Genomic DNA, 72,089 nt, shown 5'->3' with positions numbered 1-72,089 from the left:
ATGTGATGCTGGTGGTTGGAAACTGGAATGCCAACGCTGGAAATGATTAGGAGAAAAACACAGTTGGACTATTTGGCCTAGGAAACAGAAATGAAGCAGGAGAACGACTTCTTAGTTTCTGCCAAGCAATGATCTCTAAGCTTAGTTGTACATGCACAGCCATAAGAACATAAGAACAGCCCTGCTGGATCAGGCTCATGGCCCATCTAATCTAGCATCCTGTTTCACACAGTAGCCCACCAGATGGCACTGGGAGCCTACAGGCAGGAGTTGAGGGCAAGCCCTCTCTCCCGCTGTTATTCTCCTGCAACTGGCCATAACATCTGTGGTGGACTGGGGGTGACTTTACCAATGTGCTCCTTAAATACTTGATGTCACACAAAAGGGGGCATGGCCAGAGCCCTGGAAGGGCTGCATGAGTCTCTTGAAGCTTATTTCCCAGCTGTGTTCCTTGTTGGGTATATGTTTTGTTCACTGGCTCCATCACGCCAGTTGGGAAATGAGCTTCAGGAGGAGTGGCAAATCAGGCAGCTCCTAGGAGACCCTCCACCTTATTGTAGCTCTGCCCCGGGTGTGCCCAGATGAGGGTCTTGCCTGCCATAACTGACACTCCCAACAAAGTCAACCCCAGACAGGTAGGCACACCTCCAGCTCACACTTGATTTCCATATGGCTGCCCCAAACTCAATTTTTATCATACTGCCTTTTCCAAGACTCTAAGTACACATGAGCATAAAAATTGGGTTAAGGGAGCTTAAGACTGCCAACTTAGTAGCCAAATGAAAAAGAGACTACAGTTAGAGCGAAAAAAAGGGATAGGGGAAAGTAGCTGGCAGACTCGGGGAGGGGGATCCTCATAATGCACTGTGCACTCATGCGATGCTTTACATGAGCTCGGGGGTGGGGTGGCACAGGATGGCACGTCCTGGCCCCCTGGCCCTTGGAGCTGCTGGCAGCAGCTGGTGCTCATCTGGGCAGGCGATCTGCCCGCCCAGGGATGGTGGAACAATTGTCAGGGTGGAGGTAAGCATTTTTGGGCTTCCTCCCCGCAAACCAGGTAGCCCTTTCTCACTGGTTGTGAGAAAGGGCTCTGAGAGTGAGGCAATGGGTATGCAGTGTGCTCTGCATGCTGAGGCGAACATTGCGGTGGGGTGAGATAATCCGGAGATGGTTGTGGGCAAGATTGCGGGGTAGAGCTCAATACAGCAAGCAGTTAGGGTTGAGACTCACTACACTTTCTCATGTGCCAGGAAGAAGTTTGGGCTGGGCCTAATCTGCCATCCCTACTTTTTTGCACACCACTTGCCCCTGTCCCTCTTTTAGCTCTAACTACAGTCTCTTTTTCATTTGGCTACAAAGTCTACAGTCTTCCTTCCTGAGCAACACTGTCACTGCCCTCTTTCCATTCCTTTCTCTTTTCTCTGTGAGCTTTTCTGTCACTAGGACTGCCCTTTCACTCCTTCCACTGAAACTGTTTGGTTTGTTCTGTTGACACCTCCACTCTGAGAAGTTAGAATATTTGCAAAGACTCGGTGACTGCAGAGCATCATAGCCCATGGTTAGGAGGTGCTATCAGTTGACATGCAGTCAACAAGGTTTCAGCCTTTTATGCAAAAACATCCAGTCTGCAAAAGATTTCAGGAAGTGTAATAATCATGTTTCTTAAATGAATGTCCCCCCGCCACTGTTTACAAATGACAAAGCTGTTTGAATGGACAATAATGGGAACTAGCTGACCCCACACAGAACATCTGTGCAGTTGTGTACTGAGCCTGTGACATCCCCCCGCAGCTCGCTCGCTCGCCCTCCCCCCGCAGCTCGCTCGCTCGCCCTCCCCCCGCAGCTCGCTCGCTCGCCCTCCCCCCGCAGCTCGCTTGCCCTCCCTCCCCCCGCAGCTCGCTCGCTCGCCCTCCCCCCGCAGCTCGCCCGCTCGCCCTCCCCCCGCAGCTCGCCCGCTTGCCCTCCCCCCGCACAGCTCGCCTGCTCGCCCTCCCTCCGCACAGCTCGCTCGCTTGCCCTTCCTCCCCGCACAGCTTGCTCGCTCTCCCTCTCCCCGCAGCTTGCTCACTCGCTCTCCCTCCCCCCGCAGCCTGCTCGCGCGCTCTCCCTCCCCCCACAGCTTGCTCGCTCTCTCTCCCTCCCCCCACAACTTGCTCACTCTCTCTCCCTCCCCCCGCAGCTCACTCGCTCGCTCGACCTCCCCCCAGGCCCATCCCTTGCCTGCCTGTCTCCCTCTGACAATGGCCTCGGTAGCCCCAAACAGCAGCAGTGGTTGCCTGGACCCTTCCTTGCTGCCAGTGCCGCCATGACCACTCATTCCCCTCAAGCTGCTGACAGGCTCAGGCCCGTCCCTTGCCCTCCCTTCTGTCTCTCTTCCCCCTCCCTTCTTTTTCTCTTTCTCTCTCCCCCACTTGCTCTTCTCCACTCTTTCTTCCCCCTCCCTTCATGTTTTTTCTCCCTCCCTCCCTGAGTTAACAGATTTTGTTCATTTACACAGCAGCATCCTCCTTCTCTTGAAGGGGCTCTTTCCTCCCTCAGGACCAGTCTTTTTGCAGACCCCTGCTTGCTATACTTTTATATCCAGAACATCCTCCATCCAGAACATCTTCCAACATCTTCCAACATTTCCAACAGCTGCATTCCAACTGACCTTAACCATCACAGGCCCCTCCTCCTTATCTGCACAGGGGATCCCCACTGCCCAATCACCATGGTGCTTCTGCTCTCACAGGCTCCTTCTCCCTATCTGCATATGGAATCCCCACTGCCCAATCAGGTGCTTCTGCTTGCAAACTCAGCCAATCGTCTCCATCCCACCATGTCGCCACTCATGGCCCATGTTGCTCCTTCTCCCTATCTGCATATGGAATCCCCACTGCCCAATCAGGTGCTTCTGCTTGCAAACTTTGCATATGGAATCCCCACTGCCCAATTGCCTCCTTCCTACCACGTTGTCACGCATGGCCCGTCTTGGAGAAATAATAATATAGATGGGGTGGAGGTGGTCAGGGCCGGACTGGGGGCACTGAGAAAGCGGTGGAATATATGTGGAGAGGGCACTGAGTTTTGAGTAGAATAGGTAATTAAGGGTGTGAGTTGGAGCGCAGGGGGCAGTGAGGGGTGCCATGCGGCTGGGGTGCACCGAGAAAGAGAATATGCCCTGTTGCTCTGTGGGCCAGTCCGAGCCTGGTGGTGGTACATGGGACTATTTTTATTGAGTAAACTGCCCCTTCATGTCCAAGGAAGGATGGAATGGAATCCCCATTAGCAGGACTGTTTAGCCAATTTGTTATTATAAAGACATTAAACCAATGTTTAATGTGTTAGAGATAGAGTTCCAGTGCATTGACCTTTTGCACCAACTATCCTAATGACCACTAAGGGCATTGGGAGCCGAGGTAATTAGTGAGGGTCTCCTTACCTGTCCCTGCTTTGCCTCTACTCTATGACCCCTGTCTTGACTCCTCAGGTACTTCCTGTAGTGAGTCAATCCTTTTCCTTTCCTCCTAGAGATAAGATGGAAACATCTCTCTCTCTCTCCCTACCTATTCATTGAGGCACTTCACATGAGCAGTGTGAATCACCATGTGGGTGTTTGCGGGGAGAGCAGGCTTGACCCACTCTCCCCACACACGAGCAGGTATCTTGTCCTGGGCAGCCAGACTGGCTGCCCACATGATTGGGGCAGTGGAGATTGGGGGCCTCCTGGCTCCCGGAAGTCCCAGCACGCCCTGCATGAGTGCACGGGATATTCTGGGGAGCCTTCCCGGTCAGGGGTCTACTTGTGAGTCCCCGTGGCACAGAGCTGTGCCTCAGCGGCACACGATCAGGGAAACGGGGTTATTGGAGCACACACTCTGCTAACCCTGTTTAGGGGGGGCAATTTAGCGGGCTTGCTGCTGGGACCATGTGGCTCCTGTTGAAGCAAATGACCTGCTGAAACCATGCTGGGCTCCCTTTGCCCGGTTTCGGCTGGTTGTGGCAATAGCCTTATTATGTAACTGATAGAAAGAATAGGTCTTCCTTTCCTTCTAGAGAGAAGATGGAAACATCTCTCTCTCTCCCTACCTATTCTATATATAGCTGATAAATAGGATAGGTCTTTCCTATCTCAATGTACTTCACCAATAAATCAATTTAGTTTAGACTCTACAGTGATCTCCATGCGTGTTACTTAAATAGCTGCAACAACTAAACTCTGCACTCTGTAACTGGGGTGGTAGCCTCCTTGGTGCTTTGCCAAATAATCACAAACCCCAGCATTATGTTGAACCATCAGTGGAATCCTCAGTGAGCTCCTAGAAGGAAAGGGTCCTAGAAGGAAAGCTGTCCGATTCGGTGCCTGAGTAGCCCAGATGCTTCTAGGATTACCTGTATTGCTCAGGCACCTAGGACAGCTAAAGCGGGTGTGTGTGTGTGTTTTTTTGTTTAGTTTTTTTAAAAACCAAACCTCAGCTGGCAGCACAGCTTCCTGGTTGAATGCTTCCTCCTGAAGAAGAGGCAGTCTGATCCCCTACCTCCACCCAGGTACAGGTAAAGGGCTGTGAAGGGGTTCTGACAGACATCAAGAGAGCTTTGGAATGATCACAGCTGGGAGCTTCTGACAGTTTCAGATGTCAGAGGCTCTCTGCTGTCGCTCCAGAACACTTTCCAATGAAGCCCAACAGAAGGCATGTTAGGCTTGACATGCCTGTCAGACCTGACACAATGAATAGCCCTAGTACTTTCACTTTGCCCCATTCTGAGCTTGATGGAGAAACAGAAATTCTGGAATTGGCTGTTGTCTACAGTAAGGTCATTCACATGACCTCTGTGGCTGGGGAGAATGCAGGAGGCTCCCCCCACATGACCCATGTTACTCCCAGGCTCTGCCATGCTTTGCTCCCACATAATCAGCACTTGGGAGCAAGGGGGAGGAATCTAGGCCACCAGGTATCCCACAATGCACAACTTGAGAACCAGGGTGCTTCCATGCTTCCAGGCTGCTCCTTTGCCCTGGCTCCCGCCCCCGCTCCTTCCCTATGAACTCTATGGGTTCAGGGAACCGCTTTGGGCAGTTCGGTTCCAATTCGAACTGAATTCAAACCGAACTGCTGGTCGCAAGCCACTTGATTAGAACCGAACAGCAGTTAGGTTCATGCATTAGAGCCAGCTTGGACCAGTTTGACCCAGTCCGACCCAGCTGAGCATGCTTGCAAAGGGGAATCCTTGCAAGCAAAGTGGGAACCCTATGGAGTTGAAAACGGCGGGTGGGAGGTTACCTTAAATGCCATGGCAGGCACTCCTCGGTGTGGCAGTGATAGTGGCAGGCCACAGGCACGCACACCCCCATCAGTGCAGGCTGGCAGGGGCCTAGTTTGGGCCTCTGTGCAAATGCAGAAGCCATTAGAGTATCCTCTGCACATGAATGGAGGCCATTTGCATCAAGGTTCTGCACACCCCATCTATGGGTAAGATGGCTGCTGGAAGCCTGCTCACCCACATTACTGGCCAGTGAGGTAGGAGGTGTGTGAACATCCTACGGATTGACTTTTAGCATGGGTTTCAAATCTGGCTACCCAATGGAGGAGCACAAGGATCGTTAGTGATCCCAGAGGTTTTTATTACAAACCCTACCCAGGCTAAGCACTGCCCTATCCGGGTGGGGCTGGTAGTGAGAACGACCTCAGAGGTAGTTAAATCTTTTGCAGGTCTTTTGCAAGAAGACATATCTGGTTGTGCTACATCTGAAAGATGTTTTCTGTCATGGCACAAAGAAATTACTTCATAATTTTGTGTCTCATCTGACAGCAACTGTGATACATTTTTAAGAGGGCCTCAATGACTACTTTGCCTTGTTCACACAGGAAGAACAACATCACTTCTGGGTTAGGCAGGGCTCTATTTTTGTTGCAAATGTTTCCATTGCAATAAGCAGGCCCAAGGGCTAAAATCAGAAAAGATTCCAGGAATAAGGCTCTCAGAATACAGCAACCTCTTTGTGGTCTCTTCTCAGTTAGCAAGAAGTAACTTCCTCTGTGTTTGGGTGCATTGCAATGCATTTACAGTCATAACTGCCCAGGGACCTTTTTGTATAGGGCGATATAGGGCAATAATAATAATAACTACTACTATGACTACAAACAGACAAACATCTGCCACACAATACACCAGATATAACTGTAGTTGAGAAGAAAGAAAAACAAGTTAAAATAATCGACATAGCAATACCAGGGGATAGCAAAATAGAAGAAAAAGAAATAGAAAAAAAAATCACAAAATACAAAGATCTACAAGCTGAAATTGAAAGGCTGTGGCAGAAGAAGACCAAATTAATCCCAGTAGTAACTGGTGCCTTAGGTGCAGTTCCAAAAGACCTTGAAGAGCACCTCAACACCGTAGGGGCCACAGAAATCACCATCAACCAATTACAAAAAGCAACTTTACTGGGAACAGCCTATATTCTGCTACGATATCTATAATAACAGCAACAACATTGATAATAAAATTCAGCCATCCCATGTCCTTGGATGTCTGGATAAAACAAACCAGTCAATAACACCTGTCTGACTGTGTAAATAAATAAATAAATAAATAAATAAAATAAAGGCTGCTGTTGGTGTCTGCCTTAGGTTTCTTTTTAGATTGTGAGCCCTTTGGGGACAAGGGACATCTTAATTATGTGTTATTTATTTATCTGTGTAAACTGCTTTGAAAATTTTGGTTGATGTGCGGTATATAAATATTTATTGTAGTAGTAGTAGTAATGAGGGACTTGAAACCAGTGCACATTTTACATTTACTACATTGCAGCTAATTCTGCAATAAACAGTCCTGTGATTTCTTGACTGCATGGACCAGTTTGTAGCACACACTATCATATTTAACTGGATTTTAAATAGTAGTAGATGTAAGTGGAAAACTGCAACAAAATGTTGCAGTGGGATGATTCAGGCATAACACAGAGCCAAATGGAATGGTTTATTTAATCAAAGTTTATCTAACACAACTATGTCAGTGCTCAGACAGTTGCAAAATCTTGATTTTCTTTTACTGTATCATGGTTCGTTTGGGTTATGCCCATCCAGTAGTGGCCAGTGCAGCAGAGATGGGGGGCAGTAAATAAGTCACAGGTCTGTCTCTTTCCCATTCTCCTCTTCCCGCACCACCTTGCCCTGCCTCACCTACCACTGCCTTAACGTCAAGCACACAGGGTGGTTATTAGTCCAGTTGGGGAACTGGCCGAAGAACCAGTGTGCACACCAACAGTTGACACCATGGTTTTTATTTTACAAATACATGAGTAGAGCATAACTACATGTAAACAGCAAGCACTCATATCAGGCAGCAGATTTTCTATGTTACCCCACATCAGATTTCCTCGTGGTGGCCTAAGAGCTCAGGGCACTTGAGGCAGGGCCCCTCACCTCTCCCTCCCTCTTGCACCCTCTTCCTCCTCCAATACCTAATTAAAAGCCTGGGTGAACAAATGTGTCTTGACTGCCTTTTTAAAAGTTGTAAGAGATGGGGAGGCTCTTATTTCAGCAGGAAGTGTGTTCTAAAGCCTCGGGGCAGCAATGGAGAAGGTCTGTCCCCGAGTAGCCACCAGAAGAGTTGATGGCAACTGCAGATGAACCTCTCCAGATGATCTCAATGAGCAGTGTGGTTCATAGCAAAGAAGGCATTGTCTTAAATACCCAGCGCCCAAGCTGTTTAGGGCTGTATAGGTTATAACCAAAACCTTGTACTTTGCCCGGAAACTTATTGGCAACCAGTGTAGATCTTTTAAGATAGGAGTGATATGGTCTCTCTGAGATGACTCAGAGACCAACCTGGCTGCTGGATTCTGCACTAACTGCAGTTTCCGGACTACATACAAAGGCAGCCCCACATAGAGCTCATTGCAGTAATCAGATCTGGAGGTTACCAGCAGATGTACTACTGTTCTGAGGTCATTTATCTCAAGAAACAGATGCAGCTGGCGTATCAGTGGAAGCTGATAAAAGGCACATCTGGCCACTGCTTCAACCTGGGACACCAGGGAGAGTTTTGTGTCCAAAAGCATCCCCAGATTGCATTCCCGTTCCCTCTGGGGAAGTGTGACTCCATCCAGAACTGGCAGATCAAAATCATCTCCTGAGTTCCGACCCCACACAAGAAGTACCTCCGTCTTATCTGGATTCAGCCTCAGCTTATTACCTCTCATCCACTCCATCACTGCCTCCAGGCAGGCATTTAGGGAGGTTATGCCTTCTCCTGGTGATGTTGACATGGAGAAAAAGGTTTGGGTGTCATCAGCATACTGATAAACACCCTGCACCAAATCTCCTGATGATCTCTCCCAGAGGTTTCATGTAGATGTTAAACAACATTGGAGACAATATGGAGTCTTGAGGGACACCATACCGAAGTCCTGTTTTTGAAGAACAACAGTCCCTGAGGGACACCATCTGGAATCTGCCAGAGAGGTAAGAGTGGAACCACTGCAAAGCACTGCCTCCCACCCCTAATCCCCTCAGACACTCCAGAAGGATACTATAATCAATAGTATCAATAGCCGCCAAGAGGTCCAAAAGAACCAACAGGGTCACATTTCCTCTGTCAATTCCCAATTGGAGATCATCCATCAGGCTGACCAAGGCAGTCTCCACCCCATAAAAAGGTAAAGTGTGCTGTCAAGTCAATTTCGACTCCTGACGCCCACAGAGCCCTGTGATTTTCCTCCTACGCAGTGTGAAATGATGCCTTTCAGCACCTTCCTATATTGCTGCTCCCCGATATAGGTGTTTCCCATAGTCTGGGAGACATACCAGCGGGGATTCGAACCGGCAATCTTCTGCTTGTTAGTCAAACATTTCCCCACTGCGTCACTTAAGGTGACACAAAAGCCTGTCTGAAACAGAACTATATAATCAGTTTCATCCAAGACTTCCTGAAGTTGGGAGGCCACCACCCTCTCAGTGACATTGCCCAACCATGGATGGTTGTAGACAGGCCTATAGTTGTTCAACTCTGAGGAATCCAAGGCAGGCTTCTTCAGAAGTGGTCTAATAATTGCATCCTTAAGGCAAGGTGGCATCCTGCCCTCCCTCAGAGAAGCATTTATGATCTCTACTAGGCCTTCTACAACAATCTCCCTGCCAGATAGTATTAGCCATGTCAGGTGAGGGTCAAGAGAACAGGTAGAAGGCCGCATCGCTCCAAGCAGCTTGTCCACATCCTCATGAGTCACAACCTGAAACTGATCCAGCCTAACCACATAAGAGTCGTCAATGGATACCTCTGATTCAGACACTACAGTAATTGTGGGGTCCAAATCCAAGTCAGCCTGAATATGAGATATTTTATCCACATAAAAATAATTAAACACGCCATAGTGGGTAATAGATGGTTCCAAATTCTAATTCAAGGGAGTAGGGGCACTCACTAGCCCTCTCACAGCCCTGAACTCCACTGGACGTGAACTTGCAGATGCAATACAGGCTGAAAAGAATTGCTTCTTTCCTGCCCGTATTGCCAGAGCATAGATCTTCACATGTGCTCTATGCTGTAATCTGTCCAATTTGAGTTGTCTTCCTCCACTTGTGCTCCAGTCGTCTACCTAGCCACTTCAGCCCCCAGAGTTCTTCCATATACCAAGGGGCCAATTTTGAAGCGGGTTGGGGAGGACGCTTAGGAGCTATCATGTCTACTGCCCTGGTGAGCTTGCTGTTCCGGTTCTCCACTAGGGCATCAACAGGATCACCAGCAGAGCCAACTCTAAATTCCTCCAAGGCTTCTTGAAACCCTATTGTATCCAATAACCTTCTCAGGTGGATCATTCTAATGGGCCATTCCCCCCTGAGAAGGTGGGGTGTGACTGTGAGTCCAACCTTAGCCAGATGGTGGTCTGTCCATGACAATAGGGAAATCACATGAGTCCCCACCCACGGAACACCACCCTGATCAGAGTGAAAGACCAGATCAAGCGTGTGACCTACAATGTGCGTTGGTCCCAAGATTGTTTGGGATAGGCCCATAGTTCTCATGGGCAAATATGAACTCCTGAGCCGCCCCAGACAAATTGGTCCCAAAGTGAACCTTGATGTCTGCCAGCAGCACAAGCCTGGGGGACTCCAATGCCAAACTCGAGACCAGGTCTGTCAACACAGTTAGGGACTCCATTAGGCAGCGGGCGATCAGTACACCAAGAGAAGTCCCAGTCTATACCTGGTCCCCAAACTTAGGTACACACATTCAATATGGTCAGACACTTCCATAGGGATTCTGGTCAGGGAAAGGTTATTCTTATAGACCACAGCCACTCCACATCCTCGTACCTGCTGCTGATAAACTTCTGATAGCCATACATTGGGATTTTGATGCTTGTTGGCTTTCCTGAAGATTTACAGAAGCAACTTAGATACATGGGAAGCTGCTTTATACTGAGTCAGACACTCCATCTAGCTTGGCATTGCCTACTCTGATGGGCAGCGGCTCTCACTGACTTATATTCTATTAATTTTTTTTAAAAAAATTACCTGTAGCCCCTTCAGGGGGCTTCCAAAAGGCCGCAGGGGGGTCTGCAAAGGTTCCCCCTTCCCCCGCCAGCCTCTTAGTTTACTGCTGCAGCCTGTCCCCGGCTGATTTTCAGGCCTGTTTGGGCCTGCAAAGATCAGCACAGTGGCCATTTTGGAGGCAGCCATGCATACTCAAATGGCCTCTGCAAGACCTGGAAAGGCCTAGGGCCTCGGAGGGACCATTTGAACATGTGTGGCAGCCATTTAAATTTTTTTTAAAAATGTCCACCAAAAACAAAATAGCCATCACACATGCTCAAATGGTCCCTGCAAGGCCCTAGGCCTTGCCAGGCCTCAAAGAGGCCATTTGAGCATGCATGGTGGCCTCAAAAATGGTTGCCGTGCCAATGTTTTCAGGCCTGAATGGGCCCAAAAATCAGCCCAGGATGGCTGCAGTGGTAAATTAAGAGGCCGGTGGGGGATTGGGGACCTTTGCAGACCCCCATGCAGCCTTTAGGAACCCCCTCAAAGGGGCTACAGGTAAAAAAAAAGTTTTTTGCAGCATGGCACTGGCTCCCCCCCTTCAAGTGGCACCCGGGGCACATGCCCTGCCTGCCCCACTCTAGATACGCCCCTGCTCTCTCTTTCTCTTCTCCCACAAGTGTTGTAAACCTGTCAGGTGAATCAAGAGCTATATATCAGCAGACAGAGCATGCAGCAGGCAAAGGGTCAAAAGGAAAATGTCAGAGCCAAACAGTAAGCAATGTCCAAACCACAGCCAGTCTGAGTCATTATAATATCCAGTCAGTCAAACCACGTCCAAGTGGAATCCCACAAACAGAGCCCAAACGGTCCGGAGTTAGCAAGTGTAAAGTGATGCACATTGGGACGAAAAACCCCAACTTCAAGTATATGCTGATGGGATCTGAGCTGACCAGGAAAGGGATCTTGGGGTTGTGGTTGACAGCTCGTTGAAAGTGTCTATTCAATGTGCAGCAGCTGTGAAAAAGGCAAATTCCATGCTAGGGATCATTAGGAAGGGGATTGAAAATAAAACGGCTAACATTATAATGCCCTTATACAAAACTATGGTGCGACCACACTTGGAGTACTGCGTACAATTCTGGTCACCACATCTTAAAAAGGACATTGTTGAACTGGAGAAGGTACAGAAGAGGGCAACCAAGATGATCAGGGGCCTAGAGCACCTTTCTTACGAGGCAAGACTACAACACCTGGGGCTTTTTAGTTTAGAAAAAAGATGACTGCGGGGAGACATGATGGAGGTCTATAAAATCATGCATGGCATGGAGAAAGTGGAGAGAGAGAGATTCTTTTCCCTCTCACACAACACTAGAACCAGGGGTCACTCCATGAAATTGATTGCCAGGAGGTCTAGGACCAACAAATGGAAGTACTTTTTCACACAACGCGTGATCCACTTGTGGAACTCTCTGCCACAGGATGTGGTGATGGCCAACAACCTGGATGGCTTTAAGAGGGGTTTGGATGACTTCATGGATGAGAGGTCTATCAATGGCTACTAGTCAGAGGGCTGTGGGCCACCTCCAGCCTCAAGGGTGTGCCTCTGAGTACCAGTTGCAGGGGAGTAATGGCAGGAGAGAGGGCATGCCCTCAACTCCTGCCTGTGGCTTCCAGCGGCATCTGGTGGGCCACTGTGCGAAACAGGATGCTGGACTAGATGGGCCTTGAGCCTGATCCAGCAGGGCTGTTCTTATGTTCTTATGGAGTCAAAGCACAGTCAAACAAGCAGGAACACAGCTGGGTCGCTCACCAAAGCATGACGTTGCTACTAGCAACATGACTGTGGTGAAGCCATCTTAAATAGGCTGAAGCCATGTGCTATCAATCATGGGTCCCTGACTTAGCAGCTTTCCTTATCTCCTCCTGTCTCTGACTGATGCCTCCCAGCAGCTGAGATCGGCTGCGCCTCTTCCACAGGAGCTGTCGTACTAGGCTCTGTTTCTTTCGTGAGTTGGTCCTGCTTGCCTTTGCAACTTCTTGCCTTTGAGGCACTCCCTCCTCCACTGTCACACTGCCTGCCTCCTCCTCATCCTCAGAGTCCAACAGCATGCCCATGACACTGAGGCAGAAAGGCAGAATGATGGCTGCTGCCTCTTTAAATCTAATTGAAAATCCCTCCTTGAACTCCCCCCCCACCCTTGCCCCTTCTTCAACCCTTCCCCTAGCCAATGTGGGGTCAGTCAGAAGTGGCAAGAGCCAAAAGAGCCAATCTGGAACCAGGAGGGAATCATCAGCAGATCAGCCAATGCTTGCGTTCACTGATCTGAATCTTGGAAGGGCAGGAAATTAAAATAGACATCAAACACAAAATGGAGACTACATGGATTTCACCATAAACTAGAGGTCCGAAACAACAAAACCTTTGGCTCTGAAATTCGGGCAATTTGTTTTGGAACTGACTCTTTCGGGACTTGCAGATGGGTGATTTGTTTTGTACACAAATCGCCTGAAACAGGAAGATTTGAATACAGATGATTCTGTACCTGAAACATTTCGCACATCCCTAAATCTTCAGGTATTTCAGCAGTTCTGTCTATCTGTGAAGAGGGATGCCAGAACGAGGGCCCAACAATCAACATTGGTCTTTATTAGCTCAACAGGTATGTTGTCACATTCCAGGGTCTTGCCCAATTTCAGTTTGGTTATTAGTCCAGTGACCTCCTGAATGAAGATAGCTGGCCAGTCAGGCAGGATCAATTTACTAAAGTCTAAAGACTCTGCAATCCTAGTCTGGCTCCCATAAAAGTTTTTTAAATCCTCTTCCCTGTTTGAGCATTCAGCAGTCAGTTGCCAGAAGGTGAAAATGACATCACTGAGGTGTTGCCATGTGTCACTCACTACAACTGTACCAAACTTGGTTCAAATCATTAGGTGGTACATAAGGTGGTACTCTGACATCTCAAATGTTCACATGTCCATCATCTTGAATTGGGATGGATGAGATCATTAGAAACTACACCATCGAGGTGTACCTATGTGTCATTCACTACAACTGTACCAAATTTGTTCAAATCAGTTAGACATTCCATAAGTTAGCCCCCTTAAGTTTCAAACATTCATGCATCTGCCATCTTGAATTGGGGTGGATGGCATCACCACAAACTATGCCATTGAGGCATCCCTATGTGTCCCTACAGCTGTAGCAAATTCGGTTCATCATGGTGAAGGCATTGCAAAATTGATGGGGAAGGGTCACATGGACACACACACAGAGAGAGAGAGAATTCCAGATGATCTCATAAGCTTTCTTTCTTAAGGAAAGTAGGCTAACAAGTTTTTCTGATGAGAACTAAACTACCTACTTTCCTTTCACGATAATCCTAATAGATAATTACCATCATCAAAAGTTAGCCCACTTCAGCCTTAAACATTTACAAATCTGCCATCTTGAATAGGGTTGGATGATATAATCACAAACTACACTGTTGAGGTTTGTCACTCACTACAAGTGTATCAAATTTATTTCAAATCAATTAGATGGTCCACAAGTTATCCCACTTGTGCCTCAAATGTTCATGCATCTTGTATAGTGCTGGATGACATAATCACAAACTATGCCATTGAGGCACCCCTATGTGTCCCTATAGCTGTAACAAACTTGGTTGAAATCGTTAGGTAATTCAAGTTAGCCTACTTGTGCCTCAAATGCGTATTTTATTTATTTATTTATTTATCAAATTTGTAAACCGCCCCCAAACTTTCATCTCTGGGAGGTTAACAATAGCATAAAACCAGTTAAAAACATATACAAAAAAACTTAAAAACAATTTAGCAATTTAAAAATAAACCAGAGATTAAAACCCGTTTTTTTTAGGAAGCTGAGAAAGCTTGGGCAAAAAGCTGAGTTTTAAGGTGTTTTTTGAAAATTGTCAGAGATGGGGAGGATTGTATCTCAGCATGGAGCACACTCCACAATCTCAGGGCAGCAACCGAGAAGGCCTGTCTCTATGTAGCTACCAAATGAGTTTGCGGTAAATGGAGATGGACCTCCTCAGTTGACCTCAATGGGCGGTCGGGCTCGTAGTGAAGAAGACAATCTCTTAAATACCCATGGCCTAAGCCATTTAGGGCTTTATAAGTTATAACTAGCACTTTGTATTTTGTCCGGAAACCTATTGGCAGCCTATACATCAGCCATCTTGAATTGTGGTGGATGGCATCATTATAAACTATGCCACTGAGGTGTCCCTACAACTCTACCCAATTTGGTTCATGTTGGCCCAGGCATTGTGAAGTTAATCTGGGTGGGGGGGAGGGAGGGAGGACAAACACATGGACACAGAGACACCGACACACACAGAATGCCAGGTGATGTCATAAGTTTACTTTCCTTAAGGAAAGTAGGCTAAAAATACATAGAATCCAGTCATCTTGGGCTACATTGTGAGAACTCTAAGCCCACTTCAGAATTCTAAGCCCACCCAGTCTGGAAATGTAAAAGGTTGGGGGAAAGGAGGGGCGTGCTGCATATATTTAGTCTACTGTCCTTAAGAAAAGTGTGCTTATGAACTCACCCCACATTCTGTGTGTGTGTCTGTGTGCCACCCCATAAACTCTGTCACATCAATGCTCTGCCTGATAGGAGGGGCTGGTGAGAGAGTTTGAAATGATTTATCATCAGCCTCTTCCCCCACCGCCCCTCCCCCCACCCATTCAGAGATATCTGAGTGCAGACGGGGGAAACTCAGTTTCATTTTCAGGCAAAGTGAGAGAGAGCGAGAAACCCACAGAGCCAGGGGCGTATCTAGGAAAAATAGGGCCTAGGGCAAGCATTGAAATTGCGCCCCCTGTCCAAACATCTGACACCCATCTTTCAGATAACTTTACCATAGTATCAGCGGAAAAATACAAGTCTGAAGGTCACATACAAGTCACATATCTGAATATGTGTACAGTGACTTATATTATATATTTGTTTAAAAAATAATTACCTGTAGCCCCTTTGGGGGGCTTCCAAAAGGCTGTGGGGGGTCTGCAAAGGTTCCCCCTCCCCCCCCCCCCGCTGGCCTCTAGGGCCTCACAGGGACCATTTAAGCATGTGCAGTGGCTATTTTTTAAAATAATTTTTCCCCAAAAAATTGCAGCTGAAAACAAAATGGCCACCATGAATGCTCAAATGGCCTCTGTGAGGCCTGGTATGGCCTAGGGCATCACAGAGGCCATTTGAGCATGCGCGGTGGCCATTTTGTTTTCGGCAGCCTTTTTTTTAAAAAATTAATTTTAAGAAATGGCGTCCCCCCCCCTTCAAGTGGTGTCCGGGGCACATGCCCTGCCTGCCCCACCCTATATAGGCCCCCGCACAGAGCTTTGGTTGGTCTTGTGGCAAGCATGAATTGTCCATGTCTTGCTAACCATGTCTGCCTTGGTATGTATTTGAATGGGAGGCTACATGTGAGCACTATAAGATATTCCACTGAGGTGGATGAGGCCGCTATGGAAAGAGCATCTTAAAGGGAGAAGATAATCGCCTAAAGCATCTGGTACTTCCAGCCACTTCCGGTCCAAGGAGGCACTGGGGTGGCAAGGAGATAAGCTGCTGCCCTGCCAGACTGTTTTAGAAGGCAGGGCCAGTGGGGAAAATGTAGCGGGAGGAGTAAGAGCACCATCCCCCATCCTTAAGGATATCCCCACCACCACCTTTGAACCAGCTGAACCTCTGGACATTCGAACTGGTTTGGAGGCCAGGAAAAGGGCCTCTGAACCAGTTTGTGCACATCCCTATCCAGGGGTGGGAGTGGAGTACACATAGCCTCGCAACATCTTCTATCACCTCACACTCCACCTAACACCATCTTCTGTCACCTCGCACCGGCCTCACACCATGTTCTGTCACCTCGTGCCACCTTCTGTTGCTTCGCGGAACCTTCTGTCGTCCTCTTTTCTCTAACTGGCTAGGAGGCATGCTGAGACGGGAGTTGGCATTACATTTCCTCCTGCATTTTCTTGAGTGGAGGGAGTAGATACTACTGCATACCTCCATGTCTGCAAATACTTTTAAAAAGATAACAATTATTGGCATCAGATACTGTAGTTATGTCCCTGTGTTGCAAGGCAACCAGGCATGCTCAGACAGTAGTTTGGGTTCCTGAGTTGGCATTACTTTTTTGTATTTTGTAGGGAGTATTTGCACACATACAGCAGTGCATACTCCTGCATGTCTGCAAATACTCAAATAAATAAATAAAAATAAAAATAAATGATTGTTGACATCAAATTTTTATGACACCTGGGTACCACACATGCACAAATTAGATGGGGTAACAATGAGGGAGTGATGTGTAGGTAATGGGATGTAAAACTGGGTGGGGGATTCTGGAAAGGATGGATAGCTGTGGCTGGGAGGAGGAGGAGGTGGGGAGAAGATGGGAAGATGAAACCCATTTTTTTCTTATAAAAGCCCCCTGTTCAGACAAGACAAAGGGTGGGGGAAATCAGCCAATGTGCATAGCCCATAACTGAATTTGCCACAGTTCATCACAGAATAAACCTTTCCATCTTGGAAAACTTCTAAATTACTCAGTATTAATACCCAGAAGTTACTTTAAAAGACTACTTAATTTCAATAGGATGAATCAGGAGTAAGTTAGTCTGTATGCCAGCCATTAAATTTAATACATGTCTCAAATCTTTAATGCATGTCTCCCTCCTCTCCCTCTCCCCTCCCCCTTCCACCTCTCTCTCTCACACACACATGTGCACATGCACACATACACAGTTCAAATGCTCTGTGACCAAATAGGCTGCACTTAGCCATGCCACTCATTTCAGCACCCAACTATCCAAAAATTGAGCTTGATCATTTCATGCTCCATCTACTGTATTAATATCCCACCGACGCCTGGAAAATATCTCAGGGAGGTTCCAAGACCATTTTGTAGCTTTTCAGGGCTGGTTGGGGTTAGGGTGCTACATGCTAGAAAAAGCACTAAGACTTGAACCTGTCTAGACATGCTTGACCAATTAACCCTTAGTGGCCAGAGGCTGGTTGTGGCTACTCAGCAGTCAGAGAAAGGCTCTTATGCTTGCTCAGAGCCAGAGGTACTTGTTTTTGCTTGTTTTTCCGGTCTCAGCCCTTGTAAACACAACAGGTTCCCAATGCTCAAAAGTGACTCAATCTATGTCTGGCTAAAATTTTAAACAAGTATGAGGAGTCCAATCAGGATACATGTGCCATTCTCTCCTAGCCCACAACATGCTACCAACCTATGTCCTCCGGAGTCCGCTGCTTTGCTTTACTGCTTGGTCGCTCAGGAAAGAGTGTACAGAACCCGTGTCCGTTTAACTTGTAAAAACCTCCCACTGAAGTTTCCTGTCAAGATACTACTTTTCTGGTTGTTTCTTCTAAACAATAGTTTCTGTTCTGCTCTCAGAGAACTAGTTTCTCTTTTAAACAGCAAAAAGGTTTTTGAATAGCTGCTTAGAAATCCCTCTGATTCAAAGTAATATGGAGGAGTTCTGAGCCACACTGCAAACTTCACCATGAGGATTTCCCGGTTCTTGTCACGCTAATGGCCAGTGTGCGGTCACACAAATGGCTGGTGTGCATGCATGGTGGCCCAAAAGATGGCTGCTGCACATGCAAAGGGCCAAAACAGCCCTGAAATGGTCCAAACCAGCCCAGGGAGACTCGGAAGGAGGCTGGTGGGGGGAGGGGGAGCCACTGGAGGACCCACCCTGTGGCTGCTGCAGCACTCCCTGAGGCCACCGCAGCCTTCAGCAGCAGCAAGGCCTTACTTTTAAACATTTATTCTAAATCACCCTCGAACCGGACCTGAACCCCATCACCCTCGAACCGAATTTGGACTGAACCGGGCCCGGCTCGAGTGTGCACAAAACCAAACTGGACCCAGTTCAGCTCAAGTCCAGTTTGATTTGAGCCAAACTGGGTTTTCTGGTTTTGTGCACATCCCTACACTAGATACCTTTAGATCAGATGCAGAAGGGCTTTTCTCAATCATTAGTGTGCAAGTGTATTGCTGGGCTGTTTGCATACAACAGCATGCCCAGCTGAGAGCTGGTGCAGTAAAACATCAGCTTCCTAACCTGATGGATTTTCTTACAGCCAAGCAGAGAAAATCCTTTCCCAATCAGGAATGCCAACTATAGCTGACTCCCTCACTGTATGTTTTGAAATGTGGGGCATGGCAGCATTTTGCATCTCACCTCAGGTGCTGCAAAACCTTGCGGTGCCCTGAGTAGAAGTGAAGGATGCACCACAAACCACAATACCACCACACCCACAGGCTGTTTTGAAGCATACACTCATGCGACTGCTTTTAAAACAAGGCATACAAGAGAGAGGAAACCACCAAAGCGTGCTTTAAGAACAAAGAAACAAGATTACCCCATCTGCTGCAGCTGGTTTTTTAAAAAGAAACAAACAAACTGAGGAAAGCCAGAACAAGCCTGAACTAGCCATGGCAATAATAAGAGAACAACTTATTTTAAAGCAGGGCCTAGGTTTTTTGGCACCCTAGGTGAAGTATTACTTTGGTGACCCCCTCCCATTCAGTACAGAGAAGAATAGGGAATCTAAAATGTACATTAAAAATCAATTAAAATGAAAATAATAATAATAATAAATAATTAGCAATTGCACATATGCCAAATACGATGCCACAATACCCATGCTTAGCATTTAATGTTTAACTAACATACACACAGCATGTGCAGTATGTGCACATTACAAAAGAAATAAATGATTGTTAATTATTACATCGATACTGGCATTTATGTAGCACATGTCAGGTGATCAGAAGTGCTTCACATAGAAGCCCTCTTCATACATTAGGAGGGCAAGTAGTGTTTGCGATTACTGCAGTCAGAGTAGTAATAGGCCTAGGCCTTGGGGTACATGAGACAATCCTCAAGTATCTTAAAACACGTATCAAGTATCTTAAAACAAATAATTATATATCACTTTTCAACAAAAGTTCTCAAAGCAGCAGACACAGAAAAATAAAAATACATAAAATGACGGCTCCCTGTCCCAAAAGGGCTCACAATCTGAAAAGAAGCATAAGGTAGACACCAGCAACAACCATGTTGTACCGTCTGTTTGCACCTTCTAGCCTAGTGATCACTAAGGAGTAGTGAGGAAAGGTCTTCCCCTCCCCCCCCGTTGTCTCTCCCTCTGCTCTGGCTTTCTCTGATTGGAAGGCTGGTACTCTCAGGGACCTCATACTTCCTCCTCCTTGCTCCATGCTCTGCCTGCATTCTCCATTAGCCATGTGACTTCCTTCTCTCCCTCTCTGCTCTGCACTATGAAGATAGAAAGCTCAGAGACACAGGCTTTTCCATCCAAGTATGTAACTTCCCCAATAAACCTTAAGCATCTGTAGCAAGATACTCTTTAATGGGCGTTGCTCCTCTCACACATGCTTGCTCTGCTAGAACTGTGGTGAACGAAACATCTTCCTTCCAATAGCTCCTGCTGCTGCTCCTGCTGCCTGCCACCACTTGTGGTGCCTTGCTGCTCCAGTCACCTGCTGCAGGTGGCCAGCCAGCTTGAGGGCTGGTAAGAAGCTGGGAGGCCCTGTTTCTCTCTTCAGGGAGAAGTGGATCCTTCCAGGTTCTTAGTGGCCTGAGAACCAGCTGGGAATGGAGGGCTGACATGTGCTCTCTATTCCTAGCTAGCTTGTGGGCTGGTAAGGAGCTATACGTGGCAGGCGGCAGAAACAGTTGCAGTGGCAAGGTGCTGCAAGCAGCAGCAGGTGGCAGGAGTGGCAGAGGCAGGAAGGCCCTGAAACTGGTGGCAGGGAGTGGCAGGGGGAGGGGTCAGGACAATGAGTGGGCTCCCCAGACCCCAGGCAGTTTGCGTACTTAGAACGTGTTCAAACATTTATCGCTCTGCCCATGGAGTTGCTTCATAATTCAGTCAGCAAGGCTTGAGTGCTGAAGAGAATTAGAGTAAATTTCAATACTTCCTTGAAGAAAGCCCTGACGGCTGCCCTGTCATGTGATGTGCTGAAGAAAAGGAGGATTACAAATGTCTCTTCCCTTCAATGGCAGCTGGTGCTGGTGCCAGAGGTGCTCTTACCCTTGGACCTCGTCCGGGCTAAAGTCCAAGGCCTCCACACCCCCTGGGGTGTGGAAATCCTCTTTCGTCTGTCCTGAGTGGTGTGGCCATAGTGCCACTGCCCCATGCTGCACCAGGCGGCCGGCTGTGACCTCTGCTGTAGAGACAGAGAGGGTGGGGGTGGGGAAATAAATATATGGGATGGGAATATGCCAAGTTGTGTGTTGAAATGTTTCGGCTAATGCATATTTGCATAAATATACCTGTTTTATATTCTTACATTCTTGTGAATTCAGTTGCTGTTTGTGCCCTCTCAAGAACCCACATGTTAAAAATACTGTGTGTCATGGGCTCTGTGTGTGTGTGTAGGGGGATGATGCTTAACTTGTAGCGAGGAGGGGTGGGGTGGGGTCCAAAGACCTTTAAGTCCAGGCTCCAAAACTACGTAGGTGCACCTCTGTATCCATTAATTTCTATTGTGTGGTAAAATTGGATCAGTTTCAGTTTGTGACTCCTGAGGACGTGAACAAGCTGCTTGGAATTGTGTGTCCGACCATCTGTTCTCTTGATCCTTGTCCGACATGGCTTATATTATCAGGCAGGGAGATGGTTGGAGAGGGCCTGGTTGAGATAATAAATGCTTCTCTGAGGGAAGGCTTAAAGGAGGTAATTATTAGACTTTTAAAGACTCCTACACTTGTTCTTTAGAGTTAGGCAATTAAAGGCCTGTCTCCAATATCCTGTGGTTGGCCAAGGTGATTGAGAAGGTGGTGGTCTCTCAATTCCAGGCAGTCTTGGATGAAACAGATTATCTAGACCAGGCCTGCTCAACTTCGGCCATCCTGCAGATGTTGGCCTACAATTCCCATAATTCCTGGCTATTGGCTGCTGTGGCTGAGAATTATGGGAGTTGTAGTCCAAAAACAGCTGGGGGGCCTAAGTTGAGCAGGCCTGATCTAGACACATTTCAAACTGGCTTTCAGGCAGGTTATGGGGTGGAGACTGTCTTGGTCAGCCCGATGGATGATCTCCAAAAGGGAATTGACAGAAGGAGTATTCATCCTTTTATATCTCTCATTGGCCTTTGATACCATCAACCATGGTATCCTTCTGGATTGCCTGGGGGGACTGGACGTAGAGGGCACTGATTTGCAGTGTTTCCGCTCATACCTCTCGGGCAGATTTCAGAAGGTGTTACTTGGAGACAGCTGCTCTATGAAGTGAGAGTTTTTGTGTGGTGTCCCTCAGGGCTCCATTCTGTCTCCTATGCTTTTTAACTAGGGATGTGCACGGACCGCAGAGGCATGGTCTGACGCCAGGGGTGGTGGTGGCTTTTTAAGGGTGGGGGGTTTGTACTTACTGTACCTGCCACTTTCCCCCTTCCGGCGCTCCAGTTTTTAGTCCAAATTTCGGGGTGGCAGCATTCCTTCCTGCCGCCCCCACCCCCTTGTTGACAGTAAAAGCGGAAGTAACTTCCACGCATGTGCCCACCGCTGACACGCGCACGGCTGCTGCTGACGTGCGCGTGTGCACCGTGTGATGTGTGCGGTGCACGTGCATCAGCGGCGGGTGCATGCACGGAAGTTACTTCCGCTTTTACAACAAGGGGGCAGAGGCGGCAGGGAGGAACACTGCCGCCCTGAAATTTGGACTAAAAACTGGAGAGCCGGAGGGGGAAAAGTGGTGGGAGGAGCAAGTACAACCCACCCGCCCTTAACAAGCCACCCCCCCCGGCGTTGGACTGCCAGACCGGGCCACTTGCAAACCGGTTCACAAGCCTCCAACATGGCCTGCGGACTGGTTCATGCACATCCCTATTTTTAACATCTACCTGAAACTGCTGGGAATGATCATCAGGGGATTTGGTACAGAACGTTATCAGTATGCTGATGACACCCAAATCTATTTCTCTGTGTCCACCCTAACCCTTCGTAACAACTTCATCAATAGAAGGCAGAACTTGCCTAAATGCCTGCCTGGAGGCAGTAATGGGCTGGATGAGGGATAACAAACGGAGACTGAATCCAAACAAGATGGAGGTGCTCACTATAGGAAGCCACAGTTTGGGATTGATCTGCCTGTTCTGGATGGAATTTTACTCCCGCAGAAGGAACACAGATTGGGAGTACTTCTGGACCCATCTCTCTCTCTGATACCTCAGGTGGAGGCAGTGTCCAGGAATGCTTTCTATCAGCTTTGACTGGTTCTCCAACTGCACCCTTTCCTGGAAGTAAGTAGCCTTAAGGCAGTGGTGCACATGCTGGTAACTTCCAGGCTTGACTATTGCAATGTACTCTATGTGGGGCTGCCTTTGTACATAGTCCAGAAGCTACAATTGGTATAGAATGCTGCTGCCAGATTGGTCTCCGGGACGTCCTGAAGAGACCATATTACTCTGGTTCTGAAAAATCTACACTGCCTACCAATAGACTTCTGGGAAAAATACAAAGTGCTGGTTATTACCTATAAAGCCCCCCAACGGCTTGGGCCCACAGTATTTAAGAGAACACCTTCTTTATTATGAACCCCGCTGCCTATTATTGATCATCAGAGGAGGTTCATCTGAGGGTGCTGCCAGCTCGTCTGATGACTCAAAGGCGAGCCTTCTCTATAGTAGTTCCAGTACTGTGGAATGCACTTCCTACTGAGATTAGAGCTGCTCCATCCCTGTAGCCTTTTAGGAGCCACACTAAGGACACATCTCTTCAGCCAAGCTTTTTGGTTAGTCGGTAGTTTTCTTTGGTAGTGGGTGGTATACAGATGTGTTAAATAAATATGTCTTCTGTGGCCTGGGGGCTTTTGCCTAGCTTTGGCTGGTGGGCTGGTTGCAGCCATTGCTGTGGTCAGTCCTGGGTGCAGTTATGTATGTCCTCATTACATCTGATTGGATTACTACAACACACTCTACATGGAGCTGCCCTTGAAGACCCTTCAGAAACTTCAGTTGGTTCAGAATGTGGTAACGAGGATCTTGACTAATACCCTTGGAGCATATTCTCTTTTGCTCCAGCTAGACTGGTTACATCCAGGCACAGTTATCTGCAGTGGCCAATCCTTAACTTGTCTTTTTAATTTCCATAAGACTACTTAGAGTAATTTTCCTCATTCTATCAGTCATTTAGATTAAGTAGTCCTTTAGAGAAATTCCTGAGTAGTTTTTCTGGATGTCAGCCAGTGACTTTTGTGACAGGACATACCACAAGCCTCATCTATTTTTCATAGTTATTAGCAGTGTGAGATTTATTTATTTTTATTTAAGAAAATGAAATTAGTTCATGTCAGAACTTTACAAAAACTTCTGAAACTGAAGACCCTCCTGGGACCATCTTTCCACCCCCACTTAGAGGGAAAAGGATATTCCTTTGGTTTTATATTTTTTTGTTCTTCTCCATAGCAGGAACAGGTGCTATGAGCATGGGGGTGACCAGAATCTGGGGTTCCTAATAACTGGCACACCTCACTTCTGGGTAGCGTCAATTTCTCCTTTTTTCTGGGTAGCTGTAATTTCTCAAGCATCACTAGATGGCAGCAACATGCTATTTGGCCATGATTTCAGTTAAAAACTCGTAAAGTAAAGTAAAGTAAAGTAAAGTAAAGTAAAGTAAAGTTGTGCTGACCTTCCGCTGAGTTTGTGGGGCAAGATAAATGTTATGAAGATGAATGTTATGACCAGACTTCCTTAAGAGGGCTTCCACTGCTTATCCCTCAAAGATACTTCAGAGAAATCAACAGAGCTGTGAGGAGGCTTCTCTGGGGAAATAGCAGGCCTGGGATTGCTTATCATAAACTCCAGCTAGCTGCAGACAAAGGGGGCTTCAACCCAGTGTATCGTAGATGGTATCATAACACGTTTTTAATTGCAGAAGCTAAACATTGGCAAACTAGCATGGAAGGGGAAAGGCCAGAATGGGCTCAAGTGGAGCTAGTGGAACTGAAACCCTTAGAGGGCTGGGAAACACTGGGCTCCAGATGTCTCAAACACCCCCACTACCAATCTCCTACAATACTAGCAGCCCAACGTGCCTGGAAGGAACTGGCAAGACAACTAAACTTTGATCCCTATGCCGACATGGATATGGCATTGTGGGGAAACCCACACATATTGATAGGCAAACAGCCAATTTTATGGAAACACTGGGTGGAAAAAGGAATCAGCCAGTTATCACAGCTGATGAATGAAGATGATAACTACAAACCCTTCACACTCTTACAAGAGGAGTCCCATTTGCCACCGGCAAGTGCCGGGCAGTATATGCAACTGAAACATAGCATCTCTGCTCAATTCGGTCCAGATGCCCTGGCGGCCCCAGTGATTCCAGCTATACTAGTACATGCCATTAAGACGTCCTCTCTCCCAAAACTAAATAAATACCTATATGCCTGTGAGCATGGAGACATGGACCCTGGATTAGATGTAATTAAGGACAAATGGAACCTGGAACTTACAGACAAAGCGTCACCAGCACAATGGCAAGATATTTTAGGTAGTGTTATATGCAGCTCAATGGATCTTATATTGCCCCTAATCCAACAGAAGATTATTTTCAGGGCCTAATGGACCCCTCTACATCTTAAGCAATTAAAAATGTCCTCAAATAGCAACTGTTGGAGATGCAGTAATCCGCATGCCAATTTAACACATGTGTTCTGGGACTGTCCCATAGTGCAAGGCTTCTGGAGGGCGGTTACTATGCAAATTAACTTAGTGACGGATTCATCTCTTGCACTGAAGGATCTGCATGTAGTGTTGGGGTTTATCCCATCCAGCTGGGGACTAAAATCCAGTTCTAAACAATGGCTATGGTGGAGCCTGATGGTGGCCAAGAGGTTAATACTGAGGCAGTGGAAATCTCCCAACCCCCCTAGGAGTGAGGGTTGGGTGCAGGACCTGCTTGAGCTAGCGGCACATGAAAAATGGGCCCACTTAAAAGTAAATAAATTGGATAAATGGTCAGAAATCTGGGACAACTTCCTTGAACTATTCTTAGAATAGAAACCCTTCTGATCTACCGACACCTACTAGTGCAATGGTGAGTATCCCTTCCCCTCTTCCCTCCTTCCCCTTCTGCTTTCTTCCTCCTTCTTTCTCTTTCCATCTCTCCTTTCTTTTCTCATCTCCCCCCAGCCAGTGCTGAAAGGGGAAGGGAAGGTTGGGCTTGCGGGTGGGGTGGGGGTGGGAACTGGGAAAGACGTTGTAAAATACAAAATGTCAAAAAAACAGTAAATAGAATGAAATGGACAGATTTTTTAAAAAAGCAAAGTTGTGCTGTCGAGTAGGTGTTGACTCCTGGCGACTACAGAGCCATGTGGTTTTATTTGGCAGACTACAGGAGGGGTTCACCATTGCCATCTCACACGCAGAATGAGATGGTGACTTTCAGGAACGTAGGTACATAGGAAGCTGCCATATACTGAGTCAGACCATTGGTCTATCTAGCTCAGTATTGTCTTCACAGACTGGCAGCGGCTTCTCCAAGGTTGCAGGCAGGAGTCTCTCCCAGCCCTATCTTGGAGATGCCAGGGAGGGAACTTGAAACCTTCTGCTCTTCCCAGAGAGGCTCCATCCTCTGAGGGGAATATCTTACAGTGCTCACACTTCTAGTCTCCCATTGAGATGCAACCAGGGCAGACCCTGCTTAGCTAAGGGGTCAAGTCATGCTTTCTACCACAAGACCAACTCTCCTCTTCAGCATCTTCCTATATCTCTGCTGCCTGATATAGTCTGGGAAACATACCAGCGGTAATTCGAACCAGCAACCTCTTGCTCCCTAGGCAAGCTACTTCCCTGTTGCGCCATTAGGTGGCTCAAAGACTTTGTATAGTGTGCTATATTAAAATGCAAAATTTCTGTGAGATTGGATATATACTATACTATACTATACTATACTATACTATACTATACTATACTATACTATACTATACTATACTATACTATACTAACCAAATGTGCTACAGCTGTAGGGACACATAGGGATGCCCCAATGGCATAGTCCGTGATAATGTCATCCTCCCCAATGCAAGATGGTGGATGCATGCATGTTTGAGGCACAAGTGGGCTAACTTATGGACTGTCTAGTCAATTTGAATCAAATTAGGTACAGTTGTAATGAGTGACATACAGGGACACCTCAGATGGCATAGATTGTGATGATGTCATCCACCCCAATACAAGATGATGGATGCATAAGCTTTTGAGGTGCAAATGGGCTAACGTGAACTACCTAACTGATTTGAACCTGATTTGAACTCTCTGCATGTGCAGAGAGCCCCTAAATGGGCCAAAAATGGTCCCAAATGATCTGTCATTTGGGAGGCAGGTGGGCTCAGAGAAGGAACTCTTGCTGCTGCCCTCCTCCCCCGAGTGCCCACACTGGCATCTCCCTTCCCCACCTCTGGCATCTCCCTTCCCTACCGTGCAGCAGCTCTTTAAAAAAATGTTTTAAAAATTGATTTGCCCCCAATCACCCCACCCAACCCTCAAGCAGGGGATGGGGGGTTCCAAAGCCCTTCAGTTCCGGGCTCCAAAATGACCAAGGTGCACCCCTGAGTGAACCCTATCTGCTTTCCCAGCAGGATTGGGAAACCCCCCCTCTTTTTTTTGCCCTGATTGGCATCTTTCCCACTTTTAAAGTTCTGGATCCTAGAATAGTTGGTGCTGGGGTGTCCCCCCCCTGAACCCGCAGTCATGGCGGAACTTACACGAGATGTGTATGCACCATCCCCCTGTATTGAAACCCCAGCACAAAAGCTGGGATTGAACCAGCTGACAGCCCGTGCTGGAAGTAGCTGCCCCTGCCCCCCACTGCCAATGCAGACACTGCCAATGATACCAGACTCTGTCGCTGGACGGAACCCCCAACTGCTGCCCAAATCACCATCTTGATCCAGAGAGAAGCGACGTGAGATCTCCTCCCATGTTGCTTCTCAAACAGGATTGCCTGGGAGAAGACATGGAGCCAGACATGGCCAGCAAATCCTGCCTCCTCTCAGGTCCACTAGCCAATAGCTAGCCTCAAAAGCCTTGTGCCTCCTCAAGAGGCTGGGGCAAAGAATCTGCTCCACATACAAGTTGGGGAAAGCGGGCAAATTCTTCAAAGAAATAAAAATGTTATGGTGGTGTGGGTGGAACCTCAAACTTTAAATTTCTTAACCTCTGACCTGATTCCTAATAGAAGTGGGCCAGTCTGAACACTTCACTTAGATGTGATCAAGATCAGATGGCTGCTTAACTGGGTCCATATCCTGCAGCCTGCAGCTGTACCACAATTAAATTAATAATGAAAATGATGATGATGATGGATCATAATTTTAATAAGAACCAGTAATAACCAGATAAAAATGTAAAAGCAGTGCAAATAATAATATTTATTTATTTATTTATTTATTTATTTTTGCATTTTTATACTGCCTTTCGTTAAAAAGATAGCCCCAAGGCGGTATAATACCAAGAGTGCAGAGATAAAATACAAATAGAACAGATGTGAAGCAGCAATAATCTCCATTTTCCCCAAAATAAAATAAAATAAAAATCTTCCCCACTTGTTAATTTCCTCTCGGTCTTCAGTAGAACCAGAAATACCCTCAAGGAACTGGCCCAGTCTGGAACTGGCCCAATTCTTCTACCAGAAGACGCCACCATGCAAATTACTCGTCTTTGGGATGCATCTCAAAGCATTCCCCAAGAGCACGAAGTATGTTTCCGGGCAATTTCTGATGTTTGTCTCGTAAAGCTTCCACTGCAATTCTTGCCTGTTAGAAGGGGGGAAAGATGAGGGGAAAGTAAGCATAAAGGACATGCTGCAAGCTCAGAGCTGTGGGCAGTCATCAGAGCCACCACAGGATATCAGGAGCTGCTGTGCTTTGAAGAAGAATGCAGGTTTTTCCAATCAGCCCATGGTGCTGCAGGAATCTAAGGAAGTGCTGGTGGTCTTGTGAGAGAGTCCAAGAGTGCAAACACTTAAAGCTGCACAACAGCACTTCAGGAGTGCAACCTAATTGTTTCCAATGTACGTTTCATCTCCGGTGCAGTTGCTCAACTTTAAGCCTTTGCTCACTGGCAGTCTCGCACAAGACTGCGGGCACTTCCTCAGACTGAAGACTGATTGGAAACTCCCGTGTCATGCTGCACAACTTGTGGGCTGACATTTAAACATCTCATTTCCTCTTTATTAGAAACAATAATTCTAGTCCAGCCTTCAACTGTACTTGAAAAACCATGCCACCCTTGGTTCACATACCTTGGCAGAATGAGAATTACACTCCCTGTTCACTGCATACCATTCATCATTTTATCAACCACTAATATGTTCCCCCTCATTCCCATTTTTTCTCAGCCTAAAAGCCCCCAACTTTCATCAAAGCAAGGATGGCCCATTCCAAGATCTTGTCTTGTATGATCTCTGGGAAGGTGGGGCTGCTTTGCTCCACATGCCATCCCTGGGTATCATGTGCTGGACAGGGCTTTCTCAGTTATTCCCCCCACCCCACCAGGGTGCTTTCCAGACTAGCTGTTGGAACAGCAGCAAAATGCCTCTTTTCAGGCAAGTCGCATTTACATCCCATAAACAGTAGGGGGAGCAGTCTCACAGCAACTAACAACCCGAAAAAATAGCAACCTTTTCATGCTGGATATACGACGTCCTTGCTTTGTATTGCCTTGATTAAATTCACAACAAGGCATTGGAAATTTAAACGGCACCCTGCTGTCCCCATAGAGACTGCGGTGTCACGACGCAGGAAGTGTGGAAGCACACTTCTGAGATCCAACGTGACCCTGTTGCAGGGTCTAATCTGGAAAGCACCCAGGTGGTGGAACTCCTTCCCTGCAGAGACGTGCACCTGTGCACCTCCCCTCCCTCATGCCTTCCATGAGCAAGTGAAGACCAATCGCTTTAATTGAGCTTTTGGATTATGAGAGGACCCTGGTGGTGCTTTTACGTTTTCACTAGTAGTGGTGTACAGATCAGGACCCACAACAAAATGCTGCGGTATGTCCCTGGTGTGCATGTGTTAGTTCAGCCTATGGCTGAGCATGGTGAAAAAACAAACAGCAATGAAGACAAGAGTGTTTATTACTCTTACTTGGGTCTTTCTTACTAGAGTCTTACTTGCATATTTACATATGCAAACTTTATTTTGTCTGTTTTCTGGATTTCGGGGGGGGGGGGCGGCACTGATGCCCAGTCTCAACTCCTTTTCACCCCACCCTAAATTTTTGAGCATTAATAAGATTGTTCACACGACTGCTTAACTTGGTGCTGGGGAGAGCGGGAGGGAAGATAGGCTCCTACCTGCCTCCCCACAGATGATCTGGACTGCCCTCAATCCTCTGCAGCTCGCGTGCCCTGCTACCGCTGCTAACTGGGCAAAGAGGCGCCTTTTAAATATGGTGATTCTCTTTATTTAGCCGGGGGAGAGTAACTAGCCCTATCCACCCCCAGCACAGCACCTCCAGTGACTGTTGCTGGTGTCGATCTTATGTTTCTTTTTAGATTGGGAGCCCTTTGGGCACAGGGAGCCATCTTATTTATTTATTATTTCTCTGTGTAAACTGCTTTGGAAACTTTGTTTTGAAAAGTGGTTTACACAGAGAAATAATAAATAAATAAGATGGTATATAAGTTGTTGTTGTTGTTGTTGTTGTTGCCCACATGTGCCCAGGGCCGTCAGTGTTAGAGAGCCAGCAGGAGGGGGAAAGCTGGTGCTGGATCCTCCATGGACCTGGAATGCAGTGCAGGAGCCACTCTGCTCTGTGAGGCTGCTCCTTTCCCTGTCTAAAATGGTGGCGATCTGATAGGGATCCCAGCTACCCAAGGACAATCATGCACACGATCACCTGCTGAGGTTGAACAAATGGTAGGTTCATTCTACCTTGGTAAAGACCTGGATAGAGGATCTGGGCTCCCCAGGTCTGGAGCAGCTGGGACCAGAGGGCTCCCGGTGCTCCGGATGACATGAGCTGCCTGGGATAACGCAGGCAACTCGTGTCATGTGAATAGGCTCAATGGCTGGTGAGGAGTCAGTTTCATGTTTTCATTAATTTTTGGTGTAGTTGTAATGAGAGAAAGGGATTGTGGAATACGTTATATCTAATGGTGAATTTTCTTAATTTATTGTGTGAGTGTGTGTGTCTGTGTGTGTGTGTGCGCGTGCGCACACATACAGTCATCAACACATTAACAAATTCAGTGTGCAACTTCCCTGGAGAGTGCAGACACAGAGTAGCTTTTATGTTATTGGGGAGTTACCTCCCACACCAAGAGCATAATGTATCAACCCCCTTCCCTCTCAGAAACACAAAGCTATGAAATGGCTGGTGAGTTTTAGACAACTTTATTGTGACAGTCTTGTGTGGAGTATTCTTCAACCTGAGAAATGTCCCTGCTCCTTTTGTTCATGCCCTCTTTCCTACCCTTCTCAGCAATAAGTTCCATTAGTTCAATACACCTGGTTGTCTGTTACCAACTTGTCAACAAACATTCCACTCCATTGAGATCCATTGGGGCAGTTTGAGGTTTTCCCCCCTTCAGATCTACCCCCTCCCGATTTCTATGAAACCATTGCCAACAGATTTGCAAGTTACCCCAAGTCTCCCAGTATACCCCTCTCTTGTCTGCAGGTATATCCATAAGGATCGTAATATTTCTAGCTCTTTTGGAAAAAGAAGATTTAACCTTCTCTCATTTTTGTGTGTTTTTTAGCCTGTAAGGTAAAGTGTGCCATCAAGTTTTGACTCCTGGTTTCGACTCCTGGTGCCCACAGAGCCCTGTGGTTTTCTTTAGTAGAATATGGGGGGGGGTGTTTACCATTGCCTCCTCCCACAAAGTATGAAATGCCTGTATTTAATGTTAATTTTATTATTTACTGGTTGGTGACACACACACATACTACTACTACTACAAATATTTATATACCGCACGTCAACCAAAGTTCTCAAAGAACTTAATTCTTAGATCTTGGTCATTAAGGATCATTTCGTTTGTGGTCTTGCTCTGTCTTAGACAGCCATAGTTTTATTTTAAATTTTACTTCTACTTCTGATTCTTATATATTTTTTTATCATAGTTTTTCATTATATGTTTGTATTGTGCATCCCTAGGCTTTTAATATCTACTTTTATTATTAATATGTAATATGTAATCAGCAGGGAAATGCTTGACTAACAAGCAGAAGGTTGCTGGTGCCAATCCCCGCTGGTACTATATTGGGCAGCAGTGATACAGAAAGATGCTGAAAGGCATCATCTCATACTGCGCGGGAGGAGGCAATGGTAAACCCCTCCTGTATTCTACCAAAGACAACCTCAGGGCTCTGTGGGCTCCAGGAGTCGAAATTGACTTGACGGCACACTACCTTTACCTTTAATACTTTATGCTGGTCCATGACTGTAAGAAAGATTGATTGATTGAAAGTTCTCAAAGCAGTTTACATAGGAAAATACACAAATAAGATTCCTGTCTGTCCCCAAAGGGTTCACAATAATTTTTTAAAAAGCATAAGAGACACTGGCAACAGCCACTGGAGGGATGCTGTGCTGGGGCTGGATAGGACCAGTTGCTCTCCCCCTGCTAAATATAAGAGAATCACCACTTTAAAAGGTATCTCTTTGCTCAGTTAGAAGGGGTACATGAAGAGCAGTTATTAGGTGAGCCTTTCCTTGTAGGAACTGTATATTTCGCAAACAAATGTATAGATTTTTAAAAATAATCCTGTGGACAACAAATTATATGATTTGAGACATTTGACCCCAGGTAATACTCTTTAATGTTATCTATGCTATTGAACGCTCCTGCAAAAATTATATATAGGAAAAACTATAAGAATTCTGGTTGTTGTTGTTTTTAAAGAAAACCTCATTGGGAAACACAAATGTGACATCCAGAAAAACTGCAGCTGGGTGGGAACTTCTGGAGAATATTTGTCTAAAAATGCCCCTCTCCCCCCTTTAAAGGCAAGCTGCTTGTTGGCTACCGCTTGCACTCTGAAAGCACAGAGGACATCATGCCTACCTTTTCCTGCCTCCCACATGGTCCGAGGTAAGAGAGGAAGAGGGAGGGAGCAGGGGGAGGAGTCAGAACCATGTCAGCATTCCAATCCGGTCCTACCTAACCCAAGAGTCATGGGACCATTTTGGACCCCTCCCAATGATGTACTTGTTGGGTCAGTTTGGATCCTACATTTTCCTTGTGCACAAGCCTACTCTAAGATATAATATCTTTGCCTTCGAAATTCCATACAAGCTTGCAAGGCTGTTGTTATTTGTTTTTTAAACAACAAATACATTATTCTAAATACAGAGAGAGACCCTCACATATGTAGAAATCTTATTTTTGTGTGGCCCCATTTCACTTCTAAACTGATTGTCACTATCACCTGAGTATGATGTTAGAAGGCATTATGACTAAATAGAATATTGGCAGTTAGTATCTATGTTAGTTTTGGATATGTGTATATCTCCCTCTTTAGAGCCCCCATAGTCCTTAAGATTACTTTATACTGGGAGTGGTTGACAGGGTATTTTGACTTTTATCCCTTAGCCTTTATAGCAGCAAAACACTTACTTTTTCAGCTAGTTCTTCTGCAGTTATATTTTGATCATATTTAATGGGTTCCCCAATATATGTCCGAAGCTTGACTGGAAGCATTCCACCTTGTGGAAGTAAGTAAATCCTAGTTTGCTTACAAATCCATTCCATTACCCCTATATTTGAAATGAAGATAATGATCACAATTTGAAATACTACAGATAACTTTCATGTTTGCAGTGAGCGGGAGTCTTGAATTTAAAATAAATATTTGTGAACAACACCACAGGCACCCAACAAGGTAAAATAATGAGAACTAATGGGCCCAAACTCAGAGCATCTGCGCCTCTAGTTCCCTTGGCCACCGCTGCAATCTCTCCCCTCCTCGTCACCTTCTCTTTCCCCCACCCTGCTGCTTTCTCTTTCCCACCGCCACAGCTTTGTCTTCCCCCCTGTGCTGCCTCTTTCTCTCTCCCCCCCTGCCTCCACTGCTTTCTCTCACCGCATGCCCACCCGCCCGTTCCCTGGCCTGTCCGTTGGCCTTGTGTTCCCCACCACCATAGCTTTCCTCTCCCCCTCCCCTCGCTCGCGAACTCTCGTGAGAGCTGCCACACATGGGATTAGCGACGGGTACGTCTAAGAGAATTATAGAGAGAGATTCAAATGGGGACAAGACAAACAAGCTACCATATGAATGTCTTGCAGATCTGACAGTTCAGCTCATGTCTGTCGTGAACAGGTTGAGAAAGTTAAGAGGTTTTGAGTGCGATAGAGGAACTTGTTACCACACAGATGTCTGCATTGGACTCCAGCCACAGCTGTGTTGGCCACCACTGAACTGGAGCAAGTCTGCACTACTTCAATGTTCCTGCAGGTGTTGGATGAAAACTCCCATCATCCCCAGTCATAGTGGACAATAGTCAAGGATGATGGCAATTGGAGTTCAGCCACAACTGCAGACTCACAGGAAAATAATAGCATTTTAAGAGTTGAAGGCACCAACCTGTTCGCATGAATATGAGTATGGCCACACCATAGTCTTCATAGCAGACTATGGGGAAAGAACCCAGGTCCAATTCTCCTTCTCAACCAATAAGCTAAGCAGGTTAAACTAAACAGGTAGCCTTTTGCCAGTGTCATACTCAGAGTTATCAAAAATCAAGTTGATTAATTAAAAAAAGTCTTACTTCCAAAACTTAAAACAAAGGGAAGCTGTTCATATGAGAAGCCATATCTTGGGTTGGGCAGGCCAACCTGGGTAGGGCTGCTTGTGTGAAGTGCTGGAATTGAGGCCGATCCTGGCACTGCCTCCCTGCATAGCCTGGGATCTTTACATAAATTTTGTGCCCTTTTACTCAGGTACAGGGTTGTGTGTATGCCCAGGCTGCCCATGGCCTGAAGAGTCACAGAGCTGGGTACCTAGAGCACCTGACTCCGATCAGAATCCCTCAATACACCACAGTCATTGCATGGTGTATTGTGGGATATCTGAAGGCCTGGATCGGATGAATTTTGCCAGCCTCCAGAACACTGCACGGCTCATGGCAGAACCAGTCGTGTGGGTGCACAAGCTGTGCAATGGTGATAACCACTGGATTGTCTGCGGGGGAAGGTACTGTAGGTGCTATGCCAGGGCCAGCAAAAGATTGTGAGAAAGATCTTAGTGTCTTTTTCAGAGGAGGCATGACTGTTTCTCCCCGGTGGAAAGACAATAATTTCTGATGCTAAGCTGACAACTGCAGATATAATCACCTTCCATTCTTATGTAACAAAATGCATAGGCGTAACGATAGGGGGGGCAGGGGGGCACGTGCCCCCGGCGCCATCTTCGCGGGTCACATGGGGGGCGCCGCCATGACCCCCGCTGATCCCAAAATTTTTTAATTTTATTTTTTATTTTAAAATTTTTAATAACAATTTCTCCGGCAGCACCAGAGCAGTCAAGGGAGCGCGTCGGCGCCCCCTCCCCCACGAGCAGTCTGTTCTGCCGCTCCGCGCGGCGCCCGCAAACCCCCCATTGCTTTGCTGGCCTGGTGTGTGGTGTCACACGCGCGACTCGGCTGGCGTGCCGAGTCGCGCTGCGCATGCGTGGTGGGTCTGTCCTCCTAGCTCGGCTCCCAGCTCGCCTTCTGCACGTGCCGCGGCGGAGCCGGAGCCAGAGGAGAGCGTTGCTGGGGCTGGGCTTTTTCCTTTAGATTTTAAAAAAGCGGGAACTCACTGCGCGTCTTCGTTCCGCGCCAGCCACGGAGGGAGGGACTCGGGAAGGCTCCTTGCGAGCTAAAGCAGCACTCTTTTGAGCGCACACAAAGGGGCCTCGTGGAAGGCCCTCCTTTGCACACACCCCCCCCCCCCAGTTCTCTGGTGCGCACATTCCTCTGCAGCCGGGCTCCCCAAGAAGGCCCTTTGCAGGATCTCTTGCAGCCCTCTCTTGGGATGTCCTCCTCACACACACACTCACAGTTGGGCTACAAGGCAAGGAAGGCAAAGCAGAGGCTCTTGTTTTCCTGAAAAGCGCCGCGGCTGCTTTCCATTCCAAGCCCCCGCACCTTGGCTGAGACTCCGGACTGCAGCCCGCGTGGCGGAGACGGGCTGCAGGCGCGCGCAGGCAGGAGGCGGCACACGACACAGAGCGAAGCCAAGCCAAGGATTTGGCAGGTACGGGGTCGGGGAACCCTCGAGGGGCGCGTCAAGCGCGTGAAAGGTGTGTGTGTGTGTGTTAACTTCGGGGTGGCATGCCGGTGAGTTTCGAAGCAACTTCTTTCTCTGTTCTGCAGCCCGCCTCTTGCTAATGAGGGAGATGCTGCTGCCTTTCTTTCCTCCCCAATGTAACATCTCTGGCTGGGCTTGGGTTGGCGGCAGCACTAAAGCGAGCGAGCGGAGTGCCCCCGGCGCGCGCGCACACACAAACACACACACACTGAGATTGTGTCAGCTGTAAAGTGCGTGGGAGATCAGAAGTATTCTGCCCTTTGGCTCTTTAAAGAGAAGTGGTGCGGTTTCTCTTTCTTTTTAATTACCGTGTGTGTGTGTGTGTTTTGAGTGGCTAGATTAGTTTGCAAAGCGATGAGATTAAAAGCCTTCCTGATCTTGAACATGAACATCTGAGAAAGTCAAGATTTGTAAACACTCGAACAAAATACAATTGGAGTGTTTTGAGATGGCTCTTAAACCCCTGCCAGCTTTTTGCAAGGATGAAAATACTGGTTTTTAATTTATTTTAGTATTGTCGAGTCTTTTTGTTTCCATAGTTCTGTGACTTACAGTAGGCAGCAGTGTGTGATTTTTTCCCCCCTTAGTAAGACTTGACGGTTCAACAAGTTGAATAGATATGTTTAGAGAAGCAGCGCTTTCCAAGAATTTAAATTAGGTCTTTAAAAATGGCTTTCCATGGCTTTTCTATTAGGTCTCTTTGTTTTCGCATATTGACCTTTAAATAGTTAGGCAAATGTTTTAAATCTAAAGGAAAAAGTTCATGCTCACAAACATTTCATCCTGTATCCTGAGTGTTTTGCACAACTGAGTGTTTTGCACAACTGAAGATACATTTAACCATGATGTTTATCAGGAAGACTTTTGGTATTTAATATGATTTACAGACATCCTAATATAATTTAATTGGGTTAAATCTGTAACCACTCATTGCGTTTTAAGTATTTCCATATTTTAAATGTTAAGTGGAATTATTGTCGAACAGAAATGATTTAAGGTCTTGGGTGGGTTTTATATTTCAACCATGTGTGCCTCAATCTTAAACTTATCTATTTAGAAACACATCCTGTTCATTTGAATGGACTATTCTGGCAAATATCCTGATCCTAAACACATTGGTTGACATGGGGGAAATTACTCAAAGTAGTCCTATTGAAATTAAAAGGACAAGCTAGGCATTGCTTAAAATGTCCTTTTAACACAAATGGGACTACTTTGGGTAATTTTCCTCATCATGTCAGCCACTAGTAAGTGGAAGTCCTCTTCATTGAAATTTAATGGTATTTACCTGCAAGTAAACCATCTTGTTAAAGATACCAGTTGCAACTTTTTGGCATTCCATGTGTCTGTGTGTAAGTGGTGGGAATGAAATCCAGGATTTATTTAAAAGGAATACTTATATTGGTTGAAGAAAATAATTCAGCTGCTGTTTTGTTAAAAAAAGAAATAATTGCTGAATGACAGAAAAAAAGTATTTCTAAATTAAAAACCTGCCTTTGAAGGAAAACACTAATCCAAAATGCCTGAGACTTATTGGGCATGGAGAGAGACTGAACTCCAGATAAGTGTTTTGAATCTCTAGAGAAAACTTGATTTGACTGGGCTGAGTTAAAGAATCTTTAGAAAAATCACATGCTGTGAATGTGTGGAACACTTAGCAAGAGGTTTTTCCTTCCAAGCTCATAACTGTACAGCTAAGGGAGGGTGTGATGAATGCATGAGTGGTTAGATTTCATTGTGTAGCCTATCCTACTTCACAGAGTTGTTGTGAGGAGAAACCTAAGTATGTAGTACGCCACACTATATTAAGGGGTGTCCAATGCTGACTTTGATCATATCATAGACCAATTTGCATCAGTGAAGGGAGGAAGGTGCAGTTATAATTTACAGGTCGTGCCATAATTTGTAAATTAAAATATCTGTTAATTAATGAACTTGACTTGTATTTTTGAGCTGATATTATGGTATCTGAAAGATGGGTGTCAGACGTTGGGGGGGCGCAATTTCAGTGCTTGCCCTGGGCGCCGTTTCCCCTAGTTATGCCTCTGACAAAATGTGCTCGCTTCAGTAGAACATATACTAAGTAAAATAAGACAATAATCTTCCATGGATTACAATTAAAGAAAGGAATTTCTTCTTCTTTACTTGCTAAATATTAAAGCTTGAGACTTGAACTGCTGAATTTAATATAGGGAAAGAATTTTATCAGTGGGGATTGTTATTTTTAAAGTTTAAAGAAGAGACGTCCTGCTGTTTCTTATTTGCTATTTACTCTGCCTATCATTTCGTTTAACCAGTGGAATAATGGAAACAATAGATGCTCCACACCATCGTGAGAAAATTTTGTCTGTCAGTGATTAGGCACAAACGCTGCAGAATTGTTTACATTTGAGAAATAAGCACAGGCGTTTACTTTCTGTTTTGAGATCAAGGACAAACTCGGCTGTGCAAGTAATCTCCTTCTTTAACCCTTGCATGCCAATATGAAAGGCAAGGACAAACCTCACCAAAGTCAGACACGTGCACAAGTTAGGAAACTTTCACTTCCAGATACAGACGTGGGGGAAACTAAAGCACCTGTAGCCATGGATCAAACGTTGTTTGAGATGAAACAGATTTTGCAGTCAAATGCCACTGCTCTCCAGCAAGTCATTTCAGATGTGACTCAGATGAAACGAAATATGAATGAAATAAATGATAAGATCTCAAATATTGATGAGACTGTTAAGAAATTAGCACAGGATAATAAAGAATTTAAATTAAGGGTTGAAGCTGTGGAGAAGGATGTGGAATCACTGAAAGATGACAGAGAAAAATTACAAGATCAAATGGCTTTGTTGGAACTAAGACAAAAAGAGAGATTCTTAAGGTTCAGAGGCATTCCAGAAACCCCTAACCAGAATATTAAGAAACTACTTGGAGTGGAACTCGCATTACTTTTGGGAATTACTGTACAGCTGGAGAGATGGAGGCTCCAATTGAGATAGCTTTTCGTCTAAACTCGGACTTTGCTATAAAAAATAAATAAATTAATGACTGTTTAGTATAGTTCACTACTAAATCAATAGTTGAGCGAATCATCCAGGCTCATTTTACCACAGCTTTAACAATTCAAGCTCACCAGATAAAAATTTTGAAGGAAATTCCAGCTAGAATTTTAAGAAAACGCAAGGATTATAATTTTTTGACTGATGCATTAAATGCTAATGGAATACGTTTCAGATGGGAATTACCAGAGGGACTCTTCTTTTTCTACAAGAGCAAGAAGAACAGATTCACTGAGCTCCTCAAAGCACAAGAATTTTGGCGGAAATATAAAAAAGACTTATCTTTTAAAGGAAAGGGAATTGCTATGGGCTAAAGATTTGAAGAAGGTTTCTTAAACTATCAAGCTATCAAAATTCTCTATGTTAATAGTAAATGAATTTGATGTTAAGCAAAGATCTTTTTTTTTTAGAAGTGCTTTGTAGAAGTATTAGAGAAGATGATGAATTAAATATTTGGGAGTTTGGTTATTAAATAATAATTCTTTGCTGTTTGCTAATAATTATGTTAAAATGGGAACTCAGTGAAAAAAGATTTGCAAAGATGGTCTAAAATGAATCTATCTTTAATGGGAAAAATTTCAGTGGTGAAGAGGAATGTTTTATTTAAACTGTTACTTCTCTTTTAGACTATTCCTATAATTAATAATTTGACTTGGGCAAATGGCAGAAGGATATAACTAAATTTGTTTGGCAGGGGAAAAGACCAAGAATAAATTTTAAGAATTTAATAGACGCAAAGGAAAGAGGTGGTCCTACCTTGCCAGACCTAAGGTTGTATTTTGATGTTGTTTGTTTGATATGGTTAAAGGAATGGATAACATTGAGAAACCCCAGAGTTCTTGATCTGGAGGGATTTGACAGAAGGTTTGGAAGAAAGTGTTTGACATAATATAGAAATGGCAGCCTGGGAAAAGTAGTGGAAGAGTGATTTAAAATTTATTGCTTGTTATGCTTTGAAGGAAAATTATTACAAAATGATGTACAGATGGTATCTGACATCAAAAAACTGGCATTAATGTATAAAAATGTTTCAAACAAATGTTGGAAGTGTGGGCATACTGAAGGTATTTTTTTTTCTTTTCTTTTTTCTTTTCTTTTCATATGTGGTGGATCTGTGGGAAGGCTAAGGCCTATTGGGACATGATACATAATGAATTAAAGAAAATATTTAAAGTGACATTTCCTAAGAAGCCAGAAGCCTTCCTGCTAGGAATAATTTTGGTATATGCAGAGATGGCAAAACTTATAACATTGATAAGAGACTAAAGCTTAGAGCGTTTTAAGGAAGATTGGAGATCTTTTTTGTTGTATTTAAAGAATTACTTTTCTACTATTGATCTTACAGCAGGATTTGAAATTTGAAATGCAGGTTGGGTAGATTAGTGGTTCTTTTTATTTTATTTTAAAGGTTTAAATTTGTGTTTTTAATTAATATTATAATAAGGGTAAACTTTATAGTTGTTATTTCACGAAGGGAGGTGCGCGGGAAGTCCATTTGTGTCTATTATGATTGTTAATGGTTATTATTGTTAAAAATTAATAAAAATTGAATTTGGAAAAAAAAAGTAAAATAAGACAGATTTATCTTTCACAGGACCATGCTCTGAAGCAACAGATTTTATGAATTTGAACGTTGGCCGTGTTGGATAATTTTGACAGGTAAAAATTTGTTGAACACAGATTTATTCTCTTAGCAATTCTCTCCTACTGCAAGTGCAGAATATTCAAAATAAATATAATTATAGAACATTCTCTCCAAAGTCTATGCATAGCACTCTTCAGTCTGCTTCCAGAACAGAAAAATATGAACACATACAAAATGTCTATATGCTAGACATTAAAAGCATTTGCAGCCTGATAGTCTTCATTTTTACTCAGAAGTAAATTACACTATTCAACAGGGCTTACTCCTAAGAGAAAATGCATAGAATAGTATATTCTTCAGAAAGTGTGAAATATAACTTACGCATTTTTGCATATGCCCAATATCCCTCCAGGATATTTCGTGTAAACATAGGAACGATTGGCTAAGACACAGATAAAAGAATAGAAATAATGGCAGCTTGATTTTAGTTTAACTTCAGTATGTACTGTATAGCAGTGAAAACACATTGTTGGGACCCCTGAAGAGAAGACACATGATGTGAAATGGAATAGAATCTTGTCACCCACTAGCTTTGCTGAAGGGCTATATGGAGAAGGGAGTAGGAATGGTGACCCAAGGCCCTACACCACTCTATCAAGGATCTGCTGCTAAGCCTCATTGCCTCATGAGACTCACATGTCAATATGAGTGTCATGGGTTAGTAACAGGCAAGTAGGCTGCTGCATATTTATGCTTAATCCTAGGGTAGTCCTCATGATCAGTGTTAGGGTAGGAGAAGAATTCAGGAACCATACATGCTTCTGATTGGCCATTGAGGGGATTCTACAAGCAAAGTAGGGAGGAATGATGTAGGGGAAGAATGGCAGTTCAGTCCCTAAATAGCAAAGCAAAACCAGTTTGGTGAGAAAGCAGCAAAGCAAGAGGTCTTGAGACAGTTGTTTCGTATTGAAGAACTACAACAATTTATTTAAAGAAAAAAAAATGCAAACAAATGTGAAAGACCTTGCAGCTAATTTGAGCTGTAGCTCATGGCTGAAGAGAGGGACCAAAACAAACAGCCATCTCTGGAGAGACAAAATGCAAACTAACACTGGAAGAAGAAAGAGGGGAGGAGTCCAGGACTTTTATCCATGACCTCAGAATCCCCCCAGTGGTCACTATGAGACATTGCAGCTGAGAGCTGATGCTGCCAGGGTCCTAGCTCCAACAAATGATAATCTGCGAGCGGGATACAGCAGTGGGAGGTGCAGGGAGTGCTTTCCCTCCACCCTCACTCTGGAGCAGAGTACAAGTTCAAGGCTCATCACTGCCAGCCACCTGTCTACTGAGCTCACAGACAATCATTTGCTTCTACTTTGATTGTAGGATTCCCATAATGGCCAATCAGGAGCATGTATGTCTCCTGAATTAGGATAGGAGGCTTCTTCTACCCTAATGCTGATCATGAGAACAGCCCTAGTACTGACCTGAGCAATTCTTTTCTCCTCACATTTTCAACCAGAAGACTCAGAAGAGTCAGAAGAATTCATAGAATTGAAGGGCATGTAAAGTCTGCCTCTTCTTGCATGTAGGCTCTTGACATTCATTTGTGAGCCATGCTTGGAATAATTTCTCTGGCATATGCAGATATATCCAGTTTGCCATATGGATGCATGTACCCTGTGGTGGGTTTACAAAGTGGTTGTCAGTACTACTTGCAAGTACTTTAAGATGGATGATAGTTCACTGAAGATTAAATTTATTACACTTTCACCCTTGTATGGATACCAGCATACTATCAAAAATTCCATTAAGTTGTGTCTGAAGAACTCTAAATACAAGAAAACTTGAGGAAATCAACTTCCTCTCCTTCTCTATAAAGCAGACCCTTGCACACACACCCAAAACCCTTCCTGAAGTTTGGAGACTTCCTGCAAGGAGCTGGGATAGGAACATAGGAAGCTGCCATATACTGAGTCAGACCATTGGTCTATCTAGCTCAGTATTGTCTTCACAGACTGGCAATGGCTTCTCCAAGGTTGCAGGCAGGAATCTCTCTCAGCCCTATCTTGGAGAAGCCAGGGAGGGAACTTGGAACCTTCTGCTCTTCTCAGAGCAGCTTCATCCCGAGGGGAATATCTTGCAGTGCTCACACATCAAGTCTCCCATTTAGATGCAACCAGGGCAGACCCTGCTTAGCTATGGGGACAAGTCATGCTTGCTACCACAAGACCAGCTCTCCTCCCATGTGGTGCATGGGGCTGTACAGGGAGGGAAGAATTGCTATATTCAGGCAGAGGCCCCATAGGGGTTCCCCACCCTGTCCCATCTCCTTCCAAAGGGTCCCCCAACCCTAAGGAGAAGCATTTTTGGTGTGCAGGGGGTTGCTGTGGGGAGTGGGGAGGGGAGGGGAAATGTGCCTTCCTTGAGCTTCCATGTATGTGTGGTTCTTAGGACAGTAATTATTGAGCATGTCATGAAGGTTCATTGTCTGTATACATAGTAGGTCATCCGCCCACCCGCCGCCATGATTATGCATACATTTGTTCTGGATGCATTCTACTCAATGAATCCTTTCAGGTTAAATCAGACCTAATTTTAGCCTATCCAGTTAATCAGATTATACCAAAATTAAGAATAAAAAAGGTCATTCACACAATCAAAAATTGTGTTCTCCCTGGGTTTGGGAGCTGTGTGTGCTCACAATTTTTGCTCGTGTGGAAGCAAGATAAGAGGAAAACTTGGGTAGAAGTGATTGTGTGGAAGCAAGGTAGGAGGAAAAGCTACCCAGGTTTTCCTCCTACCTTTTCCCGACACAATCACTTCTACCCAGGTTTTCCTCCTACCTTGCTTCCACACAACCAAAAATCGGGAGCACACACAGCTCTCAAACGTGGGTAGCACACAGTTTTTGAATGTAACAAATGATAGTTTGGAAAATAAAAATAAGGGAGATAATATTAATTGTCACCACAGACATTTCACTCACCACTTTTGCATCTATGGCTACTTGAGCAAATCCTTTACGTTTCCCCCAAATCAGTTTGTAATTGTGACCTCCAGCATTTCCTTCTTCAAGTCCACCTGGTGCAATCATCAACACATGCCCTTTTTTCAGAGTGTTCACACATTCCTCTATAGTACGATTAAAGCAGCCATTCATGTAAAAAAATGTGTGTAGTCCTGCGGAATGGAACCCACAAACAAAAGACAGATAATTATTGTACAGAGGTATTGTATGGGTGTGTGTGTGGAGGGGTGGTGGTGGCTGAGGCAATACATGCCCATGCACATACATCCAAATGATGAATCTCACAGTATATTAACACAACACAAAAATTCCTGAAGATGAGTGTATTATAACAAAGTGTCAAAGTAACAAATGATCTAAAACCAGCAGTATATCCTTCTTCCTGATTGTGCCCATTCCATCTCTAGCATAAAAAAAGATTCCAATTGTCAAAGAAACTTCTAATCGTTTTAACCTCTTCCCTCATTTCATGATAAGTTAGATCAATGTATTGGTTTGCTTCTCACTACATTTTTATACAGCCTCAAGCAATTGTCTCGAGTAGTATACAAATAATTTAAAAGAGAAGGAAATTAAATAGTTAAAACAAGACATAAAACCAGTAAAAACAGAGCATACACATAGGCAAAAGCCTGAGTAAAGAGATGCATTTTTAAACCCTAGTGAACACTGCCAGGGAGGTCAAACTCTGCATCTCAGAGGGGAATGTGTTCCAGAGCCCAAGAGCAGCAAACAGAAAGGCCTGAATCTGAACAGTGACCAGAGCAGCCAGCAGCAATGGGAAATGGATTTCAGACATCCGCAACAGCCACGTTGCCAGGGGCTGCCTTTGAAGTGGCGCAGAAGCCGCGATGGGTCCTCTCCATGGGCAGAAGGTTGTCTCATCAACATCATGGAAGTCATTCTCCTTATCTTTGCTTTGTCCAGCAGTATGTAAGACCTAAAATTCTTAAACTGAACAACAACGTAGCACAGGCTTTGGAATGCCCTCCCGGAAGGGCTTTGTCATTCTCCCTGGCCAGTTTTAAAATGGATTCATAAGCCCTCCTTTTTACAGAAGCTTTTAAAAACTGGTTATAATTGGGTTTCCAGTACCTTGCGTATGGCTTACATTGAGGCTGTTCTGACAAACAGTCAAGACCAGGCTAAGGAAGCCATGCCTGGGCTTGGTTGCCCATAAGAACCTCCAAGAGCTGGGTTGATTCCAGCGGCACCTTGGCGGCAAACCTGCCTAGGGAGACTGCCTTGTAAATGAGGTTAAGTGAGCGAGCTCTCCATTAACCATGATTCCCTGACTGTATGACAACGCCGGTTGCTCGCATCTGGTGCTGAAGCACTGACCGGCAGGTGCCTATCACTGGCAGGTGGGGGGGGGGGCTCCCCACAACGCACCACACACTCTCGTGGTGCATTGTGGGATTTCTGGGGGCTGGGATGATGTGTACCTACCCCTGCGCTCCCTGGGGCGGCAGTGGATCATCTGGGTGCATGATCTGCATGCCTGGACAGTCCTTAGAGATCGTCTGTGGGAAAGGCAGGCTTCTGTAGCCTTCTCTGCTGCCCACTGGCCACTGCCCCCGGTCATGAGAATGACCTAATTATCTGCTACTGACTTTTATTGTGCTCTGTGATGATTTATTGTGTTCCATTGCCTTTTATTCAGTGTGGTGTAGTGGTTAGAGTGCTGGGGTAGGACTGGGGAGACCCGAGTTCAAATCCTCATTCAGCCATGAAACTAGCTGGGTGACTCTGGGCCAGTCACTTCTCTCTCAGCCTACCCTACTTCACAGGGTTGTTGTGAAAGAGAAACTCAAGTATGTAGTACACCTCTCTGGGCTCCTTGGAGGAAGAGCAGGATATAAATGTAAATAACAACAACAACCCCCAGTGAGGAATTACCTTGGCGTGGTTGTGGGGCTTGCGTGCTCTGAGGAAGGTGAGAGCTATGCCAGAGGTCCAACCATACTGGACAGGTCTCACCAGAGGAGCCAGACAAAGAGTGCCTCTCCCATCAACAATATGGTGATATGTAACTTTAATAAATCTATACCGGATCAGTCATCGCCCGGGTCAACAAGGACCGTGCCAGGTGCTGGAGTCCCTGGACACCTGGTGGCAAGTGGACTACAGGACTCAGGATCTTCAGTTGAGCAACCAGGGCTGGAGACTGCAAGGTTACTGGAAGAAATGTCACTTAACCAAAAAAAGAAATATACAAAAAATGCCAGCAAGGAAATAATGATCTGCTATTACAAGTCTAGTCCAACTAGAAGAGGTTATTTTAAAAGAATGTACCAAATTTGGAAAGAGAAGCATCCAGATACAGAAATAACAGAACAAAGGCTAGCAGACCAGAGAAGATTCATAATAAGAAATAAAGTATTCACAGGAGTTGAGCTGGAAGAACTGCAAAGAGCAACACAGGCTCAAGATATGGAAGAAGAATTACCACCAACTGAAGCAGTTGCTCAGGTGCAGGTGGAAGAGTTGTTGGAAATAGAGGATGCCACGGTTGCTGAACAGTTTCAAAATCAAAACCAGGCAACCTCTCCTTTGCCTTCACCTCAAAAACTCAAATGCCGGTTAACAGAAAAGCAACAAGAACTAAAGCAAAAAATAACTGAGCACATGAACCAAACAACCACCAGGGTTCAACTTCCAGCAATAAAAACAGTTGCCAAAAAACAACTTGCTCAGGCGTTAAAAGATGTCAATGCTGCACTTGCAGAAATAACAACCAATAATTTGCAAGAAACAAACCAACTAATGTACAGTGCAGCAACAATAACAACACAAGAGCTCGGATATAAGATCAGTGGACCTGTAAAAAAAGAAAGTAGTACATCACCTAAATGGAAGATTAGATTAGAAAATAAAATCTCCAGGCTTAGATCAGATGCTAGTAAATTGAAAGATATGAAAGACAAGAAGCTGAAGAATAAAAACACCAAACAGCATCTGATCCAAAAATACCACCTAGATTCAAGGAAAATTAGAGAAGTCCTGGAAATAATAAAGCAGCAAATAAAAGCAGTGTCAAAGAAGACTAGCAGATACAAAGCCAGAATTATACAACACAGGCAGAATCTCCAATTCCAGTTGAATCAGAGACGTTTCTACCAAAGCATACCAAAGCAAAGCAACACCAAATAAAGAAGAAACAGTGCAATTCTGGGGGAAATTATGGGGCAATCCAATAGATTATAATTAAAAAGCAGGCTGGGTGAAAGAGGTAAAAAAAGGTAACCAACAAATGCAAGATCTAATAATAACACCAGAATTAACAAGTGAAAGAGCAAAGAAAATTAAAAACTGGACTGCGCCAGGCGATTATGAACTGCATGGCTTTTGACTTAAACACCTAACAAGCCTTCATAAACAACTATCAAAACAGTTCAATCACATTTTGCAAGGAGGTGATATTGAACAATGGCTAACAACTGGGAAAACTCATCTCATAAAGGAAGACCCAGCAAAAGGTGCAGTTCCAAGTAATTATAGACCGATAACCTGTCTGCCAACCATGTTCAAATTATTAACTGGAATAATAGCAGATGAAGTAATGCAACACTTATTAACTAACAAAAAGCTTCAAGTTGAACAGAAAGGAAATTGCCCGAACACCAGAGGCACAAAAGACCAGCTGCTGATTGACAAAATAATTTTAGAGAATTGCAAGAGAAGAAAGACCAATCTAAGTGTTGCATGGATTGACTACAAGAAAGCCTTTGATTCATTGCCTCATACATGAATACTAAAATGTTTAGAAACAACTGGTGTCAGCAAAAACATTCAGATATTTATTTATTTTTAAAGCAATGAGCATGTGGAGTACACAGTTAACAACCAATGGCGAGACACTTGGACAGGTTAGCATTAGAAGAGGCATTTTCCAAGGGGACTCACTATCCCCTCTGTTGTTTGTAATCGTCATGACTCCACTTTCACAAATACTAAACAAAACAGGCCTCAGATATCAAACATCTAAAACATGAAGTAAAATAAACCATCTGCTGTACATGGACGATCTAAAGTTGTATGGAAAGTCCCAGTTAGGAATCGAATCACTGCTAAACACTGTCCGTATATTCAGTAGCGATATAGCAATGGAGTTTGGACTAGACATGTGTGCTGCATTAATAATGAACAGAGGAAAAATAACAAAAACAGAAGGAATAGAACTGCCCAATGGAAGCAACATCAAGAACCTGGAAGAGAAAGAACATTACAAATACTTTGGCATTCTCCAGGCTGATAACATTGCACACGCTGAAGTTGAAAGAAAAATTGGAAGTGAATACATCAGGAGAGTTAGAAAATCCTCAAGTCCAAACTCAATGGTGGGAACACCATACATACCATAAACACCTGGGCTATATCTGTTATCAGATACACTGAAGGAATAATAGACTGGACCCAGGCAGAGCTAGAGATGCTAGGTTGTAAGACCAGGAAAATCATGATAATCAATCATGCTCTGCACCCCTGCAGTGATGTAGATAGGCTATACTTCCCTTGAAGCTCAGGTGGAAGAGGAATGCTGCAAGTCCATTAAATAGTAGAGGAGGAGAAAAGAGGCCTTGAAGAATATTTAAAGGACAGTAAAGAAGATGCATTTAAAATGGTCGAAAATGAGAAACTATTAAACACCAATGAAACAAAGCAGGGCTACAAGAAAGAACAAGTCAAGAACAGAGCAGAAAAATTGAGAAATAAGCCACTGCATGGTCAATATTTGCACAATATAAGTGGAAAATCAGACATCACCAAGACCTGGCAATGGCTTAAGAATGGCAACTTGAAGAAAGAAACAGAGGGTTTAATACTGGCTGCACAAGAACAGGCACTAAGAACAAATGCAATAAGAGCCAAAGTCGAAAAGTCAACAACAAACAGCAAGTGCCGCCTTGTAAAGAAGCAGATGAAGCCGTGGACCACCTAATCAGCTGTTGTAAAAAGATCGCACAGACTGACTACAAACAAAGGCATGAAAAGGTAGCAGGGACGATACACTGGAACATCTACAAAAAATACAAGCTACCTGTAGCCAAAAATTAGTGGGACCATACAATTGAAAAAGTGGTCGAAAATGAAGATGCACAAATATTATAGGACTTCCGACTACAAACAGACAAACATCTGCCACACAATACAACAGATATAACTGTAGTGGAGAAGAAAGAAAAACAAGTTAAAATAATTGACATAGCAATACCAGGGGATAGCAGAATAGAAAAAAAAGAAATAGAAAAAATCACCAAATACAAAGATCTACAAATTGAAATTGAAAGGCTGTGGCAGAAAAAGACCAAAATAATCCCAGTGGTAATTGGCACCCTAGGTGCAATTCCAAAAGACCCTGAAGAGCACCTCAACACCATAGGGGCCACAGAAATCACCATCAGCCAATTACAAAAAGCAACTTTACTGGGAACAGCCTATATTCTGCGACGATATCTATAATAATAGCAAGAACATTGACAATAAAATTCTGGCATCCCAGGTCCTTGGGAAGGACTCGATGTCTGGATAAAACAAACCAGTCAATAACACCTGTCTGACTGTGTAAATAAATAAATAAATAAATAAATAAATAATAATAATGTGGGTTTTATGTTTTTATTCTGTTTATTATAAGCCACCCCCAGCAGCAGTGTGTTGAAGAAAATAATATTATTTATTATAAATAAATGTTGTTATTATTTATCCTCTATAATAAAATGCTTGGTGTCCGTCCGTGGACGGACACCAAGCGTGTGTTCGTGCCTCCCTGGCCTGTTCTGCGCATGCGCGGAGCGCATGCGCAGAACAGAGCAAGGGAGACACGACCACCGGCACCCGGTGGCCATCTTGGGCGGCCAGAAGCGGCCGCCCCGAAGAAGCCGGGTGAGCGGCGCCGGGGGACACTGGCCGCTGCCGCCTTGGCCAGAGGACACCCGCGGCGGCAAGGGAGAGGCCCCAGGGAGCGGAGGGCCCGGCCGGAGCTGCGGGCGGCGGCGGTGGGTGGCGGGCCCGCTGGAGCTGCGGGCCGCGGCGGCGGTGGGTGGCGGGCCCGCCGGAGCCCTGGGTGGCCGCCCCGGCCGGAGACACGGGCCGCGGTGGGTGGCGGGAGGGGGAATGGCGGCGGAGGTCCAGACCCGCCCAGGGAGACGGAGGCCGCGACCAGGGGCCGAGCGAAGGCCGAAGAAAACTAAAAGCAAAAATGCAGCCTCCGCCGCTGACTCCGAAGTCCCACCCTCCCAACTTCCGAAACCACCTTACCCTGGCCTGTGACAGTTGAGCAAAGAAAGTCCTAAATTGAGGAGGGAGAGAGGAGCTTGCAAGCTGTGCTCCTCCCTCTGCAAAGGCTCTGCCCGAACTGGCGCTTGGGACTGAAAGGACGCAAGAGGCGTCCTTTCCGCCCCAAGCGCCAGTTCAGGCAGAGCCTTTGCAGAGGGAGGAGCACTGCTTGCGAGCTCCTCTCTCCCTCTTCAATTTAGGACTTTCTTTGCTCAACTGTCACGGGCCAGGGTAAGGTGGTTTCAGAAGTTGGGAGGGTGAGACTTCAGAGGCAGCGACGGAGGCAGCATTAAAAAAAAAAAAACAGTAAAAGGGAGAGGAAAAGGCTAGCGCCCGTTATTATAACGGGCTTCAAAACACTAGTAAGAAAATAATATTTTATAATAGATAAATAATATTTATTATTATTTATAAGAAACAGACTTTCCAAACCCATTCTTTATTACTTTATTATAAATAAGTTTTTAAATTAGATTTGTTTTATATTTTTAGCTTAATATTTTAATTGTCATTTTTATTGTATGTTTTTAACTTCTGTAAACCTCCTTGGGGTTGTTTTTAATGAAAGGCGCTATAGAAATTCAACAATAAATAAATAAAATAAATAAATACTGTCCACTGAGATCAGATGGAGGGATTATTGCAAATTTCCATTTGAATTCCTTTATAGCATGCAGAAAAATGACAAAAAAGTAAGGGGCTCCTATTTTTTCTCGCCTATAAGGCTACAATAACCCAACTCAACTTTCACCACACTGACTCTTCCAATACCCCTTCACAATTCTTGGCTAACAATCTCTGCATAATTATTGGTTTAACCCTTTGTGTGTCTTTGTATCCAGACTAGATCTACCTGGCCATTCAAAGCTACTAGATTGATTGATTGATTGATTGATTGATTGTTAGATTTCTATACCACCTTTCATTAAAAACAACCCCAAGGCGGTTTACAAAAGTTAAAAACATACAATAAAAATGCCAATTTAAATATTAAGCTAAAAATATAAAACATATCTAATTTAAAAACTATAAAATACAAGCATAAAAACACATAGACACAAGAATAAAAACACATAGAGGCAGCATAGAAACGGTCATGTAAAAGCCTGGATAAAAAGCCAAGATTTAAGAAGCTTTCTAAAAACTGTGATGGAGTCTGAGGAATGAATGGCCACTGTGAGAGCATTCCAAAGTCTGGGGGCAGCAACAGAGAAGGCCCTGACCCGAGTGCACGACAGACGAGCCTCCTTCATTGTAGGCACCAGGAGCAGAGCCCCCTCAGATGACCTTGTGAAGTGGGCAGCAACCCTTGGGAGCAGGCGGTCCCTCAGATACCCCGGGCCCAAACCGTTAAGGGCTTTAAAGGTCAAAACCAGCACCTTGAATTGGACCCGGAAACAAACCGGCAGCCAGTGCAGCTCTTTCAGGATGGGTGTGATGTGCTCCCACCAGGCATAGATGCTATCTTAAACTATGTTGCTATCTTAAACTGGCCCTCCAGCTGTTCATAAACTACAGTTCCCATCGGCCCCAGCCCAATAAAACCCCAGCCATAAACTTGGCTCTCCAGCAACAGCTGGAAGGCCAAGTTTGCTCATCCCAGAAATAGGGAGATGTTTTCCATTTTAAAATATTTCTAATAATGGAAGTAACAGAATTATTGTTTTTTGGGTTTTGTTTTTTGTTTTACCTGGTAGTTTTAAAAGCTCATGATGTATCACGCAATGGGCCTGTCTTCCTGTTTTTCTATAGAGCCTCTGTTTAAAAAGGTAACAGTCCATAGGAATGCTTCCATGGAAATACACAATGACTGCTGGCCCTTCTGGTAGATTTTCAGCTCCGCAGATCTCATAACCTGCCAATAATACAATATGTCATAGCTTATTGTTTCATGTCACTGTAGATTTCACAGTAATCATATCCTTCTGTTTAAGAGAAGAGCTAAAGTACTTCAAATTCACTCATGCATTAAAAAGGCATAGGGCAGCACCAAGATGATTATTTGCTTTAAGAGGCCTCATTGCTGGGGACCCAAAAAGTTCAATTTTTGATCCATCTGGCCAGTGAACATTATTCCAGAAGGAATAATGTTCTCTGGACAAATGGATCAATAATTGAATGCAATCACAAACACTTTGTTTGGAAAAACCAAACACGGAGGCTGTTCTCACGAACAGCCAAAGCAGGCTAAGACAGCCAATCCTGCTCTTGGCTGCTCGTGAGAAGCAGCAGGAGGTGAGTGGCTGCTACAGTCACAGCAAACCCACCTGAGGAGCCCTCCTTTAAAATGAGGTAAAGAAAGCAAGTGCTCTCTTAACCTCATTTTTTTGGGTTGCGTGTCAGCGATGGGGGAATCCCCATAATTCATCAGACACTCATGCAGTGCATTAGAGATTTTTCAGGGGGCAAGACGCCACTTCCCATCCCCTGATGGGAAGCAGTGCCGGCAGCTATCAGGAATCGTGTGGGTGGGCAATTCTCTGCTTTCCCTTGAGCCTTTTCTCACCGATTGTGAGAAAGGCTCACTGCCTTCCAAAGTAAGAAGCCCATCCTCACTGTCAAGCATGGTAGTGGAGACATCATGGTTTGGGGCTGCTTTGCTGCATCAGAACCTGGATGGCTTGCCATCATTGATAAAACAATGAATTCAGCTGCGTATCAGAAAATTCTAGGTGACAACGTTGTGCCATTTGTCTGTGGGCGAAAGCTTAGCCAGAAGTGGAGCATGCAGCAAGACGACGACCCTACACATTCAAGTCAGTCCACCACAGAATGGCTGAAGAAGAAGTGATTTTGTGTTTTGGGTGGTTAAAAAAGTCCCGACCTAAACCCTATTGGAAGGTTGTGGCAAGACTTGATGTGAACTGTTCATGCAAGGAAGCCCTCAACTGTCACAGAGCTGAAACAGTTTTGTGCAGAAGAATGGGCCAAGCTGATGTGGGAGACTGATCTCCAATTCCAGGAAACATTTAGTTTCAGTTATTGCTGCCCCAGGAGGTGCCACCAGTTACTAAATGCACAGGTCACAGACTTTTTCACACATGGATATTTTTTGTTGACTCTTTCTGTTGAGTGAATATTCAAAACAGATCCTTTTTGCCCGAATTACTTATTCATTCAGGTTGCCTTTCCCTTATATCAGAGTTTACCATAGGATCTAATCATGTTTGAATAAGAATTGTGTTAACAGACAGACCATCCTCCTGGAATTCACACACCTTTTCTCAGCCATTTCAGAAAAAGCAACCCACCATTTAAAAACCAGCATTTAAAAACAAGAAAGCAACTCTTAAAAACCACAATTTAGGCATTTAAAATGAGGCACCCTGAGAAGTCTTCTTTTCTTCTCTTCATGTGTGCCTGCTAAAATAAAGAAATTCCACCTCAGACTGGCAGGTCCACCACAGCTTTGCTTAGAGCCTGCATATGGCAAGGCTCTCAGACACGTGGTGCCATCAGACCACTAACTCATCACTAGCAGTGCATACGTGTATGATACGTGTGTGTGTGTGTGTGTGTGTGTGTGTGTGTGTGTGTGTGTGTGCTAGGTAAAACAATTTGTGAAGCACTGATGCAGGGCCTGGTTGGCTGAGCCTCCTGCACCCCAGACAAGGCACCAAGGCATCCCGGCTTGAACCACTGGGTGGAATAAGCAGGAGGAACTGCCGGCTGTGTTGGCACTGCCTGGGATGCCATGCTGCTGGACTGGACTACAAACAGCTGCAGCTGACACGCAATCAAATAAATTTTATTATTTATTTATTATTAAAACTTTTATACCGCCCTTCCAAAAGGCTCAGGGTGGTTTACATTAAATCAGGGTGGTTTGCATTAAATGAAATTAAATGAAATAAATGAAATTAAGCGATCGCTCGCTCCCTTAGCCTCATTTAAGAGGGAGGTTCCACAGGCGCCCATAGTCCCCAGCTATAGTGGCCAATAGTCAGATATTATGGGAATTCTAGGCCAACTTCTGCAGGAGGGCTGAAGTTGAGCAGCGCTGCTGTAGTGCAATTCTACTGGATTCAGACCAAGAAATGAAGTAAAACACCTGCCTTCCTTAAATTCTGTATTTGTATCTATTATACTAGCTACAACATAAAATTTTCAGCTCAACTGAAAATCAAATGACATGCTAATTGTCTGTTGCAGCAAACTAAGAGGGTAGCTGGGTTTTCATTATTCTGGACTCAAGGGATATTGCATCAGAGAACTGTTTGAGACTTTTGCCCCTTAAAAGTTATGAGAGGAAATCATGCTTACCATGTCCCACTTTTCCTCCGATATCTGAAATGAACGCCACGATTTGCCTTGGCTTGTCCCATTGTTTGTTATTGATATCTACTGAAAAGTTACCAATTTTTCCGTAAATGACATAAAAGGCGTTACCCACATAGCAAAAACAGATCACAATGATCAATGGATAATACAGTATAATTGGAATCACTGTCAATCCCAAGTGATAAGGAAAAAAGACTGAATAACATTCCAAAATATAAGTCATCCAAGGAGTGGACTCTTGTCCTAAGGTATAGTTTGTGTTTTCTCCTGTCATCTTTGGTATAAAAGACAAATCAAGTGAAATTCTGTTCACAAAGGTAATTTCTTCACTTTTATCCCTGGGGGGGAAAAAAGAAGAAGATCCTATTAACTGAACCACGGTGTTGTGGAACCAATTATACCTATGCTTTCATTAATGTTTCTTAATTGTCATATGATTATTGAACATTTTATAAAAAAATACATTACAGACATACGTTTAATATTTAACACACACATTAATCACTTGACTTGGAAGAGAAGAGAAGAAGGCAAAACTTGAACAAGTTTTGTGACTTGTGTGTGTGTGCTTTTCTTATCCCAGTTTTGAGGCAAAGATTGTGTACAGAAGAGGCTAGCAGCAATTATGTACATAAACAAAAAAAATACACTGGCACTCCTATCAGTCTAACAAGGGAAAAGTAAAGTGATGCTGAGGGCTTGGCTTCAACTGGCCCTCAGTCTAAACACCCGCTGCCACCAGTTAGGATGTTCAGCTTTTTGACTGGTTCCACCCCCAGTCACTGAAGCCTCTGCCTCTAAAAAATAAGAACAAATTGTTCTGGTTAGAACTAATCTGCCTACTTTCCTTTCACTATCCCTACAACTGGAATAAATTTGGTCCAAATCAGTTAGGCAGTTCCCAAGATAGCCCACTTGTGCCTCAAACGTTTGAGTCCGCCATCCTGAACTGGGGTGAACAATCACAAACTACACCGTTGAGATATCCCTATGTGTCACTCACTACAACTGTACCAAATTTGGTTCAAGTGGATTACACAGTGCACAAGTTAGCCCACTTGCACCTCAAACATTTATGTGTCCACCATCTTGAATCAGGGTGGATGACATCATCACAAGCTATGCCATTGAGGTGTCCCTGTGTGCCTCTACAGCTGTAGCAAATTTAGTTCAAATCAGTGAGGTGGTTCACAATTTAGGCCACTTGCGCCTCAAACATATACACATCCACCATCATAAACTATGTCATTGAGGTGTCCCTGTGTGTCACGCGCTACAACTCTACTCAATTTTGTTCATATTGCTCCAGGCATTGCAAAGTTGATGGGGGGGGGGAACACACATGGATGGACACATGTACACACCACGGTCACACATACAGAATGATAGATGAGGGTTTGGATCTCATAAGCCTACTGGGAAATAGGCTAAAAAGAGACCTCAAGTCTCTGTTGATTGCGCACACACACACAAACACACACACACACAGCCAAAATATGCTATTTAAGTATTCTAGAACTCTGGATTATTTGTCAAAATGCCCACAAGGAGCCATCTATGATGGTCAGATATGAGAATTCAAATTATTCTTGGGGGGGGGAATCGGGAGGTGAGAATTTGGAGAATAATTCTCTAAATTATTTCCATCACTTCTAGGTAAAGAATAATCGGGTGAATTTGAATTGGAGAATATTCTTTTCCAAGTCTAGAAAGTAAGCAATCTCTCACCTATTCACTCTGTTCTAGCAGAAATGTGCTGCTCAGGACAATATTTAATGATAAAAGGAAATGGTGCTGGATCTTGACTTCTTTTGTCATCTGGACATGGCAATCCTAGCCAAAAAAAACCCCTCCTGTATTGAAGGAGCTACACTGGCTGCAAATATGTTTCCAGGCAAAATACAAGGTGCTGGTTATAACCTATAAAGCCCTAAACAGTTTGGGCCCAGGGTATTTATGAGAACACCTTCTTCGTCATGAACCCCGCCGCCCACTGAGATCCACTGGAGAGGTCCGTCTGCGGTTGCCACCGGCTCATCGGGTGGCCACTCAGGGACGGGCCTTGTCTGCTGTTGCCCTGAGGCTTTGGAATGTGCTCCCTAGTGAAATAAGAGCCTCCCCATCTCTGACAGCTTTTAAAAGGTCTTTAAAGACACATCTGTTCACCCAGGCTTTTAATTAATATTGTTTTAATGGTTTAAATGCTGTTTTAAAATATTGTTTTAAAAAATTTAAATTGTTGTAATGTTTAAAACTATTCATTTTTGTTTTAACAAATGTTTTACTTTGGTTTTATTTGGTTGTAACCCTCCCAGAGACGTAAGTTTTGGGCGGTATAAAAAATGTGTTAATAAATAAATAAAATAAATAAAATGTTATACAGGTTGAGTATCCCTTATCCGGACATCCAAAATCTGGAATGCTCCAAAATCCAGACACCACACCGTAACAAAAACAAAAAAACAAAAAACCTCAGCTCACTCGCTCGCAGATTCCCAATATTGCTGCTTTTAAACATGCAGTCAAAACTTACTTACACCGCATCCTGCTTGGGGTCAGAAGTGCTCTGCCCTCCTCCGCCAGAGAGGGTACCAAGGTCCTGAACCCTCTTGCAATAAATCCCCTCAACCATGTGGTCCCGTCCTCCAAGATAGGAGGATCCGCCATGACCTGCCTGTTCAGGGGGTTACTCACCACTACCAGAGTGGAGTTTCTCCCAAGTTCGTCCTCCAGATGGGTCGCCATTGCTGGCAGGGTGGTAGGTGTTTGGGGAGGCTCTGTGTCCTCCCTCTCTACAAGTGTGGCAGCCTCCAGGTTGTGGGCGGCAAGATGGCGCCCATCAGTATGCGTCCTATCGTGGCTGATTGCCTTGCTCCCCTTCTGATAGAAAGCGCAGAAGAGCCTCTGCAGTGTGAGCGAGTTCCACGTTAGGCAAGCGGATGGTTTTGAACTCGGACTGAGGTTCCGTGAGGGGAAAATTTGAGCAGACAATAAAATATGGTAACCTTTCATGTTTAGACTTGGATCCCATGCCCAAGATATCACATTATGCAAATATGAGAGCCAGAGTAGTGTAGTGGTTAGAGTGCTGGACTAGGACCGGGGAGACCTGAGCTCAAATCCCCATTCAGCCATGATACTAGCTGGGTGACTCTGGGCCAGTCACTTCTCTCTCAGCCTAACCTACTTCACAGGGTTGTTGTGAAAGAGAAACTCAAGTATGTAGTACACCGCTCTGGGCTCCTTGGAGGAAGAGTGGGATAGAAATGTTAATAATAATAATAATAATAATAATAATAATAATAATAATAATAATATTCCCAAATCCAGAAAAGTCCAAAATCCGGAACACTTCTAGTCCCAAGCAGTCTGGATAAGGGATACTCAACCTGTATTTTCTCCCAGTTTGAGGCAAACCACCATCAATGCAGTGAACACTCTGAATTACCAAAGTACAAGCATGATAGGGATGTTGGCCCTCTCTCTCTCTTCAGTAGCTGCCTCTCAGGCTCTGCTTGCAGAGAGAAGTCCTACCACTAGCCCGAGGTTGGAATCTGCATTACTAGCTTGCTAATCTGGGCAAGCAGCAAAAAATAAGGATTACCAGGTTTCCTGAGTGTATATATATTTTGTTTAGCTGCTTTGAAGATGGGCAGCTTTCAGGATTGCCAGTTCCTGCAGGGAAAGCTTATAGCGTAGTTTGGGGAGGCAGGAGAAGGGAATCATCCCTTCTAACAGAAATGCTCTGCTCAGGACAATATTTAACTCTTAAAGGAAATGTAACAAACATGTACAAAATTAACTTCAGAAAAGTTGATCATGGATCAGAAAGGTTAATCAAAAAACCACCAACCAAATTCTCCCCCACTTCCAAGAAATGGTGGGAATTGGCAAGCCAATCCCATCCTCCCCAAATTCCCATCCGATTACCTCTTTCCACTGGCAGCTCTTCCAGTGTCTCTGACTATGCTTTCATTTCTCCCTGAGCCCTTATATTTTCTTGTACAACCCGGAGGGTGGAGTGTACAGCTGCACACCATTTCTCTATAATTAAAATGAATAAATCATTTAGGAAACTAGAATTTATGTCATCATCCAGTAGCGTAGCAACATAGATGATAACCAATTGCTAGATTGTTTGGTAACACACAGAAGAGAAGAGCTGGACTTGTGGTAGCAAGCATGACCTGTCCCCTTAGCTAAGCAGGATCCACCCTGGTTGCATATGAATGGGAGACTTGATGTGTGGGCACTGTAAGATATTCCCCTTAGGGGATGGAGCCACTCTGGAAAGAGCAGAAGGTTCCAAGTTCCTTCCCTGGCTTCTCCAATATGGGGCTGTAAGAGACTCCTGCCTGCATCCTTGGAGAAGCCACTGCCAGTCTAAATAGACAATATTGAGCTAGATGGACCAACGGTCTGACTCAGTATTTGGCAGCTTCCTATGTTCCTATGTTCCTGCTGCAGTTGCTGCTGCTGCTGGCCTTCACAGCTGCAAACCCAGCTACCTGACGGCCTCCTATCCTCCCTGTCCTGCACACATGGGGCCAGGGCCAGGAGCACAGCACACTACCTACCTCTGGAGACACCTGATGTCCTCTGTCCCTCCACCCTTGTGAGGAGTAATGATGTCATTGACCAGTGGCCACAAAGGCAGGTGGTGTGCAACCCCATCCCAGCTCCTGGTCCATTGGGCAACCTGTCTTCACGAAATATGGGTCTCCCAGTGGTGGTTCTGCACTGTCATCATCAATGCTGTTGCAAGAGCACTGAGTCTCTCTTTAACTTTCATGCCGACCATGGTGAGAGCAGTTTGCAGTGCCCCCTTGTTTAATGAGAGAAAGGTCTCAAGTGTATGGGAACAATTCTGAGCTACACCCCTGACTTCAGAACACTCCCTGGCACCTAATCTTAATTGGAGTGAGTGGCGGTGGTGGCAGCATACATTCACAATCTTTCTCTCAAGAAAACTCAGATGTTAGTGATGGAGGCAACCGTCCACCCCATCTGTTCTCCCCCCCCCCCCACTGCCAACTGATATCCAGTGGTACACTGCCTCTTACTCTGGAGATTCCATGCAGCTGTCCTAACTAATTGCTGGTGAGAGATGCACCCATTTTCATGAAGTTGTCCAATCTAAGACCATCTAAGCCAATAGCCATTTCCAAATCCTGTAGCACTGAGTTCCATAAGCACTGACTGAAGAAAAATGTACTTCATTCAGTATTTTGGAAGAAATAAGTTAAAGTGTGAGGGAGGAGTCCTCCAGCATTCTTAATCTACTATAGATATGTGTATTCAGTTGATATTAAAAAGACACAGAATGATTAGAAGGCAAACTATTTATGAGCTGTATCTACATATTTAGAGAAAAGAGGTATTTATGTTGGGTTTTATGATTTCATAAGAATTTTTTTGGGGGGGATTAAAAATTCAAAACAGACTTTGCTAAACTTTGCTATAAGTATTCACATACGAATATAAAATGCCTCCAGAGAAATAATTTTAAATTAACATCACTTATTCTTAGAGGTGAATGTGCATGTTATTCAGATAGCGTCACTCATAACCAGGGTATAATTAGTGCTGCTAGCATAAGACATCCATTTTTCTTAAGCCCCAGATTTCTTCTAACTTGAAAGCACTAGGGGGGAAACAATGAGGAATGGTGTAGAGTAACCATAGTACAATCTGTCTGGATCTGAGGAGGAATGGTTTGTACATGTGCTATCGCCAGGGCCGGCTCTAGGGGATCTGGCACCCAGATGCAACACTCTGTTGAGCACCCTTAGTTATCGTGAAAAATAAAAATTCGAAATACAATTAGTGTGTGTTCAAAATTTAATACACAAAGATTTTATGTAATTATGTACATAACATTGTATATAATATAATTAGGTATTATTATTATTATTATTATTATTATTACTTTGCATTTATATCCCGCTCTTCGTCCAAGGAGCCCAGAGTGGTGTACTACATACTTAGGTTTCTCCTCACAACAATAATAAAATAAAAATAATCATAAAAATACATAATTATATTATATACAATGTTATGTACATAATTACATAAAATCTTTGTGTATTAAATTTTGAATACACACTAATTGTATTTCGAATTTTTATTTTTCACGATAACTAAGGGCGCTCAACAGTGTTGCATCTGGGCGCCAGATCCCCTAGAGCCGGCCCTGGGTGGAAGATACTGTATGGGACGGAAGTCTTAGGAAGAAGGCTGAAGATGGAGTCAGAGCTGAAGGAGGAAGGGCAGGCAAAGAGCTAAGGTGCCTGTTCCCTTTCAGGAAGTCAGACTCCAATTACCCACACATAGACTGGGTAAATTCATAGTCAGGTAATGACAAAGAGGTCAAATTTCTAAATATGTTGAATGACTACGCCCTAGAACAGTTGGTCTTGGAACCAACCAGAGAGAAGGTGACCTTAATCTTATTTATTTGTTATTTCTCTGTGTGAAATACCCTGAGCCATTTTTGGAAGGGCGGTACAGAAATCAAATGAATAAATAATTAAGTAAGTAAGTAAGTAAGTAAATAAATCCTGAGTGGCACCCAGGACCTGGTGTTCCCCTTTAGGGAACAGTGATCATAGTGTGATCAAATTCAGCATACATATGGGAGAGAATCATCAATGAAATCCAACACAGACACTTTGAATTTCAGAAGAGGAAACTTCTCTAAAATGAGGAGTATGGTGAAAAGAAAGCTGAAAGGGAAAATCAGGAGAGTCACTTCACTCCAGAATGCATGGAGTTACTCAAAACCACAATACTAGAAGCCCAGTTAGATTGTAAACCAAAAAAAGAGGAAAGGTACCACTAAGTCCAGGAGGATGCCAGCATGGCTAACAGGTAAAGTCAAGGAAGCCATAAAAGGGAAGAAGACTTGCTTCTGAAATTGGAAGGCCTGTCTAAATAAAGAGAACAAAAAGGAACACAAACTCATGCAAAAGAAATGTAAGGTGACAATAGGGGAGGCGAAAAGAGAGTTTGAGGGACATTTAGCTAAACGTATCAAGGGGAATAACAAAAACTTCTTTAAATACATCAGAAGCAGGAAACTTTCCAGGGAGGTGGTTGGACTGTTAGACAATGAGGGAGTGAAAGAGATTATTAAGGTGGATATGGAGGTTGCAGAGAAGCTAAATGAGTTGTTATTTGCATCTGTCTTCACGGCAGAGGATACCAAGCATATACCTGTTCCTGAACCAAGCTTTTTGGGGATGGAGGCTAAAAAACTAGAAGTGGCAAGGGATGATGTTCTAAACTGTCTGGAAAAACTGAAAACTAGCAAATTGCCATGGCCAGATGGCATCCATCCAAGAGTCCTCAAAGAACTCAAATGTGAAATTGCCGGCCTCTTTGCTAAAATATATAACATATCCCTGCAATCAGACTCTGTTCTGAAAGACTGGAAAATAGCAAAAGTAACAGCGATTTTCATAAAGGGATCCTGGGGTGATACAGGAAATTACAGGCTGGTTAGCTTAACGTCATTCCAGGCAAATTGATGGAACACATCCTCAAGGATAAAATTGTAAAGCACATAGAACAACAGGCCCTGGGAATAAACCAGCATGGCTTCTGCAAAGGTAAATCTTGCCTCACAAACCTTTTGGAGTTCTTTGAAAATGTGAACAAGTGTGTGGATCAAGGTGATCCAGTTGACACATTATACCTGGACTTCCAAAAAGCTTTCGACAAAGTTCCTTATCAAAGACTCCTGAGGAAACTTAGCAGTCATGGGATAAGGGGACAAGTACATGTGTGGATTGCTAAATGGTTGAAGGACAGGAAACTGAGGGTGGGTATAAATGGAGAGTTTTCACAATGGAGGGAAGTAAGAAGTGGGTCCCCCAGGGATCTGTACTGGGAATGGTGCTTTTTAATTTATTCATAAATGATCTAGAAGTAGGGCTAAGCAGCAAGGTGGCCAAATTTGCAGATGATACCAAACTCTTTCAGGTAGTGAAATCCAAAACTGATTGTGATGAGCTCCAGAAGGATCTCTCCAAATTGGGTGAGTGGGCAACAAACTGGCAAATGCGGTTCAGTGTTGGCAAGTGTAAAGTGATGCACATTGGGACAAAAAAACCCAACTTCAAGTATATATTGATGGTATCTGAGCTGTCAGTGACTGACCAGGAAAGGGATCTTGAGTTTGGTGTGGACAGCTCATTAAAAATGTCAACTCAACGTGTGGCAGCTGTGAAAAAGGCCAATTCCATGCTAGGGATCATTAGGAAGGGGACTGAAAATAAAACGGCCAATATTATAATGCCCTTATACAAAAAGATGGTGTCGCCACACCTGGAGTACTGCGTACAATTCTGGTTTCCACATCTAAAAAAGGACACTGTAGAACTGGAAAAGTTGCAGAAGAGGGTAACCAAGATGATCATGGGCCTAGAGCACTTTTCATATGAGGCATGTCTACAACACCTGGGGCTATTTAGTTTAGAAAAAAGATGACTGTGGGGAGACATGATAGAAGTCTATAAAATTATGCATGGTGTGGAGAAACTGAAGTTCTTCTCACTCTCACATAACATTAGAACCAGGAATCATCCCATGAAATTGATTGCTATGAAATTCAGGACCAACAAACGGAAGTACATTTTCACACAATGCATAAACAACTTGTGGATTTCTCCACCCAACAACTTGGATGGCCATAAGAGATGTTTGGATAACCTCATGGAGGAGAGGTCTATCAACAGCTACTAGTTGGAGGGCGATAGGCCACTTCCAGCCTCAAAGGCAGGATGCCTCTGAGTACCAGTTGCAGGCAAGTAACAGCAGGAGAGAGGGCATGTCCTCAACTCCTGCCTGTAGGCTTCCAGCGGCATCTGGTGGGCCAATGTGTGAAACAATATGCTGGACTAGATGGGCCTTGGGCCTGATCCAGCAGGGCTGTTCTTATGTTCTTATGAGTAAGTGGTGACATATTGGTCATTACGGTTGTGCACAATCATACAGTTCTGTTTAGATCAGGTCCAATCCAATCCAAAAGCACAGATGTTGGTTTTGAGTCATTTGGACCATTTAGAATTTTGGAATCGAACATGATCCAATGCGGAACCCATTCCCCCCCAAGCAAATATCTCCATAGAAGTCTATGGGGAAAGTTTTTAAAAAGCTGCAGAAAGGTCTAGAAAGAGAGGCTTGAAAGTTGGCACAGAAATAGGTAAAGATGGCCAGACTCTGAGGCTCTTCACACGATTAATGTGAAGAGCCATAAGGGGGTTTGCGGGGTGAGCAGGCTTAGCCTGCTCTTCCCGCAGATGATCACAAGGCAGCTCTGGGCGGCCAGATCGGCTGCCCATACGACTGCCAGCTCCTTCATGGATCCGGCAGGGACTGTGGGAATCAGGAACCATGTGGCCCCCGGATGTTTGATGCCCTGTGTGAGTTCGCGGGACATCCTGGAGAGACCCCTGAGGGGTATTTATGAGGAATCAGGAGGCAAAGGGGACTCTTGCCAGTATTTGTAGCTCTGAAATGCTCCAAAATTCCCTGAATGATGTTGGAGAAACTGCGAACCAAAATAGGCACCCCTACATCGGGTTCAGGCCACCTTTAGTGGTGCAGCAGGGAAATGCTTGACTAACAAGCAGAAGATTGCCGGTTCATATCCCCACTCATACTATATCGGGAAGCCATGATATAGGAATATGTTGAAGATGTTGAAAGAACTGTGCTGGAGGAGGCAATGGTAAACCCCTCCTCTATTCTACCATAGACAACCACAGGGCTCTGTGGGTGCCAGGAGTCGAAATTGACTTGACAGCACACTTTACCTTTACATCAGGTTCAGATTATTTCTGATGCCCTCCAAAATGGCCCAGATTGGACCACTCCTGACCTTCCCAATCCTGTTTTGCACAGCCCTATTGGACAGCTGCCTCTCAGGGTTACATCTCTCCTTCCATACCTGAGTGTACCTTTGCATTGTTGCTACTTGTTTTTTGGTCACTTTTCTAGTGGCATTGCAGCAGCATTCTTGTTCTCCTTCTAACTGGAGCAAAGATGGTTATCACAAGGGCAGCCCTGCTTGCCAGACCTGCAATATTTTCCTATCTGGTCTGAGGGAGGAGAGCTGATCTTGTCGTAGCAAGCATGAATTGTCCCCTTTGCTAAGCAAGCTCTGCCCTGGTTTTCATTTGAATGGGAGACTATATGTGTGAGCACTGCAAGATATTCCCCTTGGGGAAGGTCGCTGCTCTGGTGAGAGTATCTGCCTGCTTGCATGCAGAAGGTTCCAAGTTCCCACCCTGGCATCTCCAAGATAGGGCTGAGATAGACTCTTGCCTGTAACGGAGTAGCTGCTGCCTGCCTGTGCAGGCAATACTGAGCTAGATGGACAAATGGTCTAACTTGGTCTAAAGCAGCTTCCTATGTTCCTCTCAGTTCTACCCATAGTGGGAGCTTAAAATCAGGCAGTGCTGATCCTCCTACTCAACAAGCAGCTATGATGGACCAATCAAGTGTCCTCATAAGTCCCTTCTCCTCCTTTCTCAAAAGGTCCAGCCAGGCAACAGTGGCTTTTCAGTGCTTTTGTCTTCTGTGTCAATGGCTCTCAGGAAGAGAAGGCAAATGCTCTTAAATTGTTTTTAAAATGTAATCAGAATGCACAATACAGGCATATTGAATGTACAATACAGTACATTACAGCAAATACAGGTATTTGCATAATCCTTTGTTCAGAGATCATAATGCCTGGAGAGGACTGAGTGGAAAACTCAGAAGCAGGACTAGAGCAATGCATCATTAACAGAAAGGAAGGAAAGAAGTCAATTTAAATGTGACAATGCACCAGAGACATGTGGGAGACACTGAGCTATATAGACTCTGAGCAAGGGTAGACTCTGAGAGTCCAAGAGTTAGAAAGAATTTATCTGAAGCCTTTTACATCTCAGCATTCTTTCCTAGTACATAACAATATGAGGCATTTATTAGGAATTTGTTGACCAAAATGCTACAGAGCTCTCTGCTTTCACCTCATAACCACAACTTGATGGACCTCAAGGTCTCTCAAATCTGGATCTTAATTTATATTTTCTTCTTAACTGTTCAGGTAAACAATGAGGCAGAACACTTTCATGATGCTGAAAATAGTTTTCAAAGACAGAAACTTCCACTACCACTACCACCAGTCCTCAACATTTGAATAAAAAGCAGATTTTTTTGGTAAATGATCAGGCGTGGTGGAAATGGCTGCAGCCTCGGTGGGGGGGGGGGGACGACTCCATTTCCCAGAAGGACTTGCATCACTTACAGAACCTAGAAGGAAAGTTAAAGCATGGGGGCTTTATAATCCCAAGCCATGGAAGGCAGCTCTATGCATGCATCAGAGGAGAGCTGATCTTGTGGTAGCAAGCATGACTTGTCCCCATAGCTAAGCAGGGTCTGCCCTGGTTGCATATGAATGGAAGACTAGAAGTGTAAGCAATGTAAGATATTCCCCTTAGGGGATGGAGCTGCTCTGGGAAGAACAGATGGTTCCAAGTTCCTTCCCTGACTTCTCCAAGATAGGGCTGAGAGAGATTCCTGCCTGCAACCTTGGAGAAGCCACTGCCAATCTGGGTAGACAATACTGAGCTAGATAGACCAATGGTCTGACTCAGTATATGGCAGCTTCCTATGTTCCTTTGTTCTATGTGCTTGCTTCATCTTCATTCAGGAGAGAGCAACACAGTCTGTCTACTGCCCCCACCAAGTCACAGGGAAAACAGGCGGTGGTGGAGGAGGCAAAGCAGGGAGGGTCCAAAGAGCTGTCAAATTTCTGACCGGATCCAACATGATCCAAGAGTTGGGCTATGGCCCCTCCCTACATTGCCCCTCTTAGATTGGGTTGGGTCAAGTAACCATTTCTAATCATTTTAATCCTAGTTACTCTTATTGCCTTTGAACTAATCCTTCTGTAATCCTCGGAGGGCTGGTTCAGATGATACTTTGAAGTGGTTGTTAAGAAGGCAAGGGGAAGGACATGGCCTCATGTCTCCTCTCCACTGTTGTCTAATCACACACCAACGAAATACTCTGCAGCATTCCCATAGTGCTAGGAGATGAAGAGAGTCAGAAAGCAACATATATGAATAGAGTTCCCAACCTTCTCGGTCCAGCTGGGCTTCTATACGTTGGAAGAAGGCATGCCACTCTGTCAAATACACTGACAGAAAGCAGTGCATTTATTCTTCATATAGCATCATTTATATAGCACTTTGTACAGTGCATGGCACTGTACCAAGTATGATAGATTGTAAAACTAAGGGGTTTACAATCTATACTGAGAGAGAGGAAAAAATGCAGGAAGGGATGGGAAATGGAGGCAGAAGTAAGCAAAGGAAATCTCTCTATATATCTATATCTTTAACTATATATAGATATATAGGTAGGTGTGTGTGTGTGTGTGTGTGTGTGTGTGTGTGTGTGTGTGTACACACACACACACACACATAAGTTACACGTACTTGAGTTATAGTAGGGAATGGGTACTAAGTCATTGTCCCTATGGCTTCAGGGGAAAGGTGGGCTTAAAAAGGGATCTGAAAAGAGCAGGCAGCACATAGAAGTTGCAGGAGGCAGTTCCAAGGATCGGGGCAGCAAGGCCAAGGGTGCTATTAGGTACGGAGCTGGGGGCCCAGTTCCGTGTGCCCAATCTCCTAGAAGGCCCAATGATTTTCCCCAAGAGAAAAGATTTCCCCCTTTTATATTTCCAAAATGGCATGCCCTAGAGTTCTGAAATTTTGGCACAAATGTAGGACAGATTAGCAGAACTCTGTATATTGATTTGAAACAGATGGGTAAATCTGAATTTTTGTTTTGTTTTTAAACAATTTTTTTAAAATCAAGGAAGTCTTATAAGTGGCTTGTTCCATGGCAGAAAGTTACAAAAATTTCTGGAACTGAAGGCTGCCCTTGGATCATCATTCCACCCCCATGTGAAGGAATCTGCCCCTTACATTTCCAGAACAGCTGGGCTTAGACTTTTGAAATTGGGCACACATGTAGCCCAAGATAGCAGGACTGTGTGTATTTTTATTTCAAGGAAATTGGTCACTCCTGTGATTTTGAATGAATTTTTATCCTACCGTAGTAAATCTTCCAGGTCTTTAACAAGTTTGGACAAAAAGCCCTTTGATGCAGTGGATGCTTACCACATGTTCACAGAAAAAGCCTCCAACTTTGTTTCTAAATCACAGGCTATTGGAATATGTGAGTGCACTAAGCATCTGAACTATGGTAAGAGGTGTATCCTCCCTTATTCATGATCATGTGAACTGCTGTGCCATGTGCTGAGGAACCTCAGATATTCCCCAGTTGGATTAATTCCATTGGTGTGATTGATTGCCAGGAAATCTAGGACCAACAAATGGAAGTACTTTTTCACACAACGCATAATCAACTTGTGGAATTCCTTGCCGCAAAATGTGGTGACAGCCAACAACCTGGATGGCTTTAAGAGGGGTTTGGATAACTTCATGGAGGAGAAGTCTATCATCGGCTACTAGTTGGAGGGCTAAAGGCCACCTCCAGCCTCAAAGGCAGGATGCCTCTGAGTACCAGTTGCAGAGGAGTAACAGGAGGAGAGAGGGCATGCCCTCAACTCCTGCCTGTGGCTTCCAGTGGCATCTGGTGGGCCACTGTGCAAAACATGATGCTGGGCTGGATGGGCCTTGGGCCTGATCCAGCAGGACTGTTCTTAAGTTCTTATGTGTCACTCTCAAAACAGCACAATTTAGGAATGATATTAGATCTCTTCCAACTCTTCTCACCTTATTTCTCCCTTTTCTTGATTGCTGTAACCAGTTAGAGAATTGGTGAAACTCTCCTACCTTGCTCAGAGTCCTTTATACCACAAAAATCCGGTTAATTGAAAATTTACCCTGTCTTTCAATCTCAAAGTGCCAGAGCCACTGGAGGCTGCTTGGCTGTTTGAAGTTTATTCTTTAAGAATCCTCCAAATTATATTGTCCTGATGAGGTAAAGGACTGCTACTGTGAAAGGAACTGAAATGGAATCCAGTTTGGTTGAGGCTTTGTTGGTGTATGATTAATACAGTACGGTCATTTTAAAAAGGAAAGCCTAATAGAATTCTGGGGAAAGGGATAGGGGAACAAGAATAATTCTAGAGTTGGCCTAGACAGAGAGCAACAGGGATGTAAAAGTATCTGCTGAGCTTTGAAGCAATAAAGGCTTGGCTTATTTTCATAATTTCCTTGCATTGTGGTGTAACACTACCATGATGCTTTGAGGCTTGAGATTTAAAATGTACCTTCTTTGCAACTAAGACTTTTTGCCTACTAGCTTACTAACATCTAGACTAGGATGTAGGGAGAATGCTTATGATTTCTGTATTATTTTTATTGCCTGTCAACTTTTTTCCTAGACCTTTCTAGTAATAAAACGAAACTGATTGCCCTTTTACTATAATCTTAGACTGTGTTGAGTTCTCTCTCCCCCCCCCCCACATTTACCCTACCTGTGCCTGCTTTGCTGCCATTTTGCTATAGAAAGCCTCTGGGGTTTTTTTGACCGTTCCTCAACCTTCAGGGAATATCCATGTTTTTCCATGCCTGCAGATGAGAGAGGCTAGTGGTTCAGTTTGGGCCCAGCTTCTCCCAGCAGGATACTCTGTTGTAGAGCAGGTGAAATGATGTGGGTAGGGAGGAGGAAGGCTGTGGTACATAAGACTAATATCTCCCTTACGAAGGTTCCTGCCAGGGAATTGGCCTATATTGAATGTGTGTACCTACGTCTGGAGACCCAGGACAAACGGGGACTTCTGTTGGTGTACCATTCACCCCGCTGCCCAACAGAACAGAGTCCCTCATTGAGCTGGCTTACTTGGTTGCAGAGCTGGTGTTGGAGTCTTCCAGACTGTTAGTTTTGGGGGACTTTAATGTTCACTTGGGAACCAATTTGTCATGATCAGCTCAGGAGTTCAGAGTGGCCATGACAAGTATGGGCCTATCCCAGGTAGTCTTGGGACCAATGCACATTGCTGGTCAGACTCTCGATTTGGATTTTTGTTATGATCAGGAAGGTGATCCATGGATGGGGACTCCTGTGATTTCCCCATTGTCATGGACGGACCACCATCTGGTTGAGGTTGGACTCATAGACTCAACCCTCCTCCCCAGGGGTGAAGGACCTATTAGCATGGTCCGCCCAAAAGGCTACTGGATCCCATAGGATTCTAAGAAGCCTTAGAAGGGTTTAAGGTTGGTTCTGCCAGTGATTCTGTTGTTGCCCTGACCCAGACTTGGAATAATAATAATAATAATAATAATAATAATAATAATAATAATAATAATTCAATTTCTATACCGCCCTTCCAAAAATGGCTCAGGGCGGTTTACAAAGAGAAATAACAAATAAGATGGATCCCTGTCCCCAAGGGGATTACAATCTAAAAAGAAACATAAGATAGACACCAGCAACAGTCACTGGTGGTCCTGTGCTGGGGGTGGAGAGGGCCAGTTACTCTCCCCCTGCTAAATAAAGAGAATCACCACGGTAAAAGGTGCCTCTTTGCCCAGTTAATGAACTCACTAGGGCAATCTATTATATTAATTCTCGTAGACATGCCTCTGTGGGGATGCGTCCCGGCAACCAAGCGGATTGGCTGGGCGGTGGAGGCACTGGATTGGCTGGGCAGCATGTAGGGAAGTGGCCGTTTGGGGTGGAAAGGAAAGGAAAGGAAAGGAAAGGAAAGGAAAGGAAAGGAAAGGAGGCAAGTGGAGAGGAGAACTGAACAGACTGGGGCAGAAGGGAGGGGGGAAGCTGAGGGGAGAGAAAGCGGGGGAGCCTGGCTGGGCAAACAGTTGGCCGCTTTGGATGATGCTCTCTAGAGGGAGGGCTGCAGGAAGGAGCTGGCTGAATGCTTGGCGGCCCGACACCAGGGACTGGAGGAAGGAGGATGCGGCAACGGCCAGCAGGGAAAACACAAGCAGGCTAAAAAGCTGAGGCGGGGGTGGGGGAGCACAAATGAGAGAGAGAAAAAGAGAGAGAGAGAGAGGTGGAAATGGAGGAGGGAGCAAGCTGGGGAAGAAGGATTGGGGGGAGGGGAGTAGGAGAATTGGCCGGCCCACGCTGGTGGGCCTGGCCTGGCGACCAGTGGTGGCCGCAGAATTCTAGCGATTGAGAGAGGCAGGTGGCGGGGGAGACAGAGCGAGTGAGAGAGGCGTGGGGGGAGTGAGACAGCACGAGCGAGAGAGGCATGGGGGAGAGATAGCGTGAGCGAGAGAGGCACGGGGGAGAGACAGCGTGAGCGAGAGAGGCGCGTGGGGGAGTGACAGCATGAGCGAGAGAGGTGCGGGGGAGAGACAGCGCGAGCGAGAGAGGCGCGGGGGGAGAGAGCATGAGCGAGAGGCATGGGGGAGAGAGAGTGCGAGTGAGAGAGGCGCACGGGGGAGAGACAGCGTGAGCGAGAGAGGCACACGGGGGAGAGACAGCACGAGCGAGAGAGGCACGGGGGAGAGACAGCGTGAGCGACAGAGGTGCGGGGGGAGAGACAGCACGAGTGAGAGAGGCACGCAGGGAGTGACAGCATGAGCGAGAGAGGCGCACGGGGGAGCTACAGCGTGAGCGATAGAGGCACGCAGGGAGCGACAGTGCGAGCGAGAGAGGCACGTGGGGAGACAGAGCGAGTGAGAGAGGCGGTGTGGGGGGTGGCAGAGCGAGCAAGAGAGCTGTGGGGTGGGGGACAGAGTGATTGAGAGAGCTGTGGGAGGACCAGCCAAACAAATTCTCCCAACTAACCCCAAAAAGGAAGTGAACTACCGCACAGATGCTCTGTGCGGGTTCAGCTAGTAGACATTATTCCTCCTAAGCACCCGGTAAATGGAAGAACTACAGGGCATGGCCGGATTAACATAGTAGCAAATGTAGCATTTGCTATGGGCCCCGCGTTTTCTAGGGCCCCACACGCCTGGCTTGAACGTCTGTCCCTTCTTTTGCTCTCTATTTGGTGCTCTCTGCTGACTCTTCTCATTGCCTGCTGCTACCTATTCTCTCTCCTCGCTCGAGGGCATTTAAGCAAGGTCTTCCTGGCACCATGGTGTTAATTGGGTTATCTATTATGTTAAGCAGCACGGGAGGAAGTAGTAAGAACAACAATACGAACAGATTGCTTGCAAAGGGGTCTCAAAGATAACTTAATCGCCAGGGAGTTGGTCCTTATTCGTTTAAACTAAACATTTTTAAAAACATACACAGAGAGAGTAAAAGAAATAAAAGCAGTTTAGATTAAAAAAAACAACCAACTATTAATGCCGGGCGGAAGAAAGGAAGCTAAAGAAGATGCTAGTTGAATGTTGCCAGCGTTTTCCGACTGACTGGGAGAGGGTAAAGATAAACAATGAGAATGTGTACCTTTAAGAGGAAAAAGAAAGCTGGAAGTAACTCAGAGGAGTCTCAAAGTTTAGTGGATCAATTGAGGGGAGCTTGGAGGGAGATTATATTATGGTCTTGTTAGGTAAGGTCACTTATATCCTCCTTTAGTATGTATCTAGTGCTGTTGGGAGGGAATTTGTGATCATTGCTTTTCAAGGAACTGCCAGATTTAAGGTGAGCTCCTTTCCTCTCCTCTAGAACTGAAATAACTACTGCTGCGTTGCCAACTTCATTAGCTTTACATTGGGATGCCCGTTGAAATGGTCCAAAGATAAACGGAGGCTGCAAACCTAAACACACTTACTAGAGAGTAAGGCTCATTGAGTTCAGTGGGACTTACTTCTGAGTAAACATGCTTAGGGTTGCACTGAATGATTTGTGCAATTCCTCCTTTTAATATTAAGCATGTTAGCGTAATTTAGATTGAAAGAGGCTGTGCCTCCTGCCGGGTTTCTTTTGGATACTTCTGTTTTCATGGAAGTTGCTAATGTACCTCATCATAATCACATTCATTTGCAATGCATCAACTATTTTAAATACACATCTGCTTTCCTGCCAGGCTTGCACAAGAGGTTAAACATATATTCTTAATATTGCCAAATGGCCCTTTTAATGTGATGGCTGCTGGGATCCAATATGTTCTGCACACACTGGAATCAAACATCCACTGTTGT

General features: G+C 44.9%; 1 protein-coding gene across 1 annotated transcript; it reads right to left on the bottom strand.

Annotated features, from left to right (window-relative positions):
• Positions 1-28,053: 28,053 nt before the first annotated feature.
• Positions 28,054-54,061, bottom strand: LOC128343957 (transmembrane protein 68-like; the record flags this gene model as incomplete). Its single annotated transcript, XM_053293397.1, has 6 exons — positions 28,054-28,290; positions 33,102-33,241; positions 40,788-40,848; positions 43,396-43,589; positions 51,407-51,571; positions 53,980-54,061. Coding segments are annotated over 6 exons (747 nt in total), but the record flags the coding sequence as incomplete, so codon positions are not given.
• Between the last annotated feature and the right edge of the window lie 18,028 nt (positions 54,062-72,089).

Source organism: Hemicordylus capensis, chromosome 2 (assembly GCF_027244095.1).
Source record: "Hemicordylus capensis ecotype Gifberg chromosome 2, rHemCap1.1.pri, whole genome shotgun sequence".
NCBI lineage: Eukaryota > Metazoa > Chordata > Lepidosauria > Squamata > Cordylidae > Hemicordylus > Hemicordylus capensis.
The sequence above is the reverse complement of the archived record's forward strand: the minus strand, read 5'-3'. Positions and strand labels throughout refer to the sequence as shown.